General features: G+C 47.0%; 3 protein-coding genes across 9 annotated transcripts in view; 1 reads left to right on the top strand and 2 right to left on the bottom strand.

Moving 5' to 3' along the window:
• The window catches only part of PREPL (prolyl endopeptidase like), an 18,952-nt gene extending 1,194 nt beyond the window's left edge, over positions 1-17,758 (top strand). The window contains exons 2-14 of the mRNA XM_075267029.1: positions 962-1,090; positions 1,198-1,264; positions 2,453-2,656; positions 2,831-2,954; positions 4,510-4,726; positions 6,015-6,200; positions 11,606-11,809; positions 13,682-13,854; positions 13,956-14,172; positions 14,962-15,111; positions 15,721-15,847; positions 16,105-16,190; positions 16,988-17,758. Of these exons, the coding sequence (XP_075123130.1) occupies positions 962-1,090; positions 1,198-1,264; positions 2,453-2,656; positions 2,831-2,954; positions 4,510-4,726; positions 6,015-6,200; positions 11,606-11,809; positions 13,682-13,854; positions 13,956-14,172; positions 14,962-15,111; positions 15,721-15,847; positions 16,105-16,190; positions 16,988-17,032 (1,929 nt within the window). The 3' untranslated portion in view covers positions 17,033-17,758. The remainder of the gene's footprint in view (positions 1-961; positions 1,091-1,197; positions 1,265-2,452; positions 2,657-2,830; positions 2,955-4,509; positions 4,727-6,014; positions 6,201-11,605; positions 11,810-13,681; positions 13,855-13,955; positions 14,173-14,961; positions 15,112-15,720; positions 15,848-16,104; positions 16,191-16,987) is intronic.
• Positions 17,759-21,616: 3,858 nt separating this feature from the next.
• On the bottom strand, positions 21,617-50,028 carry SLC3A1 (solute carrier family 3 member 1). The gene is made up of 10 exons (XM_075267031.1): positions 49,328-50,028; positions 41,522-41,701; positions 41,285-41,439; positions 40,398-40,523; positions 31,786-31,905; positions 24,056-24,180; positions 23,532-23,733; positions 23,225-23,404; positions 23,026-23,142; positions 21,617-22,216 (listed from the first exon to the last, which is right to left on the bottom strand). Exons 1-10 carry the CDS (start codon positions 49,743-49,745, stop codon positions 21,776-21,778), a joined length of 2,064 nt encoding a protein of 687 aa, XP_075123132.1. The 5' UTR covers positions 49,746-50,028; the 3' UTR covers positions 21,617-21,775.
• Positions 50,029-65,111: 15,083 nt separating this feature from the next.
• PPM1B (protein phosphatase, Mg2+/Mn2+ dependent 1B) overlaps positions 65,112-71,641 on the bottom strand; it is a 60,422-nt gene continuing 53,892 nt past the window's right edge. For 5 of the 7 annotated variants that reach the window (XM_075267041.1, XM_075267040.1, XM_075267039.1 and 2 more), the window contains exons 4-6: positions 71,326-71,437; positions 71,110-71,167; positions 69,389-70,395 (exon numbers count right to left, since the gene is read on the bottom strand). In XM_075267041.1, coding sequence (XP_075123142.1) covers positions 70,171-70,395; positions 71,110-71,167; positions 71,326-71,437 — 395 coding nt within the window. In that variant the 3' untranslated portion in view covers positions 69,389-70,170. Of the gene's footprint in view, positions 66,094-69,388; positions 70,396-71,109; positions 71,168-71,325; positions 71,438-71,641 lie in introns of those variants that run through there. The other 2 variants (XM_075267042.1, XM_075267036.1) reach the window with 2 other exon arrangements.

The raw sequence follows: 71,641 nt of genomic DNA on the forward strand, positions 1-71,641 counted from the left end.
AGTGGCTTCAAACTTCTAGGCCGAGGGAAAAGCCGACTGCGCATGCCCGCCAGCCACAAGAAAATGGCCGCTTACACAGTATTGTAAGCAGCCATTTTCTTGTGGCCGGCAGGCATGAGCAGTCGGCTTTGCTGGAGGCCTAGAAGTTTGAAGCCACCACATGAAGATGATGCCTGGAGAGTCCGTTCCAGAAGAAGATGGAGGCGGCGCTGGAGTGTTCTCTCGCAGCATTGGGGACAGTCCCAGTGCTACGAGAGAACTCATTTGCATACCGAAGAAATCCGGATTATATACCGAACGACGGTGCGGAGAAGACATCTAAAGGTAGAAGAAGAATAGCCTTTCTTAAGGCTATTCCTACATGTTGGGGACAAAAAAATTACTTTTATTGATAGCGCCCAGAATTAAAGCTTTACCGGTATATGCCAGAGATATCGGTGCCATTAGTGCCGCACAAATATCCCTCCACTGTCAGAAGGGTCGGCCTTACAGCCTAAAGTCATCATCTACAAGTCTCTGGAAGTGTCAGGGTAACTCTACATACAGTCTTATATTCTTATATGAATCAAAGTTAGGATGGTCATGTAACATTACAACATAGTAATCGCCCCTGTATGAACCTTTGGTTTGCTCACCCACGATACAAGTTCTATTCACCATTCCTTCTATGATTTGTAACCACTTCTTATAAAGGAAATCTATTTTATGATTCTCAGAATTATCATGTTATACAATTGTTACAATGTTGGGGGAGGATGTCTTAGAATGTCCTAGGAAAGGACACGACAATTCTGGACAGGATATTTCTCCCAAATAACATGTATTTAGCTTCATTTCTCAGAATTAGTATATAAATTTTTCTTATAGACAGCTTATCTGATAGAAAAATCTTTCCTGTGACCAGGCCCTTACCTTCTGTATAACATAGTTTTGACTATTTTATTTCTTTAAAACCACAAAGAACATGTTAAATTGTGAACGGAAACGCTGGGAGGTCGCCTTTGCGTCTTACAAAGAGTTAACTGAAGCTCTGAAGAAACGTCTTGAGGAGATGCACGAAGAGGTTCCCAGCAGAACGGGACACAACATGGTGAGCGGGGAGATTGGTGTGTCATAGGAATAGGACAGTGTTCAATTCATTCTGATACAAACACCTACCTGTGACGTATTCAGATAGATGGCTTTCTTAATTTGCAGATTAATTGCGGAGACTACACCTATTTTGCTGCGGACTCCTGTGTCTATCGCTTTCAGAAAAGAATTGGTAACTATATTTATGGATAGAATTTTTTCAGAAGCAGCTCCTGGATCATGCAGGACATATGCATAGAAGTACTGAATTGTATTGATGTAAATGAAGTACTTGGGCTGTGATAGAAACTTCCTGTTTAGCTGTGGAATCCTTACTAATATTATAAATGGGAAAGTTTGGATATTCCACTATCACGCCGCAACGGCCGAACAGATTTCAATGACGTTTTGCACATACCTAGACTGTCACCCAGGAAAGAACATAGGCGCCTCAGAATCCACGTATATCGCCGGGTTTGCCGACTGCGGGCACCAAATTCGCGGTCCGTGTAGGCTGAAGGACCTCACGTGACGTCACCACATCAGGCGCGCGGCACCGATTGGACCAGGCCACTGCGGGGGCGGAGCTATACAGCCACAAGCCCGCCGCACACTGACATGAACAACATGGTGTCGTGCATGCCGAGAGCCACACATGCCGGCATCGCGGGAGCCTGGCGTGGACTGGTGAGTCCGGCAGGGGCAGACAGAAGGGTGGGGAGGGTTTGTACACGTAGGAACAGGGGGGGAAGCGGCCCACAGTCGCAGGTTCGGGAGGAAGGCGGGTGCAAGCCAATGAGAGAGCGGGTAGGGAAAACAGTGCAGAGTCCAGGGGCGAGAGGAGCAGTAGTGGGCCGGCGGCAGCAAGGTCGAGTTCCATCGGCGCACTGGTGTTGCACGGGCCCGCTGCGCCAACACTGCAAATGCGGGGAGTCCGAGAGAGCACTGCAGGTGGGGCACGCAGTCAGGGGTCGCGGGTATAGCTAGTGTGTTTATAGTTGCATCTCTGCCTTTGTCTACTTCCTCTCGGGCTCACTCCCTTCTCCATAGACTTTTCTAGACACATAATCTGTAATGTGACCTGCAGTCCCTTTTCTGAGACAGACAGCGAGTTCCGAGGGAAATTCAGTTTCGCATGGAAGGAGGGATCAGAGGAGATAAAATGTTACAAATGTTCTTTTTCACTTGTACTATTGATTTGTATGAGGTTTGTTGAAGCGACGATGACCAGTTACATCTTTTTGTCCCTTTAGTATTTGCCATTACGTCCCCTCCAAACCTTCCTCACCCCAGTCACCCCAGTTTTGCCGTCTTTTAGAGCCCTCCATAAACCTGTTATTTCCCATTTATTTCTGAATCTGTTTTCATGAATTCCTTACAGGCAAAGCCAGCGTAGAGATCATGTTCAATCCCGCAGATGTCGGGTTACAGGAATACGTAATTCAGCGCATCCGGGTTTCTCCTGCTCAGACTAATATGGCCGTTATTCTGAAAGGCTTTCATCGTGAAGAGTCCACCTGCGTGGTGGTGAGCGCGGAGGAACAATCGCACGTATTGTACAGTATACCAGATGTATTTAGCTGCGGTAAGTGACACTGTGGCGTCTGAGTTAACTTCTTAAAGGGGTTGTCCGGGTGTCGTCCCCTATTTATCCTGAGAATAGGCCATATAAAAATAAACCTGTACAGCCACTATAAGCCGGCATTAGATGTTATATAACGGTAACGTCTGCCGGGTCGCGTTTTTGTCTTCTCTGCAGAGTGGGTTACAGATAGTGTCCTGTTTCATACGAGGCAGGATAATCTCCAGTGCAGAGATGTGTATGCAACAGAATTCACTGAAGAATGTTCCACCAGACTGGTCTATCATGAGATGGATGCCAGGTAATCGATGGTAAACTGTCCACAAAGCAACACTAGAGATAGACCAAATATCCCAGCACTTCCTCCAATCATCTCCTCCTCCTACCATGAGAAATAAAGAAATATTGTGTGTCCTAGGAGCTCAGCCTCCTGCCTTCCTCCTCATAATTCTGTCTCTGACTGTAGAGTTGAGCGAACACTGTTCAGAACAGCTGTTCCAAACAGCACGCTCACCGCACACTCCCATAGAAATGAATGGAATCGGGGGGTTAAGCGGCCAGCCGCCGGCAAAGTGTACGTGCCAGGTGCTTCCATTCATTTCTATAGGAGCGTGCTGTTCGGAACGGCTGATCCGAACAGTGTTCGCTCAGCTCTATCTGACTGTAACACAGCTGGCTGCAGCAGGAGCCTCCCCTCCCCTGCCCTATCTGCAGTAAGAGACAAAAGATAGTTGTCCATGGGGGAGATGTAACATAAAGCAATAAAATCATGCTCCCCTGTCCCTGGTGCTCCGTTGACTTCTTCCACTGCTGTCTAAGTCTTGGTGCCCTCGTTGCCGGAAGTCATGTGACCACTGAGACCAATCGGTTATGAATGGGTGGCATTACTCAGTCATCACTCGTTCCATTCTAAAAGCCACTGATTGGTCACAGTAGTCATGTTTGGTGCAGGAATTCTGGTGACAATGGCATGGTACGACCATATGTACAAAAGAGTACTGGGGACAGCGGAGTATGATTATTTAATTTTTGGTGTTACGCCTCCCCAAGCCTCTTCCATTGTTTGTCCTTTTCCTGAGCAACTCCTTTAATCTTTTCTCTTACTGCAGACATAGCACTGGGGGGAGGCTCCTGCTGCAGCCAGTTGTCTTGACATTGGACAGGGGCTGCTGCACCCCTCTTATCACTCACATAGGAGCGGTGCTGCATGCACCCTCCTTCCACTATCAGCTACCATCACCCAGAGGCTGCTAAAAAAGTTGATCTATGTGGGATCTGGGTGTCGACCCCTTTGACAAACTTATCCTGTGCAAAGGTCATCAGTATGAAAATTTCATTTGGGATCGGAAAACCCCTTTAAAAATTGATGACCCTTAGGATAGGTCCTCAATATCCAATCAGCAGATCAGCTCATTGTTTGCAGTTCAGTTCAAGTGAATAGGATTTAGCTGCAATGCCAAGCACAGCCACTATACAGTGTGTGGCGCTGTACTTGGTGGAGAAGCCCCAAACCCTATAGTCTCTCCCCTATAGTCTTATAAGTGGGGTATCTGATATTGAGGGCCTGTCTACAGACTATAGTCCTGCTGCCTCCTGTCCTTTCCAGTGGCCTTTGCTTAGTGATGACCTGCCCATGTACACACGGGACCGCTGTGGTCCGTCACTGGTCTCGGTGGGGGATGGGCTTGAGACTACTGAGGCCAGTGATTATCTGCAGCTTTAGCTATAACTGCAAGTACCCGTAGACCACTGGTGCCGGGACGGCAGGGGCTTTACCAGGTTCCTGTTGTATCCTCTTCCTATTTCTAATATTCTTGAATTCTATTTTTGCCTTTACTATATTCCTCTACTTTCAGGTTTTTTGTAGACCTTTATATGACCAAAGACCACCGCTTTCTCACCATCAATAGTAATAGTAAGATCTCTTCTGAGGTCTGGCTGGTGGACTGCAGCGCCCCTTACACGTTCCCTATCCTGGTGCAGGCCCGGATGACTGGCGTCCTTTACCACGTGGAGCACAGAAATGGCTACCTGTACATTCTCACCACGTACGGCGAACCTGCAGAGTACAAGGTGATTTCTGTCTCAGCCTTCTGCATGCAAAAAATCATTTGGAGAGTCACTTGGCAAATTAGAATAGAGATATAGGAACGCCTGGACTTGTGTTTATACTAGAGAGGGTTTGGGATTGCAGCTCAGCCCCATCCAAGGGTCAGTGATTGTCTTTCTAAGGTTATGGTCACACTGGGGTTTACCTGGTGTAGAGTCTGTCAGAAGCCTTGTACAAAAAAAAGTCCGACAAAGAACCTACATCAAAAATTGCAACTGAAACTGTATCAAAAACTGCATGTGTGATTCCAGCCTTACACTCAACATTTAAAGGGATTCTACCACTAAACCAACATTTGTTTTCTAATTACCACGTCGGAATAGTCTTAAGAAAGGCTATTCGTCTGTTACCTTTAGACGTGGACTCTGTGCCACTGTTCCTTAGAAATGCCGGTTTTAACCGGTATGCAAATGTGTTATCTGCAGCAATGAGGGCGGGCCCCAGCACTCAAACAGCAATGGGGGCGTGCCCACTGCTGCTCAAGAGCTCACTCCAGCGACGCCTCCATCTTCAGCTGCAACCCCACCTCTTCGGTCTTCCGTCTCGGTCCAACCTTCGATGCCTGCGCAAGTACGCTCCTGTATTGAACTACAAGAGCAAGAGTGGCCTCCCAAAAATGGCCGCCGGCCAGTAGAATTGAATAGAAGATTTTGATATTTTAAAGTATTAGGTTTCTGTCTTCACTTATCTGGCTGTTTCCAACCTCCTTCCCTCTATTCAGACTCTTATATGTCATAGTATCAGTAGCCATATCCAGCCTCACACAGAAGTCTATGGAGAGGGAAGGTGGAGAAGGAGGAGGGTGCTGGATAGTATTTATTTTATTGCTTCGTTCTATACCATGCTATAGCGTTATCTTCTACATGTCTTAGATGACCAACAAAAATTTCATTAAAAAGTGGACTTCGTGGGGGGGGGAGGGGAGTTACCATGGTAAACTGAAAATTCCTAACAAAAAAGCATGATCTGGCTAAAGGGGTGATATTATGCAGAGGTTACAATGTATATTTGTTTTTTTTAGTGTTTTTTCCAGCAGCCTCCCATCTCCATAGACTTCTATGTTCTAAGTAACTCGGCCTGATAAATGGAAATATAATCATTTTTCTTTAATAATGTATGTTCCATAGTTTCTTATCTTCACCTGTAGCATCTGTTTGATGGTATGTCTTCATATAGGCTGGATTAGTAGATTCTGGTCCTATAGATGCATGTCTCTGTATCTAACCTGAGATTTCTCCGCTTCCGTTGCAGCTGATGAAGGCTCCGCTAGACGGTGATATACAGCAGTGGAGGCCTATATACCAGTTACCTCCAGAATCCCGACTGTTGGAGATGGAGATGTTGGAGGACGACTGTCTGATGTTCCTAAAAGAGAACAATGAGCTGTACATAGACGTCACGTCCCTCTCCATGGAGAAGGTCACTCACACTATGAAGGTACATTGTGTACATGTTCAGTTCTTCTTATATTGTTGGGGCTCTGTTTGGTTTTTGTTTTTCTTGTACTTCCCATAAAATAACACAATTTCAGTATATTTTGTTAGAACTCTAGACTGTGCCGTTCCTTTGTGATGGTACCTGAGAATACATGAAGGAATTGACATCTGGGTGTTACCAGTTGGGGGGTGTCTATGCGCAATCTAGTCATTGGAGGTTAATAGAGATGAGCGAACACTGTTCGGATTAGCCGATCCGAACAGCACACACCCATAGAAATGAATGGAAGCACCTGTGACGCTGACTTTGCTGGCGTCCGGCTGGCGTCACAGGTGCTTCCATTCATTTCTATGGGAGCGTGCTGTTCGGATTGGCTGATCCGAACAGTGTTCGCTCATCTCTAGAGGTTAATAAAAATTATCTGGCACTGGCCTTGAACCCCTGATTCACCATATACAGTCTGACGCTCTCCAGGTGGGTTCCAAACCTCTTTGTAATAAGGTGAAGAGCAACACCCATAAATCTTTAGAAACAACGCAAGGAATTGAGAAAAGATTCTCCAGGAGTGTATTATCTAAAATTGACACGTTCGTAGTAGTGTCCTGTCCATTTTAGATGGGCTGTGTAATGCCTCCTGTTCCCTGTAGGGGCACTGCAGGGAAATCAATCCCTTCCTGTTGGCTTGATGTCGATCACTGTGATCATCTTATACTTTTTGTCAATTTTCTAACCAAAAGGGATCATAAGAGTCAGATCTGAGCAACAAATCATACTGTCACCTGTGACAAAGACCCCATGTGGCATTTGTCCTCTATAGTAGACCCCTTTTGCGCCAGAGCTTGTATTTATCATTTCCTAAATTTATTTATTTTTTTTTATTTTTTTTTTTTTTTTTTTTTTTGATGGCATTATTTTTTGTGCTCCTTCCCCTTCCACATGTTCTCCTTACTCCATATTATATATCTAAATTTTTATTTTATTTTTTTTAAAGACCTGAATGTAATCGAATGGCGATTGTGTTTGCAGTGATGCAGTCAGAATTTTTGTATTAATTTTTTTTTTTTTTTTTTGTGTGTGTGTATTGTATGGAATTGTTATGTTTCGGAGTGCAGGAAGAATGGAAGTTGTGGCCTTTCAGCGGCTTGCAGAGAATGAATACTGATTTCTATTTTTTTTATTTTTTTTTTTTCCTCCTTCCTGCCTTGAGAATCCTCCACATAATAGCTACAAACCACCAAGTGTACATGTGCCAAGAAAAGGGTTATTGTGCCGCTCAATGGTTTTTCTTCAGCTCTCCCATCCAAGGCACCAATTTCAAGTGACTAAATGCTAAAGAGCCAACCTGTAGCACGAGATCGCTAGCTGGAATCAAACTGGCTAGATTACAAGAGCGCCTCGGCCAAGGGCGTATAATCAGAGACGGAGAGAGGGGAAATAATAGGAGCGAATAGAATGACTTGCCGAATATAATGTTATTTAACCGGAATGGAATATTTTCACAAGCCACATTTTGCCCCCTAAAAGCATTACTTTACTCAAAAATCATAGTCGTTGACGGTAGATTAACGGTCGGCGGATTTCTCATCATTTTTTTTTTTTAAACCGCTCTGATGGAGACGACGTCGGGTTTGTCTGACACAAATGTCATCTGTTCTTCTGTGGCTGCATAAGGTAAAAAAAACAAAGTAAAATGTTAAAGGGCAACTCCGCTTAAACAGTAAAATTTTTGTTAAGTAAGTCCTGGAGAATGAGGTAAAGGGCTTGTTTATCCTGATATGGGCTTGTAGATTTCTGTGTGTGTGTGTGTGTGTGTGTGTGTGTGTGTGTGTATGTATGTATATGTGTGTGTGTGTATGTGTATATATATATATATATATATATATATATATATATATATATATATATATATATATATATATATATATATATATATATATATATATATATATAATTAGCAATACCCGCGACTTTGTCCACAGCCCCCTCACCCCCTGTGCGACCCACCTGCATTGCGACCATGACCCGTTCCCCCCCCACCCCACCCCCCGGCTTGCGACCGCAGCGGCCCCTTCCACACCATTACGCCCACGGAACCCCAAGCACGTCCCCTGGCCCCGCAACTCCACCCCACAACCCCGGCCTCCTCTTCCCCATCCCCCCCCTCCCCCCAACCTAGTGTACAGATGTGCATATGGTTGGGTGACTGTGCCGCACATCAGCTGTGGCCATGTGTGGTGAGCCACGTGTAGATGGCGGTTTGTGGAAGTTTGTCCCGGTTCTCACTACCCCCGCGGACTCACCGTTACCGATCCACGTCATGTGCTGGGCTCCACCGCTGGCGGCATGTTCGGCACTCGGCTGCCCGCATATGCAATGCCGTTTTTTTTTTTTTCCCCTCTCGCTCCGCGGCCGGCTCGAGCTTCTATATCTCCGCCCCCTGTATCGCTTGATCCAATCGGAGAACAGCACGAAGGCCTGAGATGAAGATGATGTCCTCTCAGGTCCTTCAGCCTACAACGACTGTGAATTCGGTGCTCGCGGCAAACCTGGCAATCTATGGGGACGGTGAGGCGACTGTTCCATTCCGGGTGCCATTCTAGGTATGCGTCAAATTTGAGCGTAATCCGTTCGGCCGTTTCGGCGTGATTGCAAAACAAACAACCAAACGCACAAACTTTCACGTTATTAGTAAGGATGTAGTAAAAAAAATAAATAAATAAACATTATATAGAGATCCCCAGTCCTCGGCTTTGGACACTTGAAATATTGCATCCTGATGGTTTGTTTTTGGGGTTTTTCGGTTATGTATTAAGTTATTTCAAATCTATATAGAAGCCGTCATCGCCAACCTTTCTGTACCCACTTAAGCAGGTAGCCCCTTCTTAGCGCGTTCTGCCAGACAGAATTTTTCTCCCTTGCTATTTGGGGCCTTATTTTTTGCAGGAAGGGATGTTTTTGTTTTTTCACTTCTCTCAGGCAGTCAGAGATAACCGTTCCGGCAGCCCAGAGGAATGTAGCACTAGTCGCGCAAACGCACTGCAAGGCTTTACAAGGACTTTTAGTCCTCCTGACCATTGGGGGAGCCGGTGATCTGATACTTATCCCCTTTCCTGTGGATAGGGGCCAAGTATCCATAACTGGACAACCCCTTTTAATAAAGGTATGTTCACTATGCTACTGACTGCCCCTATTACAGCATTTAGTCATTGGCACAGGATTTGGGCATGAAATGATGGACTTGGCATAATGTGCTCCTATATCAATTCTTATTTGAACCCCAGTTGCTCCACACAGGAGGAGTGGAGGTGACAACTGGTTTGGGCACATATCTAGCTATGACTATAGACCTTGCCCATTGTGTCAATTTGGCTAATTTGGGGTAGAGCTAAAAGATCAGTTTGGACCCTTTGCGCAACTCCTCCTCTCGGCCATCAATTGCATCCCACATATCATCTGTATGTTTGGCACCATTTCCTTTCTGACAGTGGAAGGCTGTGTATCATAAATCTTCTTCCCCTGTCTCACTCCAGTGCACCAGATGGCAAAGGTAATACAGTTTACGATGCGTAGACTGCCAGCCAACAAATCAGGAAGGAGATCAAAGAAGTCTAATCAGCCTTGTTGTGATGAGGGTGACCTGTGGGCGCGCTGACTGCAACCTTTGTGACCCTTATAGTTATATTTATGGGCCCCTAAGGCTCCTGGTCCCAGGTAAAAATGCATCCTCTGTATCCTCTCCAGTTATGTTCCCGATCCTTTTATCATTTTGGGGGTGTCCCAATGCAGTCTTACATTGTCCAAGCAATGCTGCCAGTGTCGAGCTGTATAGGAGCCCACCCCTTTAACAAGCAGAACATCGCCCAGCTTGCATTATTGGTGGCCTACGTTGCATATTGGTTCTACATGGTATTGCAGCTCTGCCCCACTCACTTGAATGGGGCCGGTTTAATATGACATCACATGGCCTGCGACACTCACGGAGCATTGCTATCACTTCAGACAGCTAGTCCACAGGGATCCCGAGGGTCAGACCCCTGCTGGTCTCTGATTGATGATGCATCACTTTTAGAAGCCCAGAAAATCCCTTTAAAAAAGTTCCTTTTTTTTCCCCAAAAACAATGACCGCTTGTCGATGGGTCATGGATGGTATCTCTACAAGTGAATGGCTGCGCTGCAATCCCGTTACAACTCATGGGGGAACTGTGGAACCTCATGACCTCAACCAACTCTGACTCTTTGCATTCAATAGGCACTGCTCCAATGATTCTTGTACAGCTGAATTTTGTTTGTTTTTTTTCTCGAGCCCCCACCATTCCTGAGCAACGAGTGTTGTTGTTATCTTCTGCATCCAATACCCTAATTAGGTTCTCTACTGTCAGTTGGGCGGTGCTGGGCTGTAGTATCTAGTCTAAGACCACCCACCTGACACTAGAGACACTGATTAGATGCTGAAACTAATAGATTGCTCAGGAATGGTGGGGGCTAGAGAAAAAATTCGAATTGTGCTGGTATTGCAAATATTTGGAGGTGGTGGAGGACTTCTTTGTGACTTTTAGGATTGGGAATGTTATATACAGTTGCAAAGCTGATGTAGCTCTTTCAGGTTTGGTGGTGTCTTCCCGGCTTCTTTAATTTTGGCTGCCGATATCCCTGCACTGTCAAAGCGGCGGCCTCATGGCTCAGTACAAGACAATAGCAGAGTAACATTAGGGGGTAGAGTTCCTCACCCTCCAGCAATGACTCCAACCCCTCTGATATGCAGTGATACCAGTACCTAAAAATTTTGGCCCCGAATCGGGGCAGAACCTTGCAAAACTGTATACAACGCGCCCTACCATCGATATGCACCATAGACCTGCGCCACCTTCTGGTACCCCGGACCTGTTTCATAAGGGGCAGAGGGTCATTTTAAGGACATTGCCTCCCGATGACAGGCCTAGCAACAGACCCGTCTGACCTCCCCGTACGCCGGCAGCCCGTTCGCTTTCAGTAGGTAGAAGAGTCGACACTTTCCCTTTTCGCAGATGAAATGTGACTTTAACTATCACTTCACAGAGCAAATTTAATTTGACAAGAAAATCACGACTTGTTTCCTAGTTTGCTTTTTTAATTGAAATAGTGATTGAATTTCATTATAGTGTTTAAATAAAAAGGTTATTAACAAGTTGAGTGCAGTGAACCATTTACGCTGCGACTCTGTCAACCGGCGTTTTGTTCTGCCGGCGTAAGGCTTTCTTTTGCTCTGATATCCGTATATATAATTATCATATGAATTGAGGTGAAGCCGCTTTCCAGATTAAATCTATCGCTCGTAGACAGGGATTGTGTCGGGTGGGGGGAACAATGAATATTCCTAAATACAATCTATTCTATTTTTATTTCCCATCTTCCCGTTCTCTATCAAGCTTCCAACATGGGCCTGTGCACTGCGACCTGATCTGCACCCGGAGGACAGGACGGACTCCATCGTCTTTTACCTTGAGTCTCCCGTACATCACCCGGTTAGGTTTGCTTATTCTGTACAAGGCAACAGATTGTCAGTCGACGCCGATGATACCCCGGAAGGGAGCGAGACCTGTCGTATTGTGCGGATGAAAGCCAAGAGCAAGGTCTGCAATTCATCCTTTACAAAGTAACCGTTTCTAAAGCGTCGGAGACAATGGAAGCCTCTGGATGAGGTTATTTGTCTTTATCCTGTACTGTAAAAAATTTACGACCCCTTTGGGTTGGTTTCGTGGGTGAAATATTTGCTTTCGAAAGTGAAGGTCTTCCCTTGAACAACTTTTTACAACTACTTACTGTAGATACAGTAGCACTCCCAAAAAACATCCGGTCTGTTAGAATTGTAGTGCAGGTAATCCTCTTTCTAGTCGCTGTACTTGTCCATCTGGTCCTCAGCTCTGTCATGTGACCAGCAATAAGATTTTCCATCTAGGGCAGGGGTAGGGAACGTACGGCTCTCCAGCTGTTGCAAAACTACAACTCCCAGCATGCATACTTGCTCTGCTGTTCTTGGAACCCCCATGGAAGTGAATGGAGCATGATGGGAGTTGTAGTTTCACAGCATCTGGAGAGCCGAAGGTTCCCTGCCCCTGATCTAGGGTCTCCATGCATTCCTAGAAGAGCCTTGATGTGAGACTTTGTCGCCCATCAGTTGTAGACTCTTATTACATAGGTCCAGACAACCTCCCAGAGATACCTAGAACCCTGCATGCTTTATGCCAATAGGTTTCCTGACGTCATCCGAGAGGTCTAGTTGTAACTCAGGGGTTTGATCCTGCAAAAAAAACTTCACTCCCCAGGGTCAGTTATGTCTTTATACAAATGTGGACCGGGTCGGTTTGCACCTTCACAACGACGTCCGTCGCCCTACATAGAACACGCTGCATTTTTTTAATACATTGATATTGCAACACCAAGAAGGACCAGCCGTAATAGACGGGGTCGCTAAGATCTGCAAATGATCACATTTTTGAGTGTCTAGCTCCAATAAGGTGGGGGATCCGATTGACACCCAAGCCCTTTAGTCACGTGAAATCTCAAAAATCGGATCAAGTGTTGTGGGATAGTTGTGAGATGTCTCGTGTCTGTCGACATGCCAGAATCGTTGTCCTGAGACTCCTTGGTTTATCACTCTGGCAGATCGCCACACGCCTAGGCCGAGATGTCTGCGCTGCTCAAGGTTCTGTGTCCCAGTGATGGATAGATCAATGGTGAACTGTAATAATAGCAAGAGGTGCGCAGGGGCGTAGTGATCCATTCTGTACCGCAAGTGAAATTGGACATCCCAAGCCAAGGGCAGCAAAGATTGTTGACACAAACCATCAGAAGGCTTTTGCAAGGCCATAGGCTACAAGCCAGACGTCGCGTTACAGATGTTCCACTGACCTTATAACACCGCACTAAAAGGAAATGTTGGTGCACAGCAAGACGGCAATGGAGGTTTATCCTTTACAGGGATGAGTCCTGCCTTGATCTTGGAACCAACGATCGCTGGAGTCTAGTCTGAAGACCACATGGACAAAGCCATGAAGAAGCCTTCACAAGGGAGTGTGACGCCAGTCCTACTCCTGTGAATCTGATGCGTGGTAATATATGGTAGCTGGACCCCTCTAGTCTTCATTTCAGACATACTAGCAGTGTCTCCAGACTCCTCTCCCATCTAAGACACCATTGGCAGCAATTGCCTAAGGAGCTGCCATTGGCCAATCTTGATGCTTTACATGCCCAAATATATCAAGTCTCTCCATCCTGTGATTTCTGGAATTCCAAGACTGTTCTTTCTTGGTGTTGCAATCTCAATGTTAAGGATTGTATAAATGTCTCCCAAAATGGGCCACCGGATGGTTTTTACCAAGAACATAGTAGATACCAAGGTGCTACATTGATAATTTGATAGGCCAAAAGTTACCAATTGGTTCTTTGAGTGTATTAAAAAATTTGTGTATTGGATAACCATTGTTTTATTTTTTTATTAACAGGATGGGACTTTGGTGCCGCTCACGGTTTTTCATAAAGCAGAAGGTGACCTCCGGGAGAGCCCTCTACTAGTCCATGTCTATGGAGCTTATGGAATGGATGTAAATATGAGCTTTAAACCTGAGAAGAAGTTGCTGGTAGAAGACGGCTGGATATTGGCCTACTGTCATGTAAGGTAAGGGGCAAAGGCCAAAAAAGTAGCATTACAATGTTTGGACATGTAGTGTAGATGTTGTGTATAGATTCACTGTGGTCTGGACTGGTCTGTCCTTACAGAGGTGGCGGAGAACTGGGACAGAAGTGGCATAAACTGGGTAATCTGGAGAAGAAGCAGAATGGCGTGGCCGACCTGGAGGCTTGTATCGTACATCTACACGATCAGGGATTTTCTCAGCCCTCTCGGACGGCATTGGAAGCGGCCAGTGCCGGTGGAGTCCTGGCGGGGGCGCTACACAATGCTAGGCCATGTCTGTTCGAAGCATTGGTATTGGAGGTAAGATACTGTTCTCGATATAAGCTATTGCTATTTCTTATAGACAATTTCTGGACCTTTCAGTTAGTGAACGTTCCATATAGTATGGGTGATGGGATCCTTGCCAGAGATGCCAAGTAGAGATAAACAATGAAGCGAGGATCTCATTCCAGGATTTGGTTATTGACCAATGCTTAGGATAAGTTCTTTATGAAACTGGTGGGGACCAGAAACCCAGAGTTGCACCAATTACCTGTAATGTGCAGTGTGCGGAGCCAGGATTGGACAGCTCTGAACGCTATATAGCTGTATCCGGTTACTACGACGCATAAGCTGATCTGTGGGGGTACTGGTGTCAGACCCCTAACTATATTGAGAACGCCACTGATATTGATGACCTGTCCTGAGAAACCCCATTGAAGACCCGGAAAACCTCTCCGAACATCAGTCTTTTTGTATTTTATCATATTTTAAGCTTTTGCTTTTATCGTTGCAAACACTTCTAAATAGTAACTGAGCTTTGGTAAAAATGTTAACATGTCATAGAGACTTATCAGAAGTTTTGACTATCGGGATTCCAGCTGCAGAGACCACTATCGAGCACAGAAACCAAGCGAGAAGCAGTAATTCGAGGTTTGTGATCAGCTCACCCTGTTCGCTGGAGACTCATAGAATTCTATTATCCCATCTCCGACTCCTCCTGGGAGAGCTGATCACAGCCACATGGGTACAATGTCCATTGGGACCTGGATTTTCACCAAACTTCTGTTATAGTATATGGTTTACTAAGTTCCCTCTTCTCTTGTCCAGGCCCCTTTCCTAGATGTGCTGAGTACAATGATGAACCCGATTTTACCACTCACCCTGGAAGAGCAAGAAGAATGGGGCAATCCGCAGACTAATATACGACACTATAACGCTATAAAGGCGTATTGTCCTTTTCACAATATCGTGGCACAGGTATCGTGAAATCTCCATTTCCTTCTTTAGTCTTCTCTGACGGGCCTGTGTCGTTGTCTAGAGATGTGGATCCGCTTCCAGGAAGGGTCTATGCTGTAATATGTGGATCTTATAATAAATCCCTCACCTCTATTTTGTTAGAGGTTCTCCGGCCCCAAATCTAATTCTGATACCGATGTCCTATCCACAGGATTGGTCCTCAGTATGTGATCTGTAGAGGTTCAACACCCGGACCCCACACAGATCAGCTGTTACAGCAGTGCCCGGGGTCCAAAAGCTGCTAGTGGGTGGACAGCTCCGGTCCCATACCACAGACGGGGCTCCTATTACTTATATAGGGTCAGTGCTACACATGATGTCTGGCCACTTGTAACTTCCGACACCCCTCAGGTTCCTAGAACAGCTGATCGGTGTGGGGTCTGGGTGCCTGTAGCTCATCAGTATTAATGTAAAAACCCCTATAAATATAGTGCTAATATAGCAATACGGAGAACTAACAAAGTCCCGATCTCCCGGATAATACAAAGTAACATATAGTAGCAAAGAATCTAAAACGATCTGATGGGATTACAGCGGTGTCGTCATGTCCGTATCCGTCTCTTTGTATAGAATTATCCCTCCATTCTGATCACGGCTTATGAGAACGATCAGCGGGTTCCATTACATGGATTACTGCTGTATGTCAGAAAGCTCAGGATTGCGGCTCTCGGCCATTACCATACATCGGATCTACCAGGTGAGGAGAAATCCCAAAATATTTAAGGATTGGGGAACCGGCGTCTAGCCCCTTAATGGGGCTCTGTTGCATCTCAACTTGAGCTTACGTTGGGGGGAACCTCTAATGGGTCATTTTTAACCCCAACAATGCGCCTGTTCATTCTCTAGTTGTGGATCATGTTGTCTGAGCTTTCTGCATTATGCCGTCCCTCTGTTGTTACTCCTGGAAATGTATAATGGCATAATGTATGAGACGGATGTATGATGTGATTTCAGATTGCAAGATGCCAAATATATTGCTGGACGTTCGTCCTGGAGGTAGTCACACGGATTCTCTATCTTGGGAAGATTCCTTGACGAAGGTAACCTAACATACACATGGTGATTCTTCCCTGCAGCGTTACAGAGGACCTTTCACCATCTCCTCCACCTTGACTTCTTCATATCCATTAATAGTCACCGATCCGCTGATTCTGGAGTAGTTGGAATTTCTCCTCTAGCCCCCACCATTCCTGAGCAATCAGTGCAGTTAGTTTCAGCACTCTATATGCTAATTTAGGCTGTCTACTGTCAGGTGGGCGGTCCTAGGCTGAAGGCTAGGACCACTCATATCATAATTCATCTTCGGAGATCTATTTTTTTGTTACCTATCCTGCCCTTTGACCTAGTTAATTTACATAACTCTGGCTGTCAGCCCGGGGGTTACTTGGTGCATACAACCGTATACATCCTATTACACAGTAATATATACTTGTGCAGGAATCTCCCCCTAGTGGTGGCTTCTTATAACCAAAATTTAACCATTAAACTCTATGGTGGTTGAAGGAATTTGGTGTTCTGAAATTTCTTGGCACAAATGATATTTTATTACTGATCCCTTGCCGGGTGTTTCTCTGCAGCTGTTATGTGATTGGAGCAGTTGTGTGCGTACACTTTTAGCGGGCCTTATAAAAGTGAATGAGCAGGGGTCAGGTGTGCGCACCACTATTTAGGTGGGGTACTTGGAACACTTCCTGCGTTTGGACCCCCACCCCACCCCCTCCATAGATTAGACCACACCTCCTATTGAAATTGTTACAATGACTTCTGATCATTCTGATAAAGTTTCCATCAGATACATTGCCTGATTTCCGGGTCTGTCGTTCTGCTCTTTCTTCAGGTGGCCACTCATATTGCCTTTCTGCACAAGCAGCTGAAACTCTGAGAGAAGAACATGCAAACATCACAGAGGAGTATATACCGTGTTTTTCAGACTAGAAGACGTACTGGACCATGAGATGCACCTAGGAAAATGGAAGAGGGGGGGGATCTGCTGCTGGAGGGCCACAGGTTGTGCAAAATTCTTGTACGTGGACAGCAGTGTTGCACAACCTGTGTGGCTCCCAACCTATCCAAGCATGATGGGAGTTGTAGTTTTGCAACAGGTGCAGGGCCATAATAACAGGTGGCCTGGTAGTGGAATTTGTCTGTTAATGTGAACCAGTCACGTGATAGTCACATACAGGCGGTGCAGGCTTCCTTTTCCTAACGTGCCTGTACCGCTTGGCCCACACACAATGCAAAATGCTCCTCACAGTAGCCCACACACAGTGCAATATGCTCCATATGCTATTATTATACATTGGGGTCTTTCCCCAATCAATATTGTGATTCTTTAGTGCCCTGTACCACTCAGAACGACCCGGCTCCACCGTACCGCCCCACCATATGCCCGTACTACATTCGAACTATAGGACTATCCCCATTTTCCTCCCAAGTTTTGGGGTAAAAAAAAAATGTGCGTCTTGCAGTCCATAAAATACAATACTACATACAGAGCAAAGGAAAGGACTTTCCACGCCTGTGCCCTTGAGCTTGTATTCACATGCGGAGGTTTCGCTGCACTACCTTTTCATCGACCATTGTGGTAAAAACGAAAGACTGCGGATGGTTTGGGGGTTAAAAAAAAAATAAATTGTGAAGTCTGATTATTGGATTAGTTGTAATTTCTACAGTTTAGTGTATCAGATATTGTTATTTATTAAGCTTTTCTACTTGGGAAATTAATTAATAAAAAATAAATGCTAACCTTTCTCCGAGGTCTTTTCTTTGTGCACTCCTGACATCCGGCATATGTGTGGTGAACCTGAGGTGTATTGTCCTGTCTTCATGGCAGAGCTGTGTGTGTATGTATGTATATCTAGAATTTATTATATATTTATATAATCTGCTGTGTGCAGAGTATCGGTGTACAGTATCCTGAGATGTTGTTCCACGCCACTATAGAGAGAACCACACACCAAAAAAGTTGAGCAATGTTTTACTTTTTTTGCAACTAGAAGTCACAGCACCCCCTGGGTCGTATTTCTTCACACGAGTGAAGGAGTCTTTCAGAGAAAAGTGGTGTGGAACAACATCTCAGGATACTGTACACCGATACTCTGCACACAGCAGATAGAGACAAGCAGTGTCGAGGGAGTCATAATTCCGAAACGAGAGGGTTAGAGTTTGGTGGGGAGTGGCAGTAACTGAGAGCTGTCAGATGAGATGTCCTAGATGGCGGTGTAATCCTGCAGTCCACAGGAGAGCAGGCCTTGAACACTGTCAGACTAGTGATCACATGACCCAACTTCCCACATATACAATTGGTTTTCACACTGATCAGACCGGTCACCCGTGGACACAGGCGTGGCACGGTTTTTCTTTTTTTCAGAAACAAATGGCCATGTTTTTAAGTCCTTGACAACCAGTTTAGCTGGAGCCCATATATTAGAATAAAAATGTTGAATTTAATTTCAGCCCAGCCGAGCTCTCGTTCTGTCCCATTATCATTTATAGTGTATTTGTCCATCATAAATGTGCGTGATAAATGTATTGGGATAAGAACACTTGTATTTACTGTGCTTTATCCCATTAGATGACTTTCTGCAGGCGCACCGCTGTATGCCATTACAATACATTACCATGATGAAGAGCGGACTCCACATGGATACATTATTTATGATGTTTTTCTCACTTTGCATATTCACTAATGCAGTGTTTAGGCTTCTTCAGACACGAAGTGCTGTACATCTTCACTCCTTCTTCTTGGGAAAGACATTTAAGAGTCAGCGACCATATACGATGGTAGTGGAGCGATCTGGTTGCCTATGGAGAATTGCGTCGGGTTTATACAGTGGGGCAAAAAAGTATTTAGTCAGTCACCAATAGTGCAAGTTCCACCACTTAAAAAGATGAGGCGTCTGTAATTTACGTCATAGGTAGACCTCAACTATGAGAGACAAAATGAGAAAACAAATCCAGAAAATCACATTGTCTGATTTTGTAAGAATTTATTTGCAAATTATGGTGGAAAATAAGTATTTGGTCACCTACAAGCAATCAAGATAACTGGCTCTCACAGACCTGTAACTTCTTCAAGAGTCTCCTCTTTCCTCCACTCATTACCTGTAGTAATGGCACCTGTTTAAACTTGTTATCACTATAAAAAGACACCTGTGCACACCCTCAAACAGTCAGACTCTAAACTCCACTACGGTGAAGACCAAAGAGCTGTCAAAGGACACCAGAAACAAAATTGTAGCCCAGCACCAGGCTGGGAAGACTGATTCTGCAATAGGCAACCAGCTTGGATTGAAGACATCAATCGTGGGAGCAATAATTAGAAAATGGAAGACATACAAGACCACTGATAATCTCCCTCGATCTGGGGCTCCACGCAAAATCTCACCCCGTGGGGTCAAAATGATGACAAGAACGGTGAGCAAAAATCCCAGAACCACGCAGGGGGACCTAGTGAATGAACTGCAGAGAGCTGGGACCAATGTAACAAAGCCTACCATCAGTAACACACTACGCCGCCAGGGACTCAGATCCTGCAGTGCCAGACGTGTCCCACTGCTTAAGCCAGTACATGTCCGGGCCCGTCTGAAGTTTTCTAGAGAGCATTTGGATGATCCAGAAGAGTATTGGGAGAATGTCCTATGGTCTGATGAAACCAAACTGCAACTGTTTGGTAGAAACACAACTTTATGTGTTTGGAGGAAAAAGAATACTGAGTTGCATCCATCAAACACCATACCTACTGTAAAGCATGGGGGTGGAAACATCATGCTTTGGGGCTGTTTCTCTGCAAAGGGGCCAGGACGACTGATCCGGGTACATGAAAGAATGAATGGGGCCATGTATCGTGAGATTTTGAGTGCAAACCTCCTTCCATCAGCAAGGGCATTGAAGATGAAACGTGGCTGGGTCTTTCAACATGACAATGATCCAAAGCACACCGCCAGGGCAACGAAGGAGTGGCTTTGTAAGAAACATTCCAAGGTCCTGGAGTGGCCTAGCCAGTCTCCAGATCTCACCCCTATAGAAAACCTTTGGAGGGAGTTGAAAGTCCGTGTTGCCAAGCGACAGCCCCAAAACATCACCGCTCTAGAGGAGATCTGCATGGAGGAATGGGCCAACATACCAACAACAGTGTGTGCCAACCCTGTGAAGACTTACAGAAAACGTTTGACCTCTGACATTGCCAACAAAGGATATAGAACAAAGTATTGAGATGAAATTTTGTTACTGACCAAATACTTATTTTCCACCATAATTTGCAAATAAATTCTTACAAAATCAGACAATGTGATTTTCTGGATTTGTTTTCTCATTTTGTCTCTCATAGTTGAGGTCTACCTATGATGTAAATTACAGACGCCTCTCATCTTTTTAAGTGGTGGAACTTGCACTATTGGTGACTAAATACTTTTTTGCCCCACTGTACTTATTCTCCTATATGTGCCTCATCCTGGCTTGAGCCTTGATCAACAAGTAGTATCATATGGGTTTTTATTCTTCTTTTGTCTATAGTGGACCATGGATGGACTTGTTTAGGTGATTGTCACATGACCGAGTTTCGACCATGAAACTCTTGTCTACATATGTGGCAAATATACTGACCTGACTGCTATGCGGAGAGATGGACTCCTAGCATTATATTTATCTAAGATGTAAGTACTGGACGGTATTTCATGGGAAGATAGGGATTCCTAGCGTCATGGCTAGTAGTAGGACATTACTTGCATAGTGTTCAAGCCAGTAAACCTAGCCCAGATAGCCAAAGCTTGGTTGTGTGAAACCATCTTTAGGCTAAGACCCCACGTTGCGGAAATGCAGATTTTGTTGCATTTTTTGAGCCAAAGCCCAAGTATGGATACGAAAAGGAATGGGAAATATGTAGGAAACTCTTATACTTCTCCCTTCTGCTCAATCCACTACTGGGTTTGGCTCAAAAACGCAACAAAATCTGCAACAAAATTAAAAAAAAGCTGCGTTTCCGTAACATGGGGCTCTAGCCTTAATCTTGGCTCTGATGCATCCGTGTGTTAAACCCTTTCGTCACATGATCACCAACCTGACCACCAGGCCAGACCTTGCTTTCCCGTATGGGTAGAATGTCCCTCTCCCCTATATGGCTCGCTTCCTACAAGATACGGGATTGAACCAACCAAGATCAAGTCCTTACTGTCTGCATTCATCCTTCTTGTTCCTCAGTATGTCTATTATACATAAAGTTCTGCTAAATGTATCATTTTACCCTATGTAAAGGACCAGGAGTGCTGTACTATAGTAGGAGTAAGCCCTAGCGCCATAAAAACAAAGGTTCAGCACAGAACTGGGAAACTAGTGAAAGCGAAAAAAATATCTAACTCTGTTGTAAGGTAACATCACCAAGGGAGTATTCCAAAAAGTTTTAGAAGGCTTAGATACACGTTAGATTTTCATTCCATGTCCCAAATAAATAAAATGAATGCGATTCCAGTATCAAAACAAATCTCTTTATTTATATCATTTTTGTGTGGCACTATGGCAATGGTCACGGTTTTGACCCATGTCACGTTTTTACACGAATCTGTACAACAGAAGCCTATGATCAGGTTACTATATGACGTACATTCAGCCTTCGCGCCTTCCAGCAACTTTAACAATTCTTGTACAGTAAATTGAAGGCGCTGGAATAACAGGCTTTTTCGGAAATGAAGCATTGGTCCTTGAAGGCCTCTCTAGTGTGCAGTGGTTTGTTGGTTCTGTACTCCAGTATTATCCCCTCCCCGCGCGCCGTCCTAACGCTGTTCATATTGACAGTCTCTCCCTTTCTGGTAGATATTGTACTGAATCTGATTTTCGCCTGTGCTGGAAGGTCTTGGATTTTGTTGCTGAAATTTATCTCTGAATTGGCACCAAAATTGAGAACCATCATAAAGACTTTATTCATCCCGTCTACTTCTCTCACGTAGGAGAAAACATCCTTATCCTTAAAGGTGTAACACAACCAACCCCGATGGAGGGGCAATTCTTTCTTCCGTAGTTGGAGTAGATCCCGGTATAAGTTCAATGGTGAATCTGGCTTCGACTTTTGAACCTATGAGAAGGATTTCATGTTGTTAATACAATTGGGATCATTGTGAGAGATCGTGGAATATGGTTTTCACCAGCTGTGCCCCAAAAATGAATAATTTTACATGTCTCATCTCTATGGCTTAGGCTCTGTTGGCAGTTCTGATAGATTTGACCCCCTACCTTCCCACGCGTAACCTCTGATGCTTTCAAGACCCCCTACCGCGCTCCACCCTTCACACAACCATCTCCAAGACGTCTCCTGTGCATCCCCCATATCTTGCCCCCACACGGTATATTACCACCTTTACTGGCCCAAACCAAGACTATTGCCCCTTATTAGCCCCCATACAGTACACTGCCTCACCGCAGTGACCCCCGCACAGTGACACATTAGGCTGTTACCTACTGGATTATTCCAATAGGTAGCGGCCAGTATTTATTGTTCACCAATACCAGCCCATTGCTGTATAACATGTCCAGACGTTGAACAATGTCAAGCTGCGCCGTCCCATCGTTGTTCGGTGACCTAATGGGGTTGGACTGAGAAGGAGCCGGGATCGGTGAATAATAAATATTAGCTGTTACGTGATGGAACATTCCATTAGATACTGGATGATGTCATGGGGCCCTGTCGTTGTAGTGGTAGATCTGCCATTGGAACGAGCTACTGATGGAAGTGGTTTGAACCATCAAACCCCCGTGTGCCCCAGCGCCCTAATTTGCACCATTGGGCACCATTGGGATCCACTGCATAACTAACCATAGACATGAGACAGACGTGAAAGAATCTTGTAGGTTTGCCAATGATGCCGTGTATAGGACAATACTTACATCAACATTTATTTCCTTATAGTCCTGGCTGATCGGCAGCCATGTTCGGTTGCCTTCACTAAACCCAGCGTTTGCTTCTGCGTCCCACTGCATAGGAGACTTCTCAGGGTATTCGGCCTAGAAATTGTGTAAAGAAAGTGTAATATAAAAAAATAATCCATAGGGTTAATCAAAGATCTATATATTGAATGTTACTTACTGGATTAAATTCACCCGATTCATCTGCGGTGACATTTACGGCAAGATTGTCTTCCATTCCCAATTCTTCACCATAATAAGTGGTCGGGGTGCCCGGAAGAGTCAGCAGGAGCGTATTAATAACCTTTACGTAGTCCGCTCCCACCCGAGAAGCAATACGAGAATTACTGGGGCTTCCAACCTAAAAGAAATTTTGCAAAAATTTCAGTGAACGTCCAGCAGTCTAAAGGGGAAGTGCGAAAAAAAAACGGATAACCAATTGGGCCATATAAACCAAGCCATCGCGTATGATGAAAACCTCATCTTACCATCCAGTGCGGCCACTTTCCTTTAGGCATCGCTTTCATCCACAAATCCACAATGTCAAATATGGCATCTCCTGAGAGATCTGTATTCAGGTCCAGCAGGTAGAAGTTGAGCGGAAAGTCGGCTTCTTGGGTGAAGGAGTTGCCGTAATACAGCATTGTTTTTTCTACTGTGTTCTGATCATTGGACTCGGCGCCCATAAACCTGCAAACAATTGTCCTATATGAGCCAACTGCATGGAAATGAACAATATCCAATATCTCAGTACAACATGACCTAGGTTGTCTTGTGGACCCTGGTGCAATCTTTTGTCCGGGGCCCCTATCTCATCCCTACAGTGAATTCTTGATAGTGATGGTTACGGGTGCCAAGGAGTTTAATCCACCTTAGTGTGGTCGGGTAATCTGTGGGTCTCCTTGGCTTATGGGCCAGATGGAAGCTGCAATCTCAATACTGATGCCAGTGCTTATGGGCCCCCTAAGGCTCCTGGGCCCTGGTGCGACTGCACCCCTGTAGGTTGTATTACCTGTAACGTCCAGGTTCTCTGCTGTATGTATTCATAGTCTGCCGGAAGTCACGCAGGATGTCATGCATCCCGACCTGTGTGGTTGTGTAGTCGTGAAACAGCTCATCATAGTTGATAATGGTGGCCTAGGAAGATATAACATAATATTAACGTGTTCATCTACAGATGACTTTCTCTGGGTTTCTGAGCCCAGCAGATCAACCAGGCCGCAGATAGATAGGTTACGGTCACCTGCACTAAAGAAAGATTATGAATGATAATCTGTTTTCCCTTAGCCCAAACAGCAGCACAACTGGGGTATTCCTGCCCCTATGAGCTGTTAGGACAGGTGGAATTTTTAATTACTTAACAGCTTTTGACCTCTATAAGAGGCCGGAAGACCTGCTCCTCCCTTGTGTTAGTAACAAGTATGATATACAGAGCAATCTATGCCAAGAGCTACACACACATACACAAAATCTGTACAATAGCACCTCTTAGGGAGGGAGCCTTGTGCTGCTGTTTGGGCTAAGGGAAAACAGATTATCATTCATAATCTTTCTTTCCCCCTACGCCCAACAGCAGCACAACTGGGGATTTAGCAAGTATTATCTCCCCTAGGGCGGGACCTCCTGGCACGCTGATGCCAAGACGGAGTGCCCAAATGCTGTAGCATCGGCCGTACGCCAGTCCAATCTGTAGTGTTTGGCAAAAGTCAGCTGTGAGCTCCAAGAGGCTGCAGCACATATCTGCTCTAGAGAGAGGAACCGTGTCTCTGCCCATGATGTCGCCACTGATCGGGTGGCATGGGCTCGTAGAAAATCTGGAACAGGAAGATTCTGAGTCCGTAGGGAACAGCTGATAGCATCTCTGATCCATCTAGACAGGGTTACCTTTGATGCTTTAGCACCTCTATTGTGGCCAAACACATTAACCAGAAGATTTCCTGATCTTCGGAACGGTGCTGTACGATCCAGGTAGATACGTAGTGCTCTTACCAGATCCAGTGTGTGTAGCTTCTCCTCTTGCTCAGTGGCAGGGGAGGGAAAGAAGCCCGGTAGGGTGATCACTTGATTGGTGTTCTGAAGTGTGGGTACCTTCGGCAAGAATCCTGGGACGAACCTTAGCTGTACTCTGTCAGGAAAGAAAGTTATGAAAGGTTCGGAGGCTGCTAGAGCCTGCAATTCGCCAACCCTCTTGGCGGAGGTTATTGCCAACAGAAAGGTCACTTTAAATGACAGGTACTTCCAGTCCACTTCAGATAATGGTTCGAAGGGGGGCGCACATAGCCCTTGTAGAACCGCGGCCAGGTCCCACCTGGGGACAGGGGGCCGTACCTGGGGGCGGAGCCTGGCAGCCCCCCTAAGGGACTGTTTGACAAGAGGATCTTGTGATAACCGTGTCTCCAGGAGAGCAGATAGAGCTGACACTTGAACCTTGAGGGTGGCAGGTGCTAGTCCTCTCTCCAAGCCGTTCTGTAAGAACTCTAGGACTGCATCTCTGTCTGTATCGCGGTGGCTGCCTGTACACCAATCTCGGAATATCCGGGCGATCCTTTGGTAGCTCTGATTGGTTGCCTCTGCTCTTGAATGGGCTAAGGTACTTAGCACTCCCTGAGACAATCCTCTGTCTGCGCGTATGGCGCGGTTAGCCTCCAGGCAGTGAGGTTGAATTTGTCTAGGCCCAGGCACGGCCGACTGTTCAGTGACACCAGGTTCCTGACTGGTGGAAGCCTCCAGTAGTTCCCCCGACTCATAAGGATAAGGTCGGTGAACCATGCCCTTTTTGGCCAGAACGGCATGATCACTATTGCCGAAGTCTGGTCCTGCCTGAGTTTCGCCAATACCTTCGGTATCATCGGGATGGGAGGGAACACGTATGCCAGTTCGAACCTCCATGGTATTGACAGGGCATCCACAGCCAAAGGGTTGTCTTCCCGGTACAGGGAGCAAAACCTTTCTACTTTGGCATTGTGTTGGGTGGCCATCAGATCCACCTCGGGGAGACCCCACCTCCTGGTCAGGTAGTGGAAGATGTCCTGGTTCAGGGACCATTCGCCTGCGGTCGGCCGGCCTCTGCTGAGTTGATCCGCTAGGATGTTCAGGTGGCCCTGGATATGTACCGCGGCCAGCTGGGAGAGGTTTCGTTCTGCCCAGGAGAAGATCAGGTTGGTGACTTGCATGAGCGAGGGGGACCTGGTTCCTCCCTGCTTGTTGATATAGTGGACTGTCGTCAGATTGTCTGATCTTACTTTGACCGCTTTTCCTCGTAGAAGTGGTGCAAATGACAGAAGGGCTCGATGAACTGCGGTAAGCTCGCGCCAGTTGGATGAGTGCGTCCTCTCCCGCTGATTCCATGTACCTTGAACCGGGGTCTCCCCCAGATGGGCTCCCCAGCCTGTGAGGGAGGCATCTGTAGTCAACAGGGTCCAGGCGGGCTGGACCGAGGACTTCCCATCTCGCAGATGGGTCCACCAGGGCAAGGTTTGCCGGGTGCTGATGGTTAACTGGACTGGCTTCTGTAAACCTGAAGGACTGTGATTCCAGACTCTCAAGATCTCGTTCTGTAGAGGGCGCATATGCCATAGGGCCCAAGGAACTGCATCTAGGGCAGCGGACATCAATCCGAGGACCTTCATCGCCGTCCTGATGGTGACCTTCCATGTGGAAGATAAATGATGTGCCGCCCGAGCAATTTTCCTTTTGCGAGGAGAGGGTAGAGAGACCGTCATGTTGAGAGAGTCTAGAATAAGTCCCAGGAACTGAACTCGTGTTGATGGCACCATCACTGACTTCTGCCAGTTTACCAGCCACCCCAGCTTGTCTAGTAGAGCTACGACGGTCTGCCTCTGCGTGGTAAGAACCTCCTTTGAATGAGCCTTCAGAAGCCAGTCGTCCAGGTACGGGACTATAAATATGCCTTGAAGGCGCAGGGCGGCAGCTATGACCTTTGTGAAGGTGTGGGGGGCGGAGGATATGCCGAACGGGAGGGCTGTGAACTGGAAGTGCGCCTCTTTCCCCTGTATGTCTACGGCAATCCTTAGGAACTTTCGGTGTGCCAGAAAGATGGGTACGTGGAGGTAGGCGTCCTTCAGGTCCAGAGTGACGAAGTGATCTCCAGGGTGCATGAAAGGTAGTACTGACCTTATGGTTTCCATGCGAAACCGCAGCCTGCGGATGAAGTGATTCAGATACCTGAGATCGATGATCATACGCCACTCGCCTGATGGCTTGGGGACCAAGAAGACTGGAGAGTAGACGCCTGTGCCTTGTTCTGCGCGAGGAACCATCTCTAGCGCGGCCTTGTCCACGTACTCCTGAATCAATCTCTCCAGATGAAGTTGTTTGGGGCCCTGAAGAGGGCGGGTTCTTACCATCTTCTCTGGCGGCTGGGAAACAAAATTAATTTTATAACCTTCCTGGATCATCTGGATGACCCAGGGGTCCCGAATATTCTGCCGCCAGGCCTCCACATAGTGGGAAAGACGACCGCCCACCCCAGGGGAGGGGGGGGAGTAGGAAGGGGGGTGTGTACTGAGAGGGAATTAGAAGGGGGCATTCTTACGGCCACGAGATGAGCCCCGACCTCTTCCTTTCCCGGATCGCCGCTGGCCTCTGGTGCCTCTTCGAGTGCCTCTTCCTCGAAAGGAGGTACTCCGACCTTCAAGGGGCTGTGGCAGGTTCTTGCTCTTAGAGTCAGCCCAGCCTTCCATGATGTGGTCGAGCTCATTTCCGAACAGCCGTCCGGGCTCAAAGGGGAGACCACAGAGGCTATTTTTGGAAGTAAGGTCAGCCTTCCAGGGCTTCAGCCATAGGGGTCGGCGAGCCACAGTAGCCAGTGCCATGGATCTAGCCGCCAGACGGGTCTGAAAATGGGTAGCTTCTGTCAGGTGATCCACCAACAGCGTGATGTCGGACACTGCCGCGAGGAGATCATCACGATCCACGCCGGAATCGATGTCCTTGGCCAGGGATGACAGTTCTGCGCATAAGCCAGTTGCTACCTCATTCGCGACCATGCCCAAAGAGGCCTGGGCAGAGGCGGACGAATATACACGCCTCAAAGATCCTTCGACTCGGCGATCCATGGGGTCCCTGAGGCCCGAGCCGTCCTCTGATGGAAGGATGGAGCGCCTTGATAACTTGGCCACGGCGACGTCCACTTTTGGCGGGGGACCCCACGCCTTTAGTTGACTCTCAGAGACGGGAAAAAGTGCCTTGAAGCGTGTGGATGGCGCAAAGGATCTCTCCGGGTGCCTCCATTCGCCCTCCATCAGGCGGAGCATCTCCGAAGAGGGCCTGAAGGTACGAGACCTACGGCTAGAGCCTTCCCCGCCTTCCCGGTCTCTGATTCTTAGGGTCTTGAATACTCTGGACATTTTGTCCAGGGGAAAAATCTCCTTCTCCTCCTCCGTACTAGAAGACGACTCCACATCCCTGAGGCGCAGCTTTTCCAGAGGCGGCAGGGACAGTTCGCAATCCAGCCGTGGCCTCTTGGCCAGGGAGATGGCTTCCATTCTTTTCATGGAGTCCTGGACGTACCCCTTCACCCAGGACACCATCTCTCGCATGGGAGTTGTTTCAACAGAGGGGGCCCTGCACCCCTGACAGAAGCGATATTGGGAGTCATCAGGCAGCGGCACTCTACAAGAAGTGCACGCCAGATGCTTCCTTTTGGAAGTAGCCTTCCTTCTAGGCGGAACAGTGGAGGAAGAAGAAGACATTCTGAGGAGGAAGAAAAAGGATACACTAACTACTTACTGTACTCAGAGATGCAACTCTCCAACCTCCCTTCCCCCCCCCCCCCGGCCATGTCCACCAAACCTTAGTCAATGAAGACAGTTCTCCAGCACAGAAATTGACCAGGGAGCTTCACCAACTGATGTGCTTGCAACCGGAGCGACAAGCACTAACTGAAGCTCTAAGGGGACTTAAATAGGCCAGGGGGTGGGGTTTTGCCCGGAGCCCCGCCCAAGGGGTAGGGGCTACAACGGAGCCAGAATCTCATGAAAAAAAGGGGAGGGGAGAAGACAGGGGGAGGGGGATCTGACCCAGGTATGGTCCCCAGGACCGGGGGACCCCCCTCCCAAACTACCGTGCAATGCTCGTGTCTAGGGGTTGTTCTCTTCCCGTCCGCCGCGAGACCCGCGCACTGTGCATGTGTGGCGGACAGGAGGAATCTGAGAAAGGTTCCTAGGTCTAGCGTTCCTAGGGGAAAGCCCCGACCCGGCGCCCCAGTCGGACAGGAGCGTGCACGAGCCGGCAGGGTCCCCGCCGGGAGAAGGGGACCTCTGCTGAAAAAAGAGGATGTCCAGAAAAAGATCTTCTGCTGTCAGGTACTGGTGGGGGAGAGTAGTGGACCCCTATAGGAGGTCAGAACATCTGCTCCCCCCCTGACCACCTGTCCTGTCCCACAGGACAGAAAAAAACACAAGGGAGGAGCAGGTCTTCTGGCCTCTTATAGAGGTCAAAAGCTGTTAGGTAATTAAAAATTCCACCTGTCCTAACAGCTCATAGGGGCAGGAATACCCCAGTTGTGCTGCTGTTGGGCGTAGGGGGAAAGGTGTTTTCTCCTTCCATTACCGAGATATCTCTGGTTTTGTCGATATGGAATTGAGCTCTTTGGCGCCACGAAGAAGAGATTGTTATTTTAGGGGTGCCTTCACACAGCGTAGCGCGCCGCTCCTTTAGACACATATATGCGCTTCAAAACAGAGCCCATTGATTTCAATAGGCACGCTACCCATTGAAATCAATAGGTAAAAAAGCCTCCGATTGATTTCAATGGGTAGCGTGCGTATATCAGCACCCATGGAAATCAATGGGCTCTGTTTTGAAGCGCCGCGCTCGGACACGTGTATACGTGTCTAAAGGAGCGGCGCGCTGCGCCGTGCGAAAGCACCCTAAGAAGGTAAGCGGTAACATTGCTCAAAAGAACTTTAAAGACTTCAAGGAATTTCCACCTTAAGTCCGGGGCCCCACAGGCCGGAAACGCCGCGGGAAAAATCGTGGCGTTTTACAGTACTTGCATATTGGATGGGATTCATGCGAATCCCATCCCCACTTTGGGGGGAAAAAATCGCAGTGTGGACACGCTGAGTCCGCTGCAGTTTTGGAAATCGCAGCAGGTCAATTATATCTGCGGAAACGCCGGTAGCTTCCCCGCAGATATAATTGTAACAGAAAGTCCGTGGAGGAAAACTCTGTGAACTTTCTGTTCAAAGTGCTGTAGGAAGAACCGTGTATCGTCCCGTGGGACCTTAAAGGGATTCTACCACTAAAACACTTTTTTTTATAGTTACCACGTCGGAATAGCCTTTAAAAAGGCTATTCGTCTCTTACCTGTGGAAGTGCTCTTCGCCGCGCCGTTCGTTCAAAATACCGGTTTGTACCGGTATGCTAATGAGTTCTCTCGCAGCGATGGGGGCGTCCCCATTGCAGCTCGAAAACTCACCGCAGCGCCGCCTCTCTGGTCTTCGGTGTCCTCCCCTTGCTTCTTCAGCGTACTGTCGGACGCCTGCGCAGTACGCTCTGTTCGACGAAGATTGCCGAACGTACTGCGCATGCGCAAAATAGCGGTCCCAGCCATAGTGCGGGCACCGCACTTTCGCGCATGCGCAGTACGTTCGGCAATCTTCGCCAAACAGAGAGCATACTGCGCAGGCGTCCGACAGACGCTGAAGAGGCAAGGGGAGGACACCGAAGACCGGAGAGGCGGCGCTGCGGTGAGTTTTTGAGCTGCAATGGGGACGCCCCCATCGCTGCGAGAGAACTCATTAGCATACCGGTACAAACCGGTATTTTGAACGAACGGCGCGGCGAAGAGCACTTCCACAGGTAAGAGACGAATAGCCTTTTTAAAGGCTATTCCGACGTGGTAACTAGAAAAAAAAGTGTTTTAGTGGTAGAATCCCTTTAACTTAAAGGGGTTTTTCAGCCCCAGACAGAGCTTCTATAAGCTAGGTCTTCAGTATGTGATTTGTGGGGTTCAATACCTGGTTCCCACACGGATCGGCCATTTAGGCAGCCTCCAGGGACTGGAAACTGGGGCATTGGGCACCGCTCCTACGCAGGCATCTGTGAGCTAGGAATCCCACCAAGGGGACCACATTTGGTTTTAGCTGGTAGATGCCAGAAGGTCTCTTAAGAGGGGTCTGTCACCAGCACCAGTGTCAAATTGCGGCAACACCCTCATGGAGTTCATTTGGATATTATCAATGCAACGACAATTCACAAGGGGCCCCTTTAAATCAGTTGACCCCTAACCTATCTGCAAGAGTTGATATACTGCGTTTAGCTGACAGACTCCCTTTAAAGGGATTGTCCAAGAGTAGAAAAACAAGCCTGCACCTTTTCACGGGTTGTACTTGGTATTGTAGCACCGCCATATTTATTATGCTGCAATACTAGACGCAACCCATAGTCAGACATGTTTCTGGACGTGGCCGTCTTCTCTAATGGTGGACAACGTCTTAGGTTGGATCTACAAAGCAGTGATATGTCTGTATTATACAGACTTTATTACAAATCCCATCCTGACTGTGGGTCTATCTATGGTCCCGATCCTAGACCTGGTCATTAGACCCCCGGCTGGGACAGGACTTGTGGCTGTAATAACATTGCGCCCTGATGTGACCACTCCAATAAGCAATGCTATATCTGCTATACGTGTATGGCGTCTCTTGTCGTATCCTTTTAGACCCAGCTAATGACTGTATATCATGCCCATCTATATACACTGCAGACACCTACCGGATCTTGTAATTTGTTGACCTGAGGTTCGTCTCGGAGGTGTTCTGCTTCCAGGAGGAACTTAGCAGCATCGACTGTAAAACCATCAACACCTTTCTCCAGCCAGAATTTTATAATATCCTGAGATAACAAACAGATTTATTGAATTGCTATGGGAACGGTATTGATGGAGACATAATCCATCTTATTTCCATCTGCTTAAGACGTGAAGAAAGCGCCTTAAGTGTCACATATTAACTGGAAATTGCCAAGACGTGAAACTTAGACGGAACCTGAAACCTCACGATACAAAGTACAGTAGTCCTGGTGCGACCTAGACTAACAGGGGTGAGGCATCCTTAAAGGGGATGACTGGGGTAAAGTCTGTGTTGATGTCATTTTGCAATATTGCTACATTGTGGCACAAAAAAATCTTAGCAAAAACTTGGGACTGCGACGTGTACAGAAAATGGGTTTGTATTACGTCAAGTAACAAAACTCTTATCCGTGGGCTGTGTCTTATGTCGTAGCTTATCCCTGACTAAGTGACTAGAGGTTAGTTGCAATACCAAACACAACCTATGGATATGAGTGGCGCTGTTTCTCTGGAAGAAAAATGAATACTTTCTTTCTAATATTGGAGAACGAAGTCCACACGGACTGAAAAATGCAGCAAGAAAATCAATTCTACAAGTGCTGGTGATTTGGCCTAAATTCGACAAGCAGCATGTCTTCCGCAGCATCTTTTTATGCAATGTAGGGGTGAAATTATATAAAATTTGGAATAAGGAGGAGTTACATATACCGTACTATGTGTGATCAGGATGTAAAATTGGGACTGTCCTGCAAAAAACAAGTAAACTGCTACAATGCCATGGGGTGAAGAAATGATGATAGGGCTGAGGCTGATTGTAAGAAGCTTCGGGCAAGCGAAGTAATATATCCCCGGGTGGTTGGCATTGAATTCTGCAAGGATGTACTTGTACGCCCTTGTAAAGTTAAGCAGCTGTACAATGTCGTGGAGCAGGGAGCCGGCCGGACTCTCCAAACAGAAAGCAGGGACAGTTTGTTACCGTCCCTGCCTTCCCGATCGCTGAATGAGCCCTCCCATCTGACTCAATGGTCACGTGATCCATCAGTAGCTGCACGAGCTCCTGGGTCTTAGAGGATCCAGATCAGCTCTGTAGTGCTTCCTAGAAGACGGCATTTCCCCTGTAACTAGGCCTAATACATCAGCCCCATTTAAAGGGAACATCAGCAAAAAAAAATATATTATAATAAAAGTCTATTAGGATAGGACCATATGGGGGGCACAATGTATTACAATAAAAAAATAAAAAATAAAGTACAATTTAAGAAAATAATCCCAATGACCCCGCCCACATCGCAGGTTCTAGTCCCGCCCTCGGAAACCCAACACTTTGTCTCTGTAATGACTGTAAAGGAGAAGGAAAATAATTTTTTAAAAAAATTTTGGTACCACTTTGTGCTATTACAAAACTAAACATAAAAAATGGGGGAAAAAAAAAAATATTTTGCCTAATTTTTTGGCTACATTTTTCTGGGTATAAAATAAAATTAAGAATAAAGAATATTAAAATAGTTTGGGGTTGAACAAGTTGGGTACGAACCAGAAGTGAAGGCAGGGCCGCCATCAGGAATTTTGGGGCCCCATACAGCCTAAGTGTCTGCCCCCCCCCCCCCGGCTGCCGCCATTTTAAAACTACTTTATTTTGCGACATACCAATTCTGTATTACATTTCCCTTTATTTAGCAGCATTACAAGGCTTCATCAGATTCTATTTGCAGGTATAATCTGCTACGTGTGACAGCGCCTATAGAGAGCCAACACCATCTACAGTCCTATGAAAAAGTTTGGGCACCCCTATTAATCTTAATCATTTTTAGTTCTAAATATTTTGGTATTTGAAGCAGCCATTTCAGTTTGATATATCTAATAACTGATGAACACAGTAATATTTCAGGATTGAAATGAGGTTTATTGTACTAACAGAAAATGCGCAATATGCATTAAACCAAAATTTGACCGGTGCAAAAGTATGGGCACCTCAACAGAAAAGTGACATTAATATTTAGTAGATCCTCCTTTTGCAAAGATAACAGCCTCTAGTCGCTTCCTGTAGCTTTTAATCAGTTCCTGGATCCTGGATAAAGGTATTTTGGACAAACAATTCAAGTTCAGTTAAGTTAGATGGTCGCCGAGCATGGACAGCCCGCTTCAAATCATCCCACAGATGTTCAATGATATTCAGGTCTGGGGACTGGGATGGCCATTCCAGAACATTGTAATTGTTCCTCTGCATGAATGCCTGAGGATTTGGAGCGGTGTTTTGGATCATTGTCTTGCTGAAATATCCATCCTCGGCGTAACTTCAACTTCGTCGCTGATTCTTGAACATTATTCTCAAGAATCTGCTGATACTGAGTGGAATCCATGCGACCCTCAACTTTAACAAGATTCCCGATGCCGGCATTGGCCACACAGCCCCAAAGCATGATGGAACCTCCACCAAATTTTACAGTGGGTAGCATGTGTTTTTCTTGGAATGCTGTTTCTTTTTGGACGCCATGCATAACGCCTTTTTTTATAACCAAACAACTCAATTTTTGTTTCCAAAATGAAGCTGCCTTGTCCAAATGTGCTTTTTCATACCTCAGGCAACTCTATTTGTGGCGTACGTGCAGAAACGGCTTCTTTCTCATCACTCTCCCATACAGCTTCTATTTGTGCAAAGTGCGCTGTATAGTTGACCGATGCACAGTGACACCATCTGCAGCAAGATGATGCTGCAGCTCTTTGGAGGTGGTCTGTGGATTGTCCTTGACTGTTCTCACCATTCTTCTTCTCTGCCTTTCTGATATTTTTCTTGGCCTGCCACTTCTGGGCTTAACAAGAACTGTCCCTGTGGTCTTCCATTTCCTTACTATGTTCCTCACAGTGGAAACTGACAGGTTAAATCTCTGAGACAACGTTTTGTATCCTTCCCCTGAACAACTATGTTGAACAATCTTTGTTTTCAGATCATTTGAGAGCAGGCTGTCCATGTTCGGCGACCATCAAACTTAACTGAACTTGAATTGTTTTGTAGAAAGAAATGGTCCAAAATACCTTTATCCAGGATCCAGGAACTGATTAAAAGCTACAGGAAGCGACTAGAGGCTGTTATCTTTGCAAAAGGAGGATCTACTAAATATTAATGTCACTTTTCTGTTGAGGTGCCCATATTTTTGCACCGGTCAAATTTTGGTTTAATGCATATTGCACATTTTCTGTTAGTACAATAAACCTCATTTCAATCCTGAAATATTACTGTGTCCATCAGTTATTAGATATATCAAACTGAAATGGCTGCTGCAAACACCAAAATATTTAGAACTAAAAATGATTAAGATTAATAGGGGTGCCCAAACTTTTTCATAGGACTGTATAAGAGCCTCCTAATAAATCCTCAGGGCTTATTCACATTGCGTTTTTGGCCTCCCTTGCCGGGATACGTTGGTAACCAGTCAGAATCAGCTGTCAACTTATCCCTGCACGAAGAACTGGCCATTAAAAAAAAAAGGGGGGCCTGCAGTTCTCCGTGCAGGGATAAGTGGGGAGCTGATTGTGACTGGTTACCAACGTATCCCGGCAAGGGAGGCCAAAAACGCAATGTGAACACTCCTCTAAAGTGAAAGTCCCACCCCCAAACAGGCTGCTATGCTAGTAACATATCAGCCTACATCATTATTAATACAAAGCACACAGACCTTTGGAGGTCTTGTGTGCTTTGTAGTTCTCCAGCTAAAAACTTATATATTATATATTATTGCCCCAGTTCCCTCTCCGCAGTGCCGCACACCCGATGCCCCAACAATCCCCCTTCCCCCCCCCCATCCACCTTCTAACATCTTTTCACTGTCCCCTGTACCCATACCTCCCAACTTTTGAAGAACCAAAAGAGGGACAAAATGTGCGGCGCGGCAAATTTAGCCCCACCCACCGTTATGTTGACTCCGCCCATTCTCATTAATTTTTCATGTGCCCGCACACAGTATAATCCTCCTACAGTCACCCGTACATTATATGTCCCCCCTCTATCTCTCCCCCAGCTTCATATACACACTTCATCTGCACCCAGTTTCATATCTCCCACCCAATCTCTGCCCCCAGATTCATGCCCGCCCATCCATTTCTGCCCCCAGTTTCATGTTCCCCCCCTCCATCTCTGCCCCCAGTTTCATGTCCCCTCCATCTCTACCCCAAGATTCATGCCCTCCATCTCTGCCCCCAGATTCATGTCCCCTCCATCTCTGCCCCCATATTCATGTCCCCTCCATCTCTGCCCCCATATTCATGTCCCCTCCATCTCTGCCCCCATATTCATGTCCCCTCCATCTCTGCCCCATATTCATGTCCCCTCCATCTCTGTCCCCATATTCATGTCCCCTCCATCTCTGCCCCCATATTCATGTCCCCTCCATCTCTGCCCCCATATTCATGTCCCCTCCATCTCTGCCCCATATTCATGTCCTCGCCATCTCTGCCCCCAGTGTCATGCCGTCCTCTCCATCTCTGCCCCCATATTCATGTCCCCTCCATCTCTGCCCGCAGTGTCATGCCGTCCTCTCTCTGCCCCCAGTTTCACGTTCCACATTACACTGACTGACTTAACTTCTCCTTCGTTCCCTCGCAGCTCTCTGCGCGCCTCTCTCTCACACTGGCGCACAGATATAGACGCGATGTGACGTCACCACATCGCGTCTACAAGACAGTAGTGGAGGCGGCGAAGCGAGGAGCTGACACAGGTCAGCTCCTCACTTCAGCCGCATATGTGACAGCGAGAGAGGCGCGCAGCGGCGAAGTAAGGAGCTGACCTGTGTCAGCTCCTCGCTTCGCCGCTGCCGCCGGCTACTGGCTTTTAGACTCGATGTGATCACATCGCGTCTACAAGCCAGTAGCAGCGGCGGCGGCGAAGCGAGGAGCTGACACATGTCAGCTCCTCGCTTCAGCTGCATATGTGTCAGGGAGAGAGGCGCGCAGCAGCGAAGCGAGAAGCTGACCTGTGTCAGCTCCTTGCTTCAGCCGCGTATGTCTTCAACTCAGATCTGCGTCCTCTGGATGCAGATCTGAGTTGAAATAGGACATACACAATGACTGCTACGGGCGCCAGGGGGCCGGCACACGGTGGCGGGCCAAAACCGGGCCCCCCCATTTTTCAATTTGGCCGGGCCCCTGACGCCAGTACCAGTAGTACTGCCCTATCGGCGGCCCTGAGTGAAGGTATAGTTTAGGGTCTCTTAGCATAGGTCGAGGCCTAGAGGTGATGTAAAAAAATAAAAAACTTTTCTGCTCACCTCTTTTGGGCCTCAGACCCTCTCTCTTGGTCTCCTTGGTGATGTCATCCATCGGGTCACCACAACGTTACCAGAAGAGCGCTGGACACCACAAGAAGGCCCAGAAGGTGAGGGAAGGCGACCCGCTGTAGTGTTGATTCGAATAGTATTCGAAACATAGTTTCAAATACCTCACTCCCATAGGAATGAATGGGAACAGGCAAACTGCAAGGGGTTAAGCGCCGGCGCCGGCTGCTCCCATTCATTCCTATGAAGCGAGGTATTTGTAACTAGAGTTTGGAATCCTATTCGCTCATCTCTAAAAAATCAAAATCAAATCAAATCAAAATCAAAATCAAATCTAAAGGCGAGTATTAATTTTTTTAAAAAAAATTGTCACCTCCCTCCATCCATTATACTTTGGGACCCCAGACCCCATTGTATAATAGCTTACCCCAATACACAAATCATCGTTCATCTGTGGTTGATCCCCAATTGTTCCATTTTGGAATCTGGCCTAGGAACAAATTGGTTCGCCCCTCTCAAGGCGGTCAGCTGACCAGTTTTGTCCGACACAGTCTCAGTGGTCAGTAGTCCTCGGTAGGACAGTCGCCCTTTGATACAGGACGGCATCGCGAGTACAGACATGTAAGAGTTAATCGCTTCCTTTTACTGCGATAATTTTCGATTCTCTTAATCGCTAATTTATGTCACTCATATAAAAGTTAATAATTATAAATCAGAGAATCTTCGGTTATTGTTTTAAAGGTTCCTTGGACGACTTGTCAGCACTTTGGAGGACGAGTACGGTGACTAATTTTATAATTACGGCTTAATGAGAAATCCAGCAGGTGTAAAGTTCACCAGTCCTCCCAGTTACTGACGCAACAAATAACTGGTGGGAGTCGAAACTTATTAACCTTCCTCAAGTCTCCGTCCTACAATGGGACGCAGGGAGGTGCGAACGCGATGTCAACAAGTAACGCTGGAGAAGACTCATCGGATGTCATCAACTCAATGGCAACGCAGGATCTACACCATCTTACCCTATACGTCTACAAACAAAAATTTGGATAGCTGAAAATATTTTGTTTTTGTGTTTCGTGAGTGGTTACATTTCTTTCCATACATGGTAACATTTTGCAGGTTGTCCTTGGAAACGGACAACAGTTCATCTCTAACCTGGTGTCAGACATGTGACCTATAATAGCTGAGCCCAGCCCTGCAGATTGATTCATGTGACCCCAACCTATCTAAGGCTGGGGACCCCTATAGCAAGCTGCACCAAACAACGCTGTGGAAAACACTGCGGCAGAAATGCGTTGTGGTTTTTTTTCCCCCATATCAACAGAAAGCGCGCAGAGCTTTCCTCTGCAGATTTTCTGCCCCTGTTATACCTATACAGAAAATGCCGGCGTTTCCGTAAGGATAGATGACATGCTGCGATTTACAAAAACGGAACGGTTTTTGAAATCTCAGCACTTCCATTGCTTTTTTTTCTACGCTTCCGCCATAGCCAAAACGCTATATTTTTGCAATGAATGACCCTGGACTAACAGTGTTTTTCCCTTGTGAATTGCTGCTCCCATTGCCTCACCTGGCAAGTAATTGTGCACCTGAAGAAGAGCTTGTGGAGCTCAAAACGCGTTGTGCAGTACGTTTTTGTCCAACAATGGTCATACATTTTATTCACCTTGTCGACACTCCAATCTGTGAACCAGAGAGTGCAGACATCCATCTCTAGCCGCTGGCCTCCTGCCTCCCATTGCTGAGATATCGCTGTTTTTGCCAATATGCAAATGAGCTCTGAAACAATGAGGATGTAGCAATGGCAAGAGCTTTGTTGCTCCAAAGTGCTCATTTGCATATTGACAAAAAGGTTGATATCTCGGCAATGGGGGCAACTATTCACAAGGGTGGGAAACAATCTTTGATTTGGGTGACCCTAACCTATCTGTCTACAGAGCTGGATTAAAGGGGTTGTCCAGGAAATTCAGAACTTGAGGAGACGGGGGAAGGTGAAACAAAAAAAAAACCTTTCTTATCCCGGGCAGTCTTGTGTTTACCAGCGATGTCCGGTACAGGGCGCGCCATGCCTTTGCCAGCAGAAGTCCTGCATCGCAAGTGACGACTGAGGCCAATCACAGGGGATTCCTGGATAACCGGCCGGTTTCCCATAAAAGATTCCCTTAAAGATGGCCATACACTTTAGATAGCTGTCGGATGGGCAACTAGTCCTCCTGATCCCAATATACACAAACATACTTGGTTCCAGGGCCGGCGTCAGCGCACGGCGTAGTCGGGCAAGTGCCGGGGCCCACAGAGCCTCTGGGGGCCCCCCGGCACTTGCCCGCCCCAGCACTTGCCTGTCCTGATTTCAGCTCATCGGCGTCCGACGGATGCGCCTACAATTATGTGAATGGCGTGAGAGCAGACAGAGGAGCGGGTGGGGGAGCGATGGAAGGTGAGTGTAATTGTTTGTTTGTTTTTTGTGTTAAACATTAAGGTGGAAGATAATGAAGGGGGCCCATGAAACTGGGGGGCAAATGAAGGGGGGAGAACGGCATGAAACTGGGGACAGAGATGGAGGGGGGACATGAAACTGGGAGCAGAGGAAGGGTGTATATGAAACTGGGGGAGAGATGGAGGGGGGACATATAATTTACAGGTGACTGTAGGAGGATTATACTGTGTGCGGGCACGTGAAAAATAAATGAGAATGGGCGGAGTCACCATAAAAGTGCTCCAGAGCTAAATTTGCTGCGGCTGCACATTTTATCCCTCTTTCTACTCTTCAAAAGTTGGGAGGTATGGCGTTGGTTACACCACACTCCTGCGATCTGCAATGTGCAGTGTCCCGACTCCCCCGCCTCCTCCACAAGGGGGCCCACTGAGGCTCTGTCGCCCAAGGGCCTATAAAAACCTGGAGCCGGCCCTGCTTGGCTCAGTCAAGCTTACACGTGTTCTCAAAAGGGGGAGGGGAGTAAGGTGTTCTTCCCCTCGAAGTAATTCAACATGGAAATGGATTTCAACATGGCTGACCTTGAACACCATCCGTCAGTTCAGGCCAGAGTGTTATCATACACATGAGATGGAGGCTTCTATTCAGACAACTGGGTGAACCCTTAAGTGATCGCTACGATCTGCCCATCCCAGGTTGCAGTCAGGCCCAGCCCTAAACAGGGTCATTACTGGCTAACTTTTTGGAGCTAAGTCCTAGACCGATCTGGCTAAGATTTCTCCGGGCCTGCTCTCCGGCCGCCTCACATGGCAGTGGATTACATGTGACCACTTACCAATATTTCATTGTGAACGTCGGGATTGTGGAAATTTAAGTCAGGCTGCTCCCTACGGAACTGGTGCAGATAACATTGCCGCCTTACATTGTCGTATTCCCAAGAAGAGTCTCCATACACGCTCACCTGAAAATAACAGAATGGTGGAAAAAAAATTCCCTTGTGATAGAGAAAGACCAGGCATAACAGGTGAGCCATCTGGTAACAATGGAGCCAAATCCAACATTAGGAGAATGTATCACTATAATCGATACTGGTACGTGGGATACATGACCTAGTATGTGACTAGTGCCTAATGGATTATATGGGATACATGACCTAGTATGTGACTAGTGCCTAATGGATTATATGGGATACATGACCTAGTATGTGACTAGTGCCTAATGGATTATATGGGATACATGACCTAGTATGTGACTAGTGCCTAATGGATTATATGGGATACATAACCTAATGTGTGACTAGTGCCTAATGGATTATATGGGATACATAACCTAGTATGTGACTAGTGCCTAATGGATTATATGGGATACACGACCTAGCATGTGACTAGTGCCTAATGGATTATATGGGATACACGACCTAGCATGTGACTAGTGCCTAATGGATTATATGGGATACACAACCTAGTATGTGACTAGTGCCTAATGGATTATATGGGATGCATGACCTAGTATGTGACTAGTGCCTAATGGATTATATGGGATACATGAACTAATATGTCACTAGGATTGTCACTAGTGGCTAATACATTATATGGGATACATGAACTAGTGTAATCGTCTATTGTGTGTTAGGTATCAAACATCCAAGTATCTACAAAGCCCAAATCACGGCAATATCTAAACACAACATGGATGTTTTTGGATATCCTCCTTGGAACTTACCCAGTTATTGGGATGGGTAACTCGGCCTTCAGTATCGGTACAATTACGCCAAATATAGTAGTCAGTATATTTATCAGTTCTATTTCTGCTTAACTGGAACCAGTTGTGTTTATTGCTGGTGTGATTTGGGATTAGGTCAATGATTAGTTTTATACCTAGTGGACAAGAAGATGATGGATTAGATTTAGGTACAGGCGATGGAATACGCTTGGATCAAAATTCATCCTTATGAATTACCTTTGTCATGGAGAGCGGCAAGTAGGTTATCGAAATCCTTCATGGTCCCAAAACTGGGGTCAACCATTCGGAAATCATCGACAGCATAGCGGTAGTCTTTAAGCGTGGACTTGTAAAACGGAGCGATCCAGACTGTACTCACATCCAGATACACAAAGTGGTCTATCTTTTCTTGGATTCCTAAAAAGTTTTAAAACCAACTGGATAATCCAAAGCAATGACCACAAAGTTTCTGAAATCTCAACCTGAAAATCGGTGGAGGAAAAAGACCTGCACGGAGGACTTCTTTCTCCACTGGTTTCAGTTTTAACACAACAGACACTCAACAGGTCCGTTACAGTCAATGGGGTCCGTTGGACTTTCTGCTGTTTTGGTCTGGTCCAATGGAGAGTCCGACATATTCTGCAGCACTTCACAGATATTGACAGTCGCTGACCGACCCATACGGGGCTCACATTCTGCATTCCCTCTCAGTAGGTCTTTGAAGTGTGGGAAGAAACTGGAGGAAACCCATGCAAACACGCGGAGAACATACAAAAACTAGGACTCCAGTGATAACCACTGAGCCACCCCTAACCAGCCAAATAATGGATGTGTATGGGGGTGTCCCAGTAGATGATGTCAGGAGGAAAGAAGGGTATCTTAAATTTGGTTTGCCGTCTACCACCAGAAATTTCCATTGGAAATTACATTTTCAGAAAATTGGAGGTGTTGTGAATCCTCCAATAGAGGACCCGAGTGACAAGTGGTTGTCTCAAAATCACCTCCTAATGGGGTTGTCTTCTGTTAGACCTTTGGGCTACATAATGATGCTAAAGAGTAACTAAGATTTCGAACAACTTTCCATTTTATGGCAAAAATTTTGGCTCCTTTCTTCCCATTGCTTCTATATTGAGATTTATTCCCTTCTAACCAAGCATGGGCTTGTCTATGTAATGAAGGGAAACTAGAGATGGGTGAACACGACCACCAACAGGACCCAAGTGTGGTACCATTTATATAATATTAGTTCCGACATGAGCTCTGGCCAACGGCTACGTCTAGGTCATCCATACTGTTCTGCTGGACAATCCCTTTAAATGATCGCTAGTGTGCAAGGGACATTATTTCAGCTTATAAATCTGGAACAGTTGTCTCCGCTATCACGGACATCGATCACGGATTGACTTTTCAAGGGCACGGCAAAGAAGACTAACATCATTATCAAGTCTTTGGGAAGATAATCCCAGTTAAAGTCTTTACGCAAAGCATTACTCACCATAAAACAATAAAACCAATAAAACCGCTGCACTTGGTTGTCATGGGGCCGCTGATGATGAGCCCTGTATGGCCACTCACTGTACTTTACAGCACTAATTCACTAGGACTATTTACTAACAAGGTCAAAGTGCGTCGGTAATCCACTGGCACCAATCACTACAGGACAAAGTTACCGTACAGCTGCGCCGTGACAATAAATAACACCGCAAACACTGAACACTGTGTTCAAAAGACTTACCTGGACTGGTTGTCGAACACTGTTTAAAACTAAACCCGGATCTTTTGTACAGATCTTCATAAAACTGTCTCGTTTTCCAATTTGCCAAAATTCTGGTTCACTTTTCTGACTTACCAAAATTTTTTCAAAAAAATCTGTCTCCATTGCTTTTGCAATTCTGTCTCCATTGAACCTTTGACTAAGGTTACACCATTCTCAACTCGGTCTACTTTGCGAAAAAATTCTGCGTCCTATTTGTACTTTTCGGCTTCGTTCTAGCGCATGTTTTTAAATAATGTCGTAAATGTAGACAGAAAATGGTCAGATTCTGTTGCCAAATGTGCCCCAGTGTGCACTTAGCCCGACAAGCTCCTGGTATCTAGTCTTCCATCGACTCCTCACAGTCTCTAAATTTTCTAACTCTTCTCTGCCGCTTTCTGACCACAATCTTCTATCTCTCACCATCAGTGCTCTCTCCCCTTCACAAGACGCCCCTACCCATCACACATATAGGAACTTGCGTGCTATTGACACCCAGCACCTCTCAGATACTCTACAGTCCTCCCTGTCCCCCATCTCTTCAATCTCCTGTCCCAATCTGGCCAGCAGTCACTATAATGAAACCCTCAAAAATGCATTGGATGAGGTGGCTCCCCCCTCCACTCGTAAAGTCCCACATAGGAGGCAGCAACCCTGGCACACGCCACAGACACGATTTCTCCAGCGATGCTCTAGGTGTGCCGAACGTCTCTGGAGAAAATCACGCTCACCTGCAGATTTCCTCCACTTCAAGTTTATGCTTAAAACATATAGCTCTGCCCTTTACCTCGCCAAACAAGACTATTTCACTGCCCTCATCTCTTCTCTCTCCATCAACCCTAAAAGGCTTTTTGAAACCTTTCACTCCTTACTCACACCCAAGGTGCAGACGCCATTCACAGACCTTAGTGCTGATGACCTGGCCATGTATTTCCATGATAAAATTGATAAGATCCGTCAGGAAATTACTGCCCAAGCCCCAGGTGGCATTGACTCCCACACCTACGATAGTACTGATCCCCTCACCAGCCGCACTTTAGACTGTCCATTCTCATCTTTTGAACCTGTCACAGAAGAGGAAGTCTCCCAGCTACTTTCTTCATCTCGCCCCACAACCTGCAGTAGTGACCCCTTCCCCTCACACCTTCTCCAATCTCTGTCCCCTGCTGTCACTACTTACCTTACTAAAATATTTAACCTCTCTCTCTCTTCTGGAATCTTCCCATCCTCCTTCAAGCATGCTGTTATAATCCCGCTACTGAAAAAACCCACCCTGGACCCATCCTGTGCTGCTAACTATCGACCCGTCTCTAACCTCCCCTTCATCTCTAAACTTTTGGAACGCCTGGTTTATTCTCGGTTAATCCGCTATCTGTCTGCTAACTCTCTGCTTGACCCCTTACAATCTGGTTTCCGCACTCTGCACTCTACTGAAACGGCTCTCACAAAAGTCTCTAATGATCTACTAATGGCTAAATCCAATGGTGACTTCTCTCTTCTTATTCTTCTGGACCTCTCTGCAGCTTTTGACACTGTTGACCATCAACTTCTCCTCACTATGCTCCGCTCAGTCGGCCTCAATGACACTGCGCTCTCCTGGTTCTCCTCTTATCTCTCAGACCGCACTTTCAGTGTATCATTTGCAGGCTCTGTTTCCTCCCCTCTTTCCCTTGCTGTTGGGGTTCCTCAGGGCTCGGTCCTCAGCCCCCTGCTCTTTTCTCTCTACACAGCCCCCATTGGACAAACCATCGCCAGATTTGGCTTCAGGTACCATCTTTATGCTGATGACACCCAATTATACACATCTTCCCGTGACATCACCCCTGCACTCATACAGAACACCAGTGACTGTCTCTCTGCTGTCTCTAATATCATGTTCTCGCTCTATCTGAAACTAAATCTCTCTAAGACTGAACTACTACTGTTTCCACCATCTAACAGATCTGTCCCTGATATATCCATTGCAGTCTCAGGCCTTACTATAACTCCTAGGCAGCAGGCCCGCTGCCTTGGGGTCATATTTGACGCAGACCTTTCCTTCACCCCTCATATTGAATCACTCGCACGTTCATGTCACCTCCACCTCAAAACCATCTCCAGAATACGCCCTTTCCTTACCAGAGATACACTAAAGACACTTATTGTCTCTCTGATTCATTCTCGCCTTGACTACTGTAACTCCTTACTAATCGGTCTTCCCCTCACTAAACTCTCCCCTCTACAATCTATTCTGAATGCAGCGGCCAGGCTCATCTATCAGGCTAGAGGCTACAGCGATACCTCCGGTCTGTGCCAGTCGCTACATTGGCTGCCTATTCATTATAGAATAAAATATAAAGTTATTACTCTCATCCACAAGGCTCTCCATAATGCCACACCTCCCTACATTTCTTCCCTCATCTCTGTCTACCGCCCAACCCGTGCTCTCCGCTCACTCAATGACCTAACACTTACATCCTCTATTATCAGAACCTCCCACGCTCGTATACAAGACTTCTCCCGAGCTGCACCACTTCTCTGGAATCCTCTACCCCGGACAATAAGATTAACTCCCAACTTCTACAGTTTCAAACGCAAACTAAAGACGCATCTTTTCAGACAAGCCGATCACAATTCCTAATGCACAAAATTGTCTGACCTCTGTATAAGCAATGCCGCCCCTGCTACCTCTTGTGTCACCCCCTCTACCTCATAGATTGTAAGCTCTTTTGAGCAGGGCCCTCAGTCCCATTGTGTGAAATGACGTTCTTTGTTATGTATGTCTGTATCTGAACCCTATAAATTGTACAGCGCTGCGGAATATGTTGGCGCTATATAAATAAAATGTATTATTATTATTATTATATACATTAACTTTCTCCTAAATCCATGTTTGTCCTCTGTCCTCTGACTGGTATGTGTCAGTATTTTATTAACCACATACCGTACCGCACTTTATACTGTGCCATATTGTTGCAATCCGCCATAGAGGTGATGGATGCCGCTGTTTGTCAGACATACTGTATATGTCCTGAGTAGAGATGAGCGAGTAGTATTCGATTGAATACTACGGTATTCGAAATATTCGTACTCGATTGAATACTACTCGCTATTCGCAGTAAATATTCGATTCAGAACCAGCGTTGATTGGCCAAATGCTATACACTGTATAGCATTCGGCCAATCAATGCTGGTTCTGCAGCAGGCTCGTCTTTGCTAGTCGGGAGAGCTGGCAGCTTGCTGTTACGAGGGAGCTTACTTTTTATCAGCGCAACTGCAAGCGCTGTACAGTTAAAGCGCATGGACCCCATAGACTATAATAGGGTCCGTACGCTTTAACTGCACAGCGCTCCTCCTAAACACTCTCCACCTGCTACTTGTGGACTTGGTGACTCTCCTTAGTCGAATTTTGGTTTCCCCTGAAACAAGCATTTTTTCCCATAGACTATAATGGGATAAGATATTTGATCGAGTAGTGGAATATTGCCACTATGGGGCATAATACTGTGTGCAGGGGCCACTATGGGGCATAATACTGTGTGCAGAGGCCACTATGAGGCATAATACTGTGTGCAGGGGCCACTATGGGGCATAATACTGTGTGCAGGGGCCACTATGGGGTATAATACTGTGTGCAGGGGCCACTATGGGGCATAATACTGTGTGCAGGGGCCACTATGGGGTATAATACTGTGTGCAGGGGCCACTATGGGGCATAATACTGTGTGCAGGGGCCACTATGGGGTATAATACTGTGTGCAGGGGCCACTATGGGGCATAATACTGTGTGCAGGGGCCACTATGGGGCATAATACTGTGTGCAGGGGCCACTATGGGGCATAATACTGTGTGCAGGGGCCACTATGAGACATAATGCTGTGTGCAGGGGACACTATGGGACATAATACTGTGTGCAGGGGCCACTATGGGGCATCATACTGAGTGCAGGGGACACTATGGGACATAATACTGTGTGCAGGGGCCACTATGGGGCATAATACTGTGTGCAGGGGCCACTATGGGGCATCATACTGAGTGCAGGGGACACTATGGGACATAATACTGTGTGCAGGGGCCACTATGGGGTATAATACTGTGTGCAGGGGCCACTATGGGGGATAATACTGTGTGTAGGGGCCACTATGGGACATAATACTGTGTGCAGGGGCCACTATGGGGCATAATACTGTGTGCAGGGGCCACTATGGGACATAATACTGTGTGCAGGGGTCACTATGGGACATAATACTGTGTGCAGGGGCCACTATGGGGCATAATACTGTGTGCAGGGGCCACTATGGGACATAATACTGTGTGCAGGGGCCACTATGGGGCATAATACTGTGTGCAGGGGCCACTATGGGACATAATACTGTGTACAGGGGCCACTATGAGGAATAATACTGTGTGCAGGGGCCACTATGGAGCATAATAGTGTGTACTGGGGCCACTATGGGGACATAATACTGTGTGCAGGGGCCACTATGGGGGATAATACTGTGTGCAGGGGACACTATGGTACATAATACTGTGTGCAGGGGCCACTATGGGACATAATACTGTGTGCAGGGGCCACTATGGGACATAATACTGTGTGCAGGGGCCACTATGGGACATAATACTGTGTGCAGGGGCCACTATGGGACATAATACTGTGTGCAGAGGGCAATATGGGACATAATACTGTGTGCAGGGGCCACTATGGGGCATAATAGTGTTTGCAGGGGCCACTGTGGAGCATAATACTGTGTGCAGGGGCCACTATGGGGCATAATAGTGTTTGCAGGGGCCACTGTGGAGCATAATACTGTGTGCAGGGGCCACTAAGGGACATAATACTGTGTGCAGGGGGCACTATGGGGGATAATACTGTGTGCAGGAGCCGCTATGGGGGATAATATTGTGTGTAGGGGCCACTATGGGACATAATACTGTGTGCAGGGGCCACTATGGGGGATAATACTGTGTGCAGGGGCCACTATGGGGGATAATACTGTGTGCAGGGGGCCACTAAGGGACATAATACTGTGTGCAGGGGTCACTATAGGACATAATAGTGTGTGCAGGGGCCACTATGGAGCATAATACTGTGTGCAGGGGCCACTATGGGGCATAATACTGTGGGCAGGGGCCACTATGGGACATAATACTGTGTGCAGGGGCCACTATGGGACATAATACTGTGTGCAGGGGCCACTATGGGACATAATACTGTGTGCAGGGGCCACTATGGGACATAATACTGTGTGCAGGGGCCACTATGGGGGATAATACTGTATGCAGGGGCCACTATGGGACATAATACTGTGTGCAGGGGCCACTATGGGGGATAATACTGTGTGCAGGGGCCACTATGGGGCATAATACTGTGTGCAGGGGTCACTATGGGGATATAATACTATGTGCAGTGGCCACTATGGAGCATAATAGGTAGTGCAGGAATGCGGGGGGGGGGGGGGGGGATATTCAGCCGGGGTCTTTGGCGGGCGTCGGTCGGGGGGTGGGCCCCATGTCAAAAGTTTGCCACGGGGCCCCGTCACTCCTAGTTACGCCACTGGGTGCAATTCTCATGATCAGTGTGGGATCAGCTGTAGCAGTCGGACCCTCATTGATCTGTAACCAATCCTGGGTATTGGGGAGAAGTTGCACAATTCCCAGTACGTTCCAATGCATGCAGAATGTGGGAAGTCCATGCACTGCTCTGCCTGCTGTATATACTGTATACTGCTGTGTGCCTGCATTAACCGTATGTTTACACCCCATTTGGCCACATAATGTACTTTTACATCTGCAGGCAATAATATGTCTATACAGTTACAGTTATATGTCCGCCATTGACTTTCATCATAAAACTATATACACTGCAACGTTTACTATTTTGTGGTTCCGTCTTGTTCCTATAAGTATCTAGAGGTATCCAGACTCAAGCCTGGGCCAAAAATACCCTTGCTTCTTCCTAAAAGTGGAGGAGTTAAATGTGGGTGGCCGACCCGCAGGGGGACTATTATGGCTTGGCCCGAAAATTCTCATTCAAGACCATCCACTCTTTACCCTCTAGATTTGTAAAACATGGACCAACCCTAAAGCTGACCGTACCCATAAGGTATATGTGTTCAGATCTTTTGGTGAAATCGTCCTAAATTCTGATGACTCGGTGGTCATACACATAAGACTAACAGCAGAGGCTACTACAATACGTTGGATCTGCCAATGATCTGCAGATAAAGATGTTACGTGTATGGCCACAAGTCAATAAAAAATTGAAAATATTTCAAGATGCAAAGCAAACAAAGCTAGAACATCCTACGTACCCTTAAGGTCTCCAGAACCGTCTTTGTCACTGTCTCGGAAGGACTTTGGGTAGACTTGATAAATTGGACTCCTCTGCCACCAGTCAAGACACTTGGGGGAGAGGGCGATGATGGTGATGGTGGCTGCGATTATGGCCAGCGTTGCAATGATGATGAGCCAAAAGAGGATCTCTCGGGTAATTTTATAGCATGGTTTATTGGAAAACTGTAGGAGAACCTCTTTCGGCATCCCGGCATATGGTTTCAGGGTCAGCGGGTCTTCATAGGAATCCAATTTCACCACGTAGATATGTTCCTCCGCCTGGCTATTTCTCCTGCTTTCCGGTTTTGCATTCTCCTCAATCCCCTGATCTGCAACAAAACCATTGTTCTCCACCCCTGTTTTCTTCAGCTCCACCGAATTCACCTCCTCGGTCATGGTCTCAGCTCGACCAGCCTCCGACCCAGAGACAGTGGCGACGATCAAAAAAGCAAAGTCTACCTGAGGTCTGCAAGCAAACCACCGCCAAATCCCTTTAAATACCTGAGCTTAGGTCAAGGTACAGAGAGGCAGAATAATACAAAGTTCTGGTAATCATTGATGGTCCACGGCTGCATCACGTCCTGGGTTATTGGGTGTCTGCAGTCTCTCCGGAGTGTCAGATGATAAGAGTAGTATTGGTTTGCTCGCTGCAGCTCGGGAACACACAGAAGAGTACAAGTCATTCTTGGCAGTGCGATCGCTCTGAGAAGGAACAATGGTTGTTTGATACGCCACAAATTCCTGGCGCGGGTCACACAATGGATCCATTCTGAAGATTAATCTGAATTTCAAATATTTTGATTGTGAAAGTTACGAAGTCTTAACTTCTTGCTTTGCATGACTGCACGAAACGACCGGAGCCCTGGATCCAACCGTAGGGCCGGGTCTAGATGGCGCCTGGCTTCTCTTACTACGGCTTCTCCTTCGTTACATAAAATGATTGTGAGACAATCCAGAATTTTTATTCTATCTTGTTTTATTTTTCACAATTTTCTAAAAAAATATCAAAAATTCTCTGTTTTATCTCATCACTAATTCCTTTTCTTAGTGGCGTCACGTTCTGATGTTGCGACCTTCACATTCCTGGTAAAGGTTTGTTAAGGTGTGTGCTAACCACAGATGTCATCCATGTGCCGCCCATGCACCGGCCGTGAGTCCACGACCCTCTGTCACACAATGAATAGGAGCCACGGAAGCACGGCTGCAAAATTGGACAGGAATAGGACCTGTTGTATATTTTGCGATCCGTATTGTTTGCAGGAAAACTCTACAGACAGCGATGCACAAAAAAAAACGTGATGTGCTTGCATTGCGGTTTTTCCTGTAGTGTTTTTGGCTACAGCTCGCCACGCGGGGCCCCGACTTAAAGGAGCTTTCCAAGATAACTAAAAAGTTGTCCCTAGCCAGGAATTGGGATAAAGTAAGAAGAACCCTACAGTCACTAATGTTATCCTACAAAATGGACTTGCCCATGTATCCCACATCACCGCCACGGTCAACCATTGGACTCAGCGGTATATGGCATGAGACTGCTCTGACCAGTAATTAGTAGCAGCAGCCATGTGTTGTATACGGGAATATATACACCAGTGGCGTAACTAGGAACGGCGGGGCCCCGTGGCGAACTTTTAACATGCCCTCCCCCCCCCCCCCGACCGACACCGAAGACCTCGACCAACCCCCTCCTACGCATTCCTGCGCGTTCTATCATGCCCCATAGTGGCCCCTGCACACAGTATTATCCCCTATAGTGGCCCCTGCACACAGTATTATTCCCCATAGTGGCCCCTGCACACAGTATTATCCCCTATAGTGGCCCCTGCACACAGTATTATTCCCCATAGTGGCCCCTGCACACAGTATTATCCCCCATAGTGGCCCCTGCACACAGTATTATCCCCCATAGTGGCCCCAGCACGCAGTATTATCCCCCATAGTGGACCCTGCACATAGTATTATCCCCCATAGTGGCCCCTGCACACAGTATTATGCCCCATAGTGGCTCCTGCACAAAGTATTGTACCCCAATAGTGTCCCCTGCACACAGTATTGTACCCCAATAGTGGCCCCTGCACACAGTATTATCCCCCATAGTGGCCCCTGCACACAGTATCATGTCCCATAGTGGCCCCTGCACACAGTATTATCCCCCCATAGTGGCCCCTGCACACAGTATTATGCTCCATAGTGGCCCCTGCACACAGTATTATGTCCCATAGTGGCCCCTGCACACAGTATTATACCCCATAGTGGCCCCTGCACACAGTATTATCCCCCATAGTGGCCCCGGCACACAGTATTATACCCCATAGTGGCCCCTGCACACAGTATTATGCCCCATAGTAGCCCCTGCACACAGTATTGTACCCCAATAGTGTCCCCTGCACACAGTATTATCCCCCATAGTGGCCCCTGCACACAGTATTATACCCCATAGTGGCCCCTGCACACAGTATTATCCCCCATAGTGGCCCCTGCACACAGTATTATCCCCCATAGTGGCCCCTGCACACAGTATTATCCCCCATAGTGGCCCCTGCACACAGTATTATCCCCCATAGTGGCCCCTGCACACGGTATTGTACCCCAATAGTGGCCCCTGCACACAGTATTATCCCCCATAGTGGCCCCTGCACACAGTATTATCCCCAATAGTGGCCCCTGCACACAGTATTATCCCCCATAGTGGCCCCTGCACACAGTATTATACCCCATAGTGGCCCCTGCACACAGTATTATCCCCCATAGTGGCCCCTGCACACAGTATTATCCCCCATAGTGGCCCCTGCACACGGTATTGTACCCCAATAGTGGCCCCTGCACACAGTATTATCCCCCATAGTGGCCCCAGAACACAGTATTATGTCCCATAGTGGCCCCTGCACATAGTATTATGTTCCATAGTGACTCCTGCACACAGTATTATGCCCCATAGTGGCCCCTGCACACAGTATTGTACCCCAATAGTGTCCCCTGCACACAGTATTATCCCCCATAGTGTCCCCTGCACACAGTATTATCCCCCATAGTGGCCCCTGCACACAGTATTGTACCCCAATAGTGGCCCCTGCACACAGTATTATCCTCCATAGTGGACCCTGCACACAGTATTATCCCCCATAGTGGCCCCTGCACACAGTATTATGCCCCATAGTGGCCCCTGCACACAGTATTATACCCCAATAGTGGCCCCTGCACACAGTATTATCCCCCATAGTGGCCCCTGCACACAGTATTATACTCTATATATCTTTTCAGACCCCAGAGTATAATAATCGGAGACCCGGCACACTGAGCATGCTCATGTAAGAACAAATCCAAGATGGCGCATGGCGCATACGCTGTACACTCTGCCCACCTAGGTGGTTGAACATAGAGTACATACTCCGTGCGCCATCTTGGATTTCTTCTTACACGAGCAGGCACATTACGTCTGATGTAGGTCCAGGCCGATGACGTGGGTGCGCTCCATGAACACTAATTTGCAAAGGGCTTATATCTTTGGAATAGCTGAATTGTAATATACAGGTATATGATGTGTGCGGAGTCAGACTGCAGGCAACTATGGAGGAGGAGCGGCTGTCACGGAGGGACCTGGCGGACACAGAGAGCGGGGAGTGCGATCAACGTATTGGGCACCCTGGTCTATGGGGTTCGCGGACCTGAAGAATGGAAAGCCGAATGCTAGTGTAAGGAGAGGTGGTGGATACAACAAGGACTACATGTAGCGCGAGGATCGGCCGGATGAAAACCTGTATACAATTAACATTCTTGTAGGAGTTACAGGGTTCATTTACTTAATGATGACTCGCTTATACTACGCTTTACATCGCATTTTGTTGTTATCATCCTTTTATTGTTGTGTTGTAAAACATTCATCCTTGTCGGGTTTATGGCCGCACATTTTTCCTCTTCAGCATTTTATCTGTAGGGTTTATGGTGCTTTGAACTTAATGCTGCAAACACATGATATGGTGATATAGTCTATTACAGGTTTAGGCTGATTATTATGCTTGTAGCATGGGGAACATCTTACGAAAACAGCGCCACACCTGTTCATGGCTTGCATGCATATCTCCCAACTTTTGAAAAGTAGAAAGAGGGACAAAATGTGCGGCGCCGCTCAAATTTGGCTCCACCCACTTTTATTTTGACTCCGCCCATTCTCATTAATTTTTCATGTGCCCGCACACAGTATAATCCTCCTACAGTCACCCGTAAATTATATGTACCCCCTCTATCTCTCCCCCAGTTTCATATACACCCTTCATCTGCCCCCAGATTCATGTCCCCCCTCCAGCTCTGCCCTAGATTCATGTCCCCCCATCTCTGCCCCCAGATTCATGTCCCCTCCATCTCTGCCCCCAGATTCATGTCCCCCCATCTCTGCCCCCAGATTCATGTCCCCCCTCCATCTCTGCCCCCAGATTCATGTCCCCCCATCTCTGCCCCCAGATTCATGTCCCCCATCTCTGCCCCCAGATTCATGTCCCCCCATCTCTGCCCCAGATTCATGTCCCCCCTCCATCTCTGCCCCCAGATTCATGTCCCCCCATCTCTGCCCCCAGATTCATGTCCCCCCTCCATCTCTGCCCCCAGATTCATGTCCCCCATCTCTGCCCCCAGATTCATGTCCCCTCCATCTCTGCCCCCAGATTCATGTCCCTCCATCTCTGCCCCCAGATTCATATCCCCCCATCTCTGTCCCCAGATTCATGTCCCCTCCATCTCTGCCCCCAGATTCATATCCCCCCATCTCTGCCCCCAGATTCATGTCCCCTCCATCTCTGCCCCCAGATTCATGTCCCCCCTCCATCTCTGCCCCCAGATTCATGTCCCCCCATCTCTGCCCCCAGATTCATGTCCCCTCCATCTCTGCCCCCAGATTCATGTCCCTCCATCTCTGCCCCCAGATTCATGTCCCTCCATCTCTGCCCCCAGATTCATATCCCCCATCTCTGCCCCCAGATTCATGTCCCCTCCATCTCTGCCCCCAGATTCATATCCCCCCATCTCTGCCCCCAGATTCATGTCCCCCATCTCTGCCCCAGATTCATGTCCCCCCATCTCTGCCCCCAGATTCATGTCCCCTCCATCTCTGCCCCCAGATTCATGTCCCCCCATCTCTGCCCCCAGATTCATGTCCCCCCTCCATCTCTGCCCCCAGATTCATGTCCCCCCATCTCTGCCCCCAGATTCATGTCCCCTCCATCTCTGCCCCCAGATTCATGTCCCTCCATCTCTGCCCCCAGATTCATATCCCCCCATCTCTGTCCCCAGATTCATGTCCCCTCCATCTCTGCCCCCAGATTCATATCCCCCATCTCTGCCCCCAGATTCATGTCCCCTCCATCTCTGCCCCCAGATTCATGTCCCCTCCATCTCTGCCCCCAGTGTCATGCCGTCTTCTCCATCTCTGCCCCCAGATTCATGTCCCCCCTCCATCTCTGCCCCCAGATTCATGTCCCCCCTCCATCTCTGCCCCCAGATTCATGTCCCCCCTCCATCTCTGCCCCAGATTCATGTCCCCCCATCTCTTCCCCCAGATTCATGTCCCCACATCTCTGCCCCCAGATTCATGTCCCCACATCTCTGCCCCCAGTGTCATGCTGTCCCCCCTTCATCTGCCCCCAGTTTCATGTTCCACCTCAATGTGTACACACATTAAACTCACCTTTTCCTTGCCCCCCCACCGCTCTCTCCGCAGTCTCACTAATACTGTTGTAGGCGCGATGTGACATCATCACATCACAATTACACAGTCACTAGCGGGAGCGACACGGGAAAGCAAGGAGCTGAGCTGTGACAGCTCCTTGCTTTAGTCGTGTATGTATTCAACTCCGGACGCAGATCTGAGTTGAAATCGGGACATACCTCCCTCCAACCGGGACCGCGGGACATGTCACCAAAATCGTGAATTTCCCACGGAAATCGGGACGATTGGGAGGTATGTTGCATGTGCTATTGCAGCTCAGCTCAATTCATTACAACATATCAACAGGTGTGGCGCTGTTTCGCATACAAAGCAGCCATATTTAGAAAATTCTGTACAGCCCCCTTAATCGCTGGATACTTTCTATTTGACCTGTCACACCATATAAACATTTTTAGGCTAAGGCCCCTCATAGCGGGCTGCTGTAAAAAACAAAACAAAAATGCTGCGGAGAAGAAACCCATTGAAGTCAATGGGAGGCTTTTTTTCCACGTGGATTCTGACGTGGATTCATCGGCAAAATCAGCGCCAAAAAACTCCATGGCCATGTGTCCTATTTCCTTCCAGCTGAGGATCTGGTCCCTTGAAGCGGTGGTCCCCAACCACCAGTCTGCGGACCAGTACCGGGCCGCGGGGCATGTTGCACTGGTTACCGGCGGCGAGGAGTCAGCAACTGCTGTGGAGCCGGCGAGTGCCCGGGGTTGAGCCAGGACCCACCACACTGCCGCTTGGTTGTTGCTCATCGGGATAAGGTGAGCAAAGTGCGGGGTTGAGCCGGGACCCGCTGTATGTCCGGGATTCTAATACTATGTAGGACATGCAGCGGGTCTTGGCTCCACCCCGGACTCGCCTACCAAACTTTGGGCAACTACATTACACGTCACTTGTCCCTGTGACATGTAATGTAGCTGTAGTGAGGCTGTAGTGAAGTTAATAGCAGCATTAGGAGTGATATCCGTCATCAGTAGCCATCTTCATAACAGTGTCCGTCATCAATAGCCATCTTCATAACCTGCAGTGTCCGTCATCAGTAATCTACACCCCCATGCTTAACCCCACCCCCATCCACACCCCTTCCCCCCTTCCCCACCTCAGGTTCCGGTCCAAAAGACGGGTAGCCATGACTGAAAGCCGATGCACTGCACCGGCATCCAGTCACGCACTCCGCTCCGGATTAGTCCCAATGAATAGGCCTAGTCCGGAGGAGGAAGCGTCTTCAGGCTGAATCGTGAGGCGACTCGGCCTGAAGAATGAGCATCAAGAATGAGCATCTCGCTTCTGAGCGGCTCCCACTGATTTCAATGGGAGCTGTCTATTTGGTCAGGATTTTGAGGCGGCTACGGCCTCAAAGTCCTGACCAAAAATTTCTGTGTAAACTTACCCTGTTTCTTTTTTAAATTGGCTGTGAGAGATCCCGATGTGGGTCAGAAGGGGAGAGACTGGTACAGGGACTTATTTGACCCTGCAAGCCTTGCTAAGAATTCTGGGTAAGGAATACAATTAAGACTAGAGATGAGCGAGTACTATTCGAAACTCCCGTTTTGAATAGCACGCACACATTTGAATGAATGGACGCAGCTGGCACACAGGGGGTTAAGCGGCCGACCACCGGCAATGTCTGCGTGTCGGCCGCTTCCATTCATTCCTACGGGTGCGTGCTATTCGATACAGCCGTTTTGAATAGTACTCGCTCATCTCTAATTGAGACCATATTGGTGAAAAGAGGAATTTGCTCCTAGCGCCCCCTATCAGAAGGAGCTCCCTATAGATGAATGCCTGGTTTTCAAAGGAACCAAAGGTTCAGAATGGGTTTTAAAAAATATCAAAATAATACCTTATTATGGATCCCCTGCTGCTCCTGACAGACACTGCCTGAACCCCCTGCTGGTCCCTCAGTTAGGGCGGGTTCACACCTGCGCCCGGGCTCCGCTTTCAGGTTTCTGTCTTCTGCCCGAGAAACTGGACAGGAGATGGAAACCAGCGGTCAGTTTTCCAACCCACTCTTTTGAATGGGTGAGCGTCTTCTGATCTCCGCGGCGAAACCGATTTTTTTAACCAGTCACAAAGTCAGACATGCAGGACATTCTGTCCGGTTAAAAAAAAAACAAACAAAAAACAAAACAGTTTCGCCGCGGAGACCAGAAGACACTCACGGGCAGATACTCACTGCCAGGTTTCCGTCTCCTATCGGCAGAAGACGGAAACCCACAAAGTGGAGATTGGGTGCAGGTGTGAACCCGCCCTTACTGTGTTTCAAGAAGGATTAGGAAATAGCAACAGGCAGACAAACCCAAGCTACATCAGGCAGTCTCCATTGTGGTCCGATCTTAGACTCCGCCTCCTCACAGATGAGCCTCCGGCAGAACCAGTGTTGATTGGCCGAATGCTGTACACTGACCAATCAACGCTGGTCAATTCATTCCTATGACAAAAAAGTAAGCTCCCTCGTAACAGCAAGCTGCCAGCTCTCCTAGCTAGCAAGGACGAGCCTGCTGCAGAACCAGCGCTGATTTGCCACAGGCTCGTCTTTGCTTCTCAGGAGAGCTGGCAGCTTGCTGTTACGAGGGAGCTTACTTTTTATCAGCGCAACTGCAAGCGCTGTGCAGTTAAACTGCACAGACCCCATAGACTATAATGGGGTCCGTGTGCTATAACTGCACAGCGCTCCTCCTAAACACTCTCCTCCTGCTATTCATGGACTTGGTGACTCTCCTTTAGCCGAATAGTGGTTTCCCCTGAAACGAGCATTTTTCCCCCATAGACTATAATGGGATTCGATATTCGATCGAGTAGTGGAATATTGAGGCTCTACTCAAAATGAATATTTCACTGTTTGCTCATCTCTAGTTGTCACCTGTCGTGCGGCCACAGCAGGGGTCCGGTCCGTGTCTATGGCCGGCTTCAACTTCATGATACTTGTCTTCTAAAAGTAAATCTGTACTAGGGCCTAGAGAATGTGGCGTGTAAATGGAGGTAATTGTGAGGTTCACGTCTCAACTATTTCCAGTTTCCACTTGAGTGCTGACATTGTCTTGTTTGCACACGGTCCGTTACCCTAAAAAAAATCTCATTTAGCCACAAAAGCATAAGAAAAAGACCCCGAGAAATTAAAAGCAAGACCTGACAACTTAGCGGTAAAATCGGAAGCATTAGGAACACAAGCACTCGTGTGATATCCAGGGCTGGGAAGTCGCCGTCGGGAGAAAATTTGAGTGGAGTCAGAAAATAGTTACCGACTCAGAATGAATTGACCGTATATACTCGAGTATAAGCCGAATTTTTCAGCAGTTTTTGTGCTAAAAAAGTCCACCTCGGCTTATATTCGAGTCATTACAGTAATACTGTAGTTACAGACCCAGCATACAGACACCGGGGCGGGTGCCAGGCCGCAGCATTGCCACGCTCCTGGCAGAAGTATCAGGGGCCTTCTTGCAGACGTACCGTAAGTACTTCTGTAGTTTGAAATGAACAACATCACCACGATCCCGGCACCCCCCGATGTCTGTATGCCAGGTAGCTGTAGTCTCTAGCTATAATGGCGCCGCTCTGCTCCAGAGTGGTCGCCATTGCAATCGGCACCTCCACTGTAACTCTTACAGTAGTAATGCCGGAGTTCCTGAGTTACAGTGGAGATGCCCTCCAGGGGGAACCGCTGAGGCACCATGCCCCTGGAGAGAGGAGGGAGCGGGAACGACCACTCTCTCAAATGCAGCCCTGAAGCTCTGAGGGAGATCCCCGGCTGCCGGCAGGAGTGCGGAGCTGAAGGAAGACCAAAGGGTCCCCGGCTGCAGTGCTTTTCTTTTGCAGACTGCTCTATGCAGCCTGCAAAAGAAATGACGATTTTTGCAATGTATTAGCATTGTAATGTATTGCATTAGTGATCAGACCCCCTGAATTAAAAATTCAAATCACCCCCCCCTTTCCCTAGAACACATATAAAACTAATACTATGAAACACATACACGTTAGGTATTCCTGTGTCTGAAAACGGCCGCTCTACAAATCTATAAAAATATTTTTCCTGTACGGTAAACACCTTAGTGGGAAAAAAGTGGTCTAACTGCCCCTTCCCTGAGACTGCTTCCCCCCCCCCCCCCCCCCCCCCACACACACACTTGGAATTCAGTCTGACTATAGCAAGGCTGAATATAGGGGATCTGCAGTGCTCCTGGTCCGTCAGGAAGGGGTTAATAGGAGCACTGCAGATCCCCTATAGACAGCCAGGCTGAATTCCAAGTGGGGGAAAAAACCCAGTCCTCAAGCTCAGGGAAGGGGCAGACAGACAACCAAAACACCCCCTCCCCTTCCCCAGCACCTACTGCACCCAAAAACTCCGACCATTTTAATTTTTGACATTTTCCAGTAGCTGCTGCATTTTCCCCCTCGGCTTATACTCAAGTCAATAAGTTTTCCCAGTTTTTTTAGGTAAAATTAGGGGCCTCGGCTTATACTCGAGTATATACGGTACTAATGAGTTTTAATTCTATTATACAGTTATTAATCTTGTATCATTAATTAGATACAAAGTTTGCTAAATATTTATTTTCATAGGCTGGGCTCACATCTGCGTCTGGGATCCGTCTGCTTGCAAATCGTTTCGAGAGAAGAACGGATTAGAAAACAAAGGTTTCCAAACTGTTAGGGCGGGTTCACACCTGCGCCCGGTCGCCGCTTTTGGGTTTCCGTCTTCTGCCGAGAGAAACTGGACAGGAGATGGAAATCCGGCGGACAGTTTTCAAACCCATTCACTTGAATGGCTCTGCAAAGTGACCGCCCTCTCCGTGGCGATACCGTTTTTTTTTAACCGGACACAAAGGAATGGGAAATATATAGAAAATACTTAAAGGGATCCTATCATTAAAACTCAATTTTTTCTCCCTACCACTTCAGAATAGCCATAACAAAGGCTATTCATCTCCTACCTTCAGATGTCTTCTCCACGCCGCCATTTGGTAGAAATCTCGGTTTTCGTTGGTATGCAAATGAGTTCTCTTGCAGCACTGGGGGCGTCTCCAATGCTGTGAGAGAACTCTTCAGCGCCACCTCCATCTTTTTCAGGAACAGGTCTTCTTCCAGCAGTGGCTTCAAACTTCTAGGCCTCAGGCCTAGGGCAACGCCGACTAAGCATGCCCGTCGGCCACAAGAAAATGGCCGCTTACACAGTATTGTAAGTGGCCATTTACTTGTGGACGGCAGGCATGCACAATCGGCTGTCCGTGGCCTAGTAGTTTGAAGCAACCGCTGGAAGAAGACGAGAGAAGATGGAGGCGGCGCTGGAGAATTCTCTCGCAGCATTAGGGACGCCTCCAACTCATTTGCATATCAATGAAAACTGAATTATATACCAAACAGCGGCACGGAGAAGACATCTAAAGGTAGGATAAGAATAGCCTTTCTTAAAGGGGTTGTCCCGTCACAAGGATCCTATCTATACTGTTTGTTAATGTGAATGTAAGACTTTTCCTAAATACACTGCTTCAGCAAAACTCCTTTGTTTGGCCGTTATATTACTTTATTCATTTTTTTGGGACACATCCCTTGACTTATCTGCTCATAAGGCAAGTGATGTATCTGCTGCTCTGAGGGAGATGGGGCTAAGTGCACAGGAGCGAGCATGGAGGGGGGGGGTCTAGTTTACCCTTCGGGGGGAAGGGGCCGCCAATGCAGACCGGCATCCGCTGTAATAGAGAGGCGGATGCCGGGGAGGGTTAGACGCCGTCACAGGTGTCTGCAACATCGCTATGCTCCTGCCCTGCATGAAGCCAGCAGCGGCAGGAGCGATGCTGCTATTCCGGGGGGCGGAGGAACGGAATAACAGCATCGCTTCTGGGGCCTTAGAACGGATTTGCCGAACGCAGATGTGAACTGGGCCCTAGGAATCAATCACAAGCCGAGTCAGAGTCAGGGTCAGGCTGTAGGAAAACAGAAGAGTTGGAAGTTTGGCCTGCCGACTCCACAGCCCTGATACCACCCTATGGCCCCTGCACATAACTGAACGCATCTGATGTGGGTCTGAGTTTGCAGCAGAATGCAGTCACATGACATTCAGAGTGACATCACAGATTAGAGGTCTCTCTGTACTGCGGGAAAAACTGGAAGCAATGCATTGTGGTTTTTGCAAAATAAAGTCTCTGCTTCAAAACCTATAGGGAGACCACCGCTGTGTCCACAAGTATAATTGAGCAAAAGTTTTGGAAAGCATTTTGCAGCATTTCCACTCCGTGTATGTTTCTGCAATGTGTGGCTGGAATTCACCCTGTGGAGAACCTGTCGTAGCCATACATGCACAGTCACATCTTCAGTGACTGCAGAGCAGTTTTCCTTTTTCTTGAGCTTTGCTGCTTTTGGTCACAATCATTGCCGTTACTTTGTGGCCAATGCTAGTGAACTGTCAAGTGGGCGGTCTCCATCTAGGTAAACTGTCAAGTGGGCAGTCTCCACTGCAATAAACTGTCAAGTGGGCAGTCTCCACCACTCAGTGCCTTTGGCATGTCACCTATTCACATGAACTAGAGCAGAGCTGAAGTACTTTGGCAAGGCCACTATACAGGGGATGGAGCCTTCTACTTCCATCTCCATTTACTGTGTGGCTTCTGGCTTGGTTGTAGTTCAGTATCTAACCCCTTCAAGACCGCGCCAATGTTCGTCTTTGCATATCTAGGTTTGTTTTTTTCCGCCCCCACCTTCTACTTTATATGAGATCTAGAGAAAGATTTAAACTTTTTTTTATTTTATTTTTATTTTCACACTATCCACTGCAACATCAATGTATAGAATAGTATCAATCCATTCCCTTCTATTCAGATTATAACATCACTGATATAAGGACAAGCCTGCGAACCTTTCATAGGATTTATGCCAAGTTCCCATTGGAAAATTTTTTGTTTTTTATGTTTCACACCTTAATATATTCGGACAACCCTAACCTCCCCTCCCCCCCTATCTTGTAGGGAAGACCAGCTGAACACTGCGCTCATACTTTAACCTATTGTACTTTCTTTCAGCAGATAATGCATTCGTTATTGTGTCTATGAGGAAGCGTTCACATAGGAATCTGACAATTGATCAAGCTTCAAAAAGTGGAAGCCGATATATATATATTTTTTTTTCCGTCTTAAAAACAGATTTGGATTTTGATGCCAGATCTGGTGAAGTATACCAGTGTAAGCCCAAATTACACAATAGGATGGTGATGGATTCTGAACAGATAAGTTGTATTGCCTCCCATTCATTTGGTTATGTCCACATAGTTGTGAAGACCGAACCAATTGCTATATCTGTATATACCGGCAGTATTGGCAAATACAGACCAGATTTTTAGAATGTCCCGTTTAAATGGATTCTACCAAAATCACATTTTTTCTCGATCACACGTAGGAATTAACCTTGTTCTACCTTTAGATGTCTTCTCTGTGTTGCCGTTTGGTACAAATCCCGGTTTTCTTCGGTATGCAAATAAGTTCTGTCGCAGCACTGGGGGCCATCCTCAACACTCAAACAGCACTGGAGGCATCCCCAATGCTGCAAGAGAACTCTCCAGCGCCGCCTCCATCTTCTTCAGGAGCAGTCTCTCCGCACCTCTTCTTCCGGAGCTAGTTCAAACTTCTAGGCCTCGGGGAGAGATGACTTTGTATGCCCACAGGAAAATGGCCACTTACTTATAGCGTAAGCGGCCACGTTTCTTATGGCCGCAGGCATGCGCAGTCAGCTCTGCCTGAGGCCTAGAAGTTTGAACCAGCTCTGGAAGAGGAGGCGCGGAGAGACTGCTCCTGAAGATGATGGAGGCTGTGCTGGAGAGTTCTCTCGCAGCATTGGGGATAGCTCCAGTGCTGTTTGAGTGCTGAGGACCGCCCCCAGTGCTGCAACAGAACTCATTTGCATACTGAAGAAAACCAGGATTTGTACCAAACGGCAGCACAGAGAAAACATCTAAAGGTAGGAGAAGAATAGCCTTTCTTAAGGCTATTCCTACGTGTGATCGACAAAAAAAAAAAAAAAAAAAAGTGCTTTTAATGGTAGAATCCCTTTAAAGAAAGTTAGATAGGTTAACAATTTACCAATACGCTCAGCAAACCCCTCTCTTCAAAAGTCATGGAGGGTTTATGGAATTTGTCAACCCAAGAAACAAAAGTTTAAGATCAATCACATTTATGGCAAGGAAGGGAAAAAAATAAATAAATAAAAAAATACCACGCCATTTTACCAATCCTTTATTGAAGGTAACAAGTTGGTTATGTTCACTGTATTGTATGAAACATCACAATATGGTACTGGGAAAGTTATAGGTTTGGACCAGAGTGGACATTTTGATCAAGCCTGTTTGCATTCAATTCCCCCAACAACAGAATATGGGGGGGACGAAAGGGAGGAAAGAAAGAAGAAAAACAAAACAAAAAAAAAACAAAACATCCCAGCCACTGGAAAAGTAGAACTCTGCATTATCATGGAGAACAATTAACTTACAGACCTAAAAATCTAGAGAATAAATAAAAGATGGTAGCGGTAACCCTAAGACAATAAAAAACACACAAATAAAAAGACAGGAAAAATTATAGTAGTAAATTGGCATCGCTGATCCAGGTGTACCAGGATGGAAAGAGAGTCTCGGATATCAGCAAGAGAACAGTTACAGGGAAAAAAAAAAATAAATTTTTTTTTTTTTTTTTATTTCACATAAAAGAAAAAAATTAAACAAAAATGTAACAACATTCTTGCCGAATCAAAATTTTTTTTTTTCCCCCCCAAGAGGCATCCATAGCATGTAAATCAAATGTATACATTCCTTGTTTTTTCTTTTTTTTTTTTGCAAATTGTGTTTTTTTAATTTTTTTTTTAGATAAATACTTTCTTACTCCACGTTCGGCCTTTCAACGACATGCGCGACTTAAAAGGAATACAAAAAAAAATTTATATAAATCAAAAGGTTATTGCAAAAATAGAATCAGACAAATCTTCAAGTACCTCACGACAGCCGCTCTTGTACCATGCCCGTTGCTTAGAAAAATGACGGAAAAAACAAAACCAAGAAAAAAGTCACGGAATCCATGAAAATATCTCTGTATTATTTCGCTAAGATTTAAAATAGATTTCATCGTATATTTTATATTTCTATAGAGTCATTTCAAATTGGTAAGTCAAGCTCTGAAAACTGGAGAAAAAAATAAAATTAAAAAGTTACACCCACGTTACACAGTGCTACCATTTTATGCTGAAATCAGAAGAAAAAAAAAATCCACTTGAACAAAAACATCACAATTTACATTATAAAAAGGAGGCTAGGGTTTTTTTTTTATAGCTTAAAAAAGAAAAAATGCCTACACCAATAATCAAGGGGGGGGGGGGGGAGGGGAAGAACACCCTGAAGGTGTGGAGGGGCCGTCCTCGCCATGAATGATATGTTCAGCCAGCGTTTGGCTTTCCAGTTGCTGTGAATGTACCAAAAAAATTTTTTAAAATTTTTTAATAAAATGGTGATCACTTCTGCTCCCACAGCAAGAAGCAAAGAAAAACTTTAAAGGGATCCTATCATTCAGAAGTAATTTTTTCAGCCTAACACATCAGAATAGCCTTAAGAAAGGCTATTCGTCTCCTACCTTTAGAAGTGGTCTCCGGCCCCCAGTTCGGTAGAAATACCGGTTTTACCGGTATGCAAATGAGTTCTCTCGCAGCACTAGGGGCGGGCCCCAGCACTCAAACAGCACTGGGGGAGTCCCCAGTGCTGCCAGAGAACTCTCTCCAGCGACGCCTCCATCTTCAGCAACAACCGACTCTTCTGTCATCATCTTCCGTCTGGGATCACACTCTGCTCTTGCGCAAGAGCGGCCTCCAAAAAAAATGGACGCTGGCCGGCATGCACACTCTGCAAACTGCGCAGGCGTCTGAGTGTGACACAGACGGAAGAAGACAACAGAAAAGGCAGTTGCTGCTAAAGATGGAGGCGTCGCTGGAGAGAGTTCTCTGGCAGCATTGGGGACGCCCCCAGTGCTGTTTGAGCGCTGGGGCCCGCCCCCAGTGCTGTGAGAGAACTCATTTGCATACCAGTAAAAAAATCGGTATTTCTACCGACAAGAAGGCTGGAGACCACTTCTAAAGGCAGGCGACTAATAGCCTTTCTTAAGGCTATTCCGACGTGTTAGGCAGAAAAATTACTTCTGAATAATAGGATCCCTTTAAAGGGGGTAGTAGTACCCACGACCATCACTCATCCCAATCCACAGGATGGGTGATAAGGGTCAGGTAGAAGCCCATGGATGGGTGATGGCGCATCCAATTCAAGCTACCCTACCCTGCTGTTTTTGACAATCCCATACCCTTGTGATCGCTTCGGGTCTTGCACCCGCTCACAAGCCACTTACCTCCTATCCACAGCAATAGGGACGAGTGTTGCTCGTGGTACAAACCCCTTTTTTGGAAAAAACATTTTTGTAAAATTTCAACTTTTTGGGAATCAGTAGTGGTAGTCTTACATCCCCTTGAACTAACACACACACAAAAAAATAAAGTAATGTCTCATACAATGAAGTGTTTTACATGCGTGTGGAGTTTAGTCGGGAAGTGCCGCACCCTGGAGTACAATGGCGCGCACCTCGGTACATCTAATACACTGCATGAGGCGTCGGATTTCTTCCTAAGCTCTTTTATAGCACCAAAGGCGCCCCCCACGGCGAAACGACGCACCGCCGGGCCCTCCAGTTTGAAGTGTTAAAGGAGTAAAAGTTGCTGAGACGTGACCAGAAAAATCCTGAGGCTGGCAACAAAAAAAACAAAAAAATACTGCTAAAGTGTGACAATGTTATAAAACAAACCGATAAATGGTGCAAAATACTAATCATCTCTCATTTTGCCCATTTGTGATTTTTTTTTTTTTTTTTTTTTTTTTTTTTTTTTATTACATAGCTGACGCTCTCCACCAGAATCTCTTCGATGGTTTGAAGAGAGCCGTGATTTTAAGTTTTTCCCCCTTTATTCCAGACCAAAAACATATAGGGAAGTTTTGAAAGGCTACCATGGGTCTTCTAGATCGCCAGCACCCTACAGAAAAGAAAAAACAAAACAAAAGCGTGACTTATATTGCTGCGGTTTGCACTGGACCTAGAAGTTATCTTCTTGTCGAAAAGCAAAATTTTTTACTTTTATATAGTAACATCATATCCTCGACTTCAACCCCGTCAGTCAGGTAAGAATCTCTCGGCCCTCTGTTACTCCTCCGGAAAATTCAGGATCAAGTTAATGGCTGAGCATTACTGGGCCACAGTGCGTAGAGACATACTCGACTGGAAACGCCCAGTTGTCAGTTTCACATAAATTTTGGAGGAGGAACAGAGGATCATCACAACACGGAACTCAGACACACCTCTAGGTCAGGGGTCGGCGACCTTCGGCCCTCCAGCCGCTGCAAAACTACAACTCCCAACATGCTCCATTCACTTCCATGAACAGTAAAGCAAGTATGCATGCTGGGAATTGTAGTTTTCCAACAGCTGGAGGGCCGTAGGTTACCGACCCCTGCTCTAGGGTCTATTTTAGACACTACACCACCCACAGCTCCTTAAAGGGATCCTATCATTAAAAGTCAATTTTTTTTTGTCCCTAACATGTAGGAATAACCTTAAGAAAGGCTATTCTTTTCCTACCTTTAGATGTCTCCTCCGCGCCACCGTTCTGTACCAATCCTGGATTTCTTGGGTATGCAATTGCGTTCTCTCACAGCGCTGGGGGCGGATCTCAGCACTCAAACAGCACTGGGGGTATCCCCCATGCTGCGAGAGAACTCTCCAGCGCCGCCTCCATCTTCTTCAGGAACGCCCCCTTCACGTCTCTTCTTACGGAGCTGGGCTCAAACTTCTAGGCCTCGGGCAGAGCCGACTGCGCATGCCCACAAGAAAATGGCCGCTTACACCAGCTTACTGTATAAGAGGCCATTTTTCTTGTGTCCACGGGCATGCGCAGTCTGCTCTGCCAGAGGCCTAGAAACTTGAATCCAGCTCCGGAAGAAGACACATGTAGAGGCCGTTCCAGAAGAAGATGGAGGCAGCGCTGGAGATTTCTCTCACAGTATTGGGGACGCCCCCAGTGCTGTTTGAGCGCCGGACACCGCCCCCAGTGCTGTAAGAGAATTCATTTGCATACCGATTAAAACCAGGATTTCTACCGAATGGCGGCGCGGAAATGACATCTAAAGGTAGGAGAAGAATAGACTTTCTTAAGGTTATTCCTACGTGTGATCGAGAAAAAAAAAAAAAAAAATGTGATTTTAACGATCGAATCCCTTTACGGCTAAGGCTCCACGTTGCAGAAATGCAGCTTTGGTTGCGTCTTTTTGAGCCAAAGCCAGGAGTGGATTGAGCAGAAGTATAAGAACTTCCTATATATTTCCCTTTCCTTTTTGCAGCCATTCTTGGATTTAGCTCAAAGCTGCGTTTTCGCAACGTTGGGCCTCAGCCTAAAGGAGACTTTCCAACCACAGAAGCTGAAGCTCTGACACTAGTAGATGCCAACACTATGATTAGTGAAGGTCTAACTATCAGGACCCCCAGAGATTCAGCATTGACACTCCCTACAGAGATACCTGGCGCTGAAGGATCCCCAGCACAAGACTACAGTGACTTATTTCTGGGGGTTGGCGGGGGTCCCAGAAGTAATAGGTCACACCATTAGAAGGGGATACGCCTTTTAACGTCTGGCTGTCTTATGATCTGACCGGGGTGATATTAATATAGACAGTGACGGACTGATCCCGTGAACACATGACTACGCTATGACGTGCGGTTAAAAATAAAGAAACCGTCTCCGACGTTCAAGCACTGGAGCGTTTATTTTTATTGAAAGCAGTTCGTATAACATAGTGCCATCGACAAGAGGTAAAAAGTACATTCATACCGACAGGAAGGGTTAAATCGCTATACAAATCCATTGTATTACATAGACCTCCGCTAATAGCGCCCCCTACCGAAGACGGAGGCCGTTACACAGTGGGGCAAAATCCACCGGGCGCACCAAATAAATACGTCTACATTTACACTGGACATAAGAGGGAATTAAAAAAAGCCTGAATCTAAAAGGAACGGCAAACCTACAACGGGAGATCAATACTAAGAAAATAAAGCAACTAAGAATCGACCAACTAAATTAAAAACGTGGGAAGGAGGATTTTTGGAGAAGGTGTTGGACGGGCACCAGAGGAGCAGGGTGGGAGGGCGGCCTCTGCCAGAGGCCCAATGCAGCAACGCTACTATAGGCCATAGAAAGCTCATGGTATCAGCCTAAGGAGATAAAACCCAAGGCGGGGAGTGGATGCGGCCGGCGGGGAGGAAGGGTTATTATAAGGGAGTCTGTCAGCTCGTTCAGCCCTTGGGACGGCACCGAGCATCATGAGTGCAGATACCTGTGTGGTTGCTCATTGCACCGTCACTGCCTAAGAAAATAAACTAAAACTTGCCCAACCCTCCCTATCTGCCCCCCTTCACCAAATCATTATGCACGCACCGCTTCCTTCTTCTATCCCCTCCCTACCCGACCATTGGTAATGCACCCTGAAGAGAGGCCTTAAAGGGGTCCTATCATTGGATACCCTTTTTTTTCTAACTAACACGTAGGAAGCGCCTTAAGAAAGGCTATTCTTCTCCTACCTTAAGGGTCAGTGCACACGTTGGGGGTCTGCGCGGGTTTTGACACAGAGAGAGACGCGGCGAGACGCGTCTCTCTCTCTCTGGTCAAAACCTGCCTGCCGCGACCATCGCAATCGCGGCTTTCCTCTCCTATGTCAGCTAAAATGAATGAGCCGACACAGGAGGGTGTTGCCGCTAGGCGGAAGCCGCAGCCCAGCGCGCCGCAGCTTCCGCCTCAAGAAAGAGCATGTCGCTTCTTTTCTCCGCTAGCAGCAGCCCGCCGCTAGCGGGAAAAAAGAAGCCCGGCGGTCTGCATAGACCATCATTGTCAAGGGGCGGATTTTGAAGAGAAATCCGCTGTCAAAATCCGCCCCTTTGTTCACGTGTGAACGAGCCCTTAGATGTCTTCTCTGCGCCGCCGTTCAGTAGAAATCCAGGTTTTCGTCGTTATGCAAATGAGTAGCACTCTCGCAGCACTGGGGGCGGTCCTGAGAACTCAAACAGCACTGGGGGTGTCCCCAATGCTGTGAGAGAACTCTCCAGCGACGCCTCCATCTTCTTCAGGAACGCCCTCTCCTTGTGTCTTCTTCCGTCCTGGGTTTCAATCTTCTAGGCCTCGGGCAGAGCCGACTGCGCATGCCCGGACCACAAGACAATGGCCGCTTACAATAGCTTACTCTGTGTAAGCAGCCATTTTCTTGTGACCTGGGCATGTGCAGTCGGCTCTGCCCGAGGCCTAGAAGTTTGAACCAAACACCGGAAGATGACACAGGGAGAAGGCGTTCAAGGCGAAGATGGAGGCGGCGCTGGAGAGTTCTCTCGCAGCATTGGGGCCCGCCCCCAGTGTTGCAAGAGAACTCATTTGCATACCGACGGAAACCAGCATTTCCACCGAACGGGGCGTGGAGAAGACATCTAAAAGGTAGGAGAAGACATCTAAAAGGTAGGAGAAGAATAGACTTTCTTGATTTTACTGGTAGAATCCCTTTAAAGCCTACACATTCTAACAACTTTTGACACCATTTGTGTCTTTAAGATTGTAAGATTCATTATTAACAAATTTTGGCAAGTTTCTGTAAAATCCTACACTGAAATTCACTTTTTTTTTTTCCTCTATTGCCTGGAGAACTCTATACACCATATCACACCAGAGTAGCGATGGGTAGGGTCTTGTACTCTACCTTAGGCGTTCAAAAGAACTTAGCACAGCGGATCTGGTGTCATATGAAAGATGAGAATCATGTATCATGTGACACCGGAACCACTGTTCTAGGGTTTATAATGTCTGATACATTGTATCTGCTTAAAGCGACCCCCCTGGAATTCCACAAGAGCCCGTCCTCACTATTGTGGGGGTCAATGGCAAGAGACCCAGAGCTCCTGACCAGATCGAGACTGCCCACGTGGCAATGAACGACCACACCAAGGTATCGGTTCACGTGCCGCAGGTTGTACAGATTAACTAATGTGAGAAGGGGGAAGGATTGACGCCATGCACACTTTATTCCATCTGCGTGTGGCTTCCAGTGACTGCATCGCTGTCGGGAGCAGGAGCTTCGGTAGATCCAGCGGATGAATCTTCGCCCTGCATTTTAACTAGCCTGTAACTACTCAGCATTTCCTCCAGGAGTTGTCGGTAATTTCCCCTATGATTTATTCTCAGCTCCCTCAGAGCTTCCACCAACTTCCCATGCGGTGCATCATTTTCCTCTGTTCCAGTGGGGTCCTTTATTTAGAATCAAGACCCCCAGTCAGTAAAATAAAATGAACAAACAAAAAAAAGTAACTCTACAACAATCCAAACACATCGGACTTATCACTATTCCATCAGCCAGACGTCCTCATATCAATATTCACAGCATTCAAGCAACTGATGATCTAGGATAGGTTACTAAGCTACCGCCAGGCGCATTCATAAACCAAACCGTTATATAGGGGGCCTGCACGTATAGATTAGGGAACTGCAGATAGGACAAGTGTACAATACATAGCAGCCTGGCATCATGCTCAGTGCCCAGGATGGGGGGGGGGGGGGGGTTACATGTCAAAACACTGGGGGTACAACTGCCAGGACTCCCCAGTGATCAGGAGAACAGTCCAATAGTCCCTCTAAAGCCCCTTTGTGAATGAGGAGATGTTAGGGGGATTTCAGTCGCCTGATCACTGTGGTCGGCACCCGGGCGATCCGACACTTAGTCCCTACCCTGTGAGCAGGGAACAAGTGTACTTAGATGCACAACCCCTTTAAGGGGGGGAGGGGTTCTGGTTCTATTTTAATAGATGTCCTACGTATTAGGATAAGTCATATATGTCAGTGTGGGGGGGCCCCTGACACGGATCAGCTGTCCCAAGGAGCGCTCGTGAGCTCCATGACCTGTTTGGTTTATATCGCACCCCACCTGCTTCATAGCAGCCGTGCGTGTGGATTTCTAATACTTACCCCATCGTTCTCTCTATGTGGATTCAACCTATTATAAACATCTTCAATAACACTGCGTCTGAAAGGAAAAAAGCAACGGAAATAAGAAAAAAAGGTGCAAATATATAAGCAGGACAAACCACTAAATTTGAGAACCTCAAAACAAGCATAAAAGCAATGACACTACAGTACAGTAACAAGTGCAGTATAGCAAGACCAGACAAGACATTCACTCACTTTCCAGCTAAACCACCTCCAGGTGGTAAATGTGGGATGTTCTCTGCTGATAAAATGCGCATGACGTGAGCGAGATCCGGCATTCCTTCCTCCCCAGCAGTCGCCATGATTTCTAGGAGAAAAACAAAAACCTGAGTTTTAGATAACATTATATAAAGACACAAAGCGAACGCTACCCCTTGTACAAGATGCCTACGGTTAGGAGATGTATGGCGGATATGTAACAACCCTGCACAGCAAAACGTCCAAAATGCCACACACCATGCGATAAAAGAGTGGCTCCTGGTCTCAAAGACTCGCCAATATCATGACTGGT

This window comes from Leptodactylus fuscus, chromosome 3 (assembly GCF_031893055.1).
Source record: "Leptodactylus fuscus isolate aLepFus1 chromosome 3, aLepFus1.hap2, whole genome shotgun sequence".
Classification (NCBI taxonomy): domain Eukaryota; kingdom Metazoa; phylum Chordata; class Amphibia; order Anura; family Leptodactylidae; genus Leptodactylus; species Leptodactylus fuscus.

What these genes read in the sequence shown, in the direction of transcription:
- SLC3A1 (XM_075267031.1), bottom strand. Translation starts at nt 49,745, where the DNA reads ATGACCGAGGAGGTGAATTCGGTGGAGCTGAAGAAAACAGGGGTGGAG. An exon ending in TGCCGCTCTCCATGACAAAG is followed by an intron (nt 41,440 to 41,521) that starts GTAATTCATAAG and finishes CTTGTCCACTAG; the next exon opens with GTATAAAACTAATCATTGAC. An exon ending in GAAAGTGGCCGCACTGGATG is followed by an intron (nt 23,405 to 23,531) that starts GTAAGATGAGGT and finishes AATTTCTTTTAG; the next exon opens with GTTGGAAGCCCCAGTAATTC.